This window comes from Zalophus californianus, chromosome 11 (assembly GCF_009762305.2).
Source record: "Zalophus californianus isolate mZalCal1 chromosome 11, mZalCal1.pri.v2, whole genome shotgun sequence".
NCBI classification, from domain to species: domain Eukaryota; kingdom Metazoa; phylum Chordata; class Mammalia; order Carnivora; family Otariidae; genus Zalophus; species Zalophus californianus.
This window is the reverse complement of record NC_045605.1, coordinates 100,968,007-101,040,095: the sequence shown is the minus strand read 5'-3', so window position 1 is coordinate 101,040,095 and position 72,089 is coordinate 100,968,007. Positions and strand designations below refer to the sequence as shown.

Genomic DNA, 72,089 nt, shown 5'->3' with positions numbered 1-72,089 from the left:
GGCAAGTGACTTCTCCAAGAGCACAGTAGGAATTAATGGTAGGTTTGGAACTTGAGCCTAGATTCCTGGGTCCTTGTTAGTATGTTTTCACCCATCTTTTCCTGCCTTAGAGAACATGGATCCTTTTGGCCATACCTAAGATGTAGCTTCTTTACATTATTTATGGGTTATTTCATGGATGAGTTTCTCATTTCACACTCAGTATTCAGGACTGACTGGTCCTTCCCTTCAAGGAGCAAGGTAAGCCACTGTATTCCATATACACTGTTAGTGAAAAACATAATTCATGCAAAAGGAGCTCTATATACTATTGTTTGAGCAGATAAATAGATGTTTTGAACATTTTTTCAAAAATAGTAAGTTGAGGGGATTTGGAAAAGATGGCGAAGGAGTAGGGGACCCTATTCCAACTGGTCCCCGGAATTGAGCTGGATATCTACCAGACCGCTCTGAGCACCCACGAAATCAGCCTGAGATGTAAGAAGATCTGGATCTCTACAAACAGAAGATCGCAGGTGGTTGGTTTCGAGGTACAAAGCGGGGAGCAGTGATTCCACAGGGAGATATCAGAGGATAAATGGCAGCGGGAGGGAGTCCGGCTGTGGGGATCCTACACCACTGGTGAGCAAGAGCTTCCCACGCTGGGGATGGGGCACAGACTCACAGACCAGTAGCAGCGGGGAAAGGACTTTAGGGCAGCCCCCAGGAAGGAAACCGGATCGGCAGGGCACGTGTGCGAACTGGGGGTGGCTGGTGGTTTTAGAAGCACAAAGGGCAGAGAGGAGCCCCGACCTGGAGGTGTAGACTGGGAACGCTGCAGAGGAGTGCACACCCCAGGACTGCAGTTTACAGCACAGACAGAAACAGAGATAGTGTGGTTTGGAGAGCTCACTGAAGAGACTGCGATCTCTCTACTCTGAGGCAGAGGGTTGGAAACAGTCTCTTCTGCTCTGACTCTCAGAAGAAACACAGAAAGCCGCCAGGGAAAGCTGCCAGAGAACAAAAGCCCCAAAAAACCAGTTCCCACTTAGCCCATCCCCCGCCACAGGGGGGGCAGGGCAACTCTGCCCAAACAGGGTTGCCTGAGTAACAGCGTGGCAGGACCCTCCCCCAGAAGACAGTCTGGGAGAACGAAAGGCCAGCAACCCTAATGTCCCTAGAAAACAGGTGCATCTAGCTAGGGTTATGGTTATTAATTTGGACTCTATACATTCCCTCAACCACCCATCAACAGAATGACTAGGAGGAGGAACCCCCAAAATAGGAAAGACTCAGAGATTATGACCTATGCCACAGATTTAAAATGGATGCAGATATAACCAAAATGTCGGAGATGGAATTCAGGATAGCAATTGTGAAGACAATAGCTAGAATGGAGAAATCAATTAATGGCAACATAGAGTCTCTAAGGGCAGAAATGAAAGCTGAATTGGCGGAACTTAAAAATGCTATCAGTGAGATCAAATCTAATCTAGATAATCTAACAGCTAGGGTAAGTGAAGCAGAAGAACAAATTAGTGACCTGGAAGACAATTTAATAGATAAAAAGGGAAAAGAAGAGGCCAGGGAAATCCATGAAAATAGAATCAGAGAAATAAGTGACACCATGAAGCATTCCAATGTCAGAATTATTGGAATCCCAGAGGGGGTGGAGAGAGAGAGAGGACTAGAAGATATATTTGAGCAAATCATAGCTGAGAACTTCCCTAACTTGGGGAATGAAACAAACATTCGTGTCCTAGAGGCAGAGAGGACCTCTCCCAAGATCAAGGAAAACAGATCAACACCACCCTGGCACGTAATAGTAAAACTCGCAAATCTTAGAACCAAGGAAACCATCTCAAGGGCAGTTAGGGGTAAGAGATTCCTTACATACAGAGGAGGAACATCAGAATAGTGTCAGACCTATCCACAGAGACCTGGCAAGCCAGAAAGGTCTGGCAGGACATATTCAGGGTACTAAACGAGAAGAACATGCAGCCAAGAATACTTCATCTGGCAAGGCTCTCATTTAGAATGGATGGAGAGATGCAGAGCTTCCAAGACTGGTAGAAACTGAAAGAATATGTGACCACTAAACTGGCCCTGCAAGAAATATTAAGGGGGGTTCTATAAAAGGAGAAACACCCCAAGAGTGATATACAACAGAAATTTATAGGGAAAATCTATAAAAACAAGGTCTTCACAGACAACATGATGACAATTAATTCATATCTTTCAATAATCACTTTCAATGTGAATGGCCTAAATGCTCCCATAAAATGGTACAGGGTTGCAGATTGGATAAAAAGACAGGACCCATCCATATGCTGTCTACAAGAGACTCATTTTGAACCTAAAGATACATCCAGACTGAAAGTGAAGGGATGGCAATCCATCTTCCCTGCCAGTGGACCTCAAAAGAAAGCTGTGGGAGCAATTCTTATATCACACAAATTAGATTTTAAACTAAAGACTGTAGAGACACAGAAGGACACTGTATCATTCTTAAAGGGTCTATCCAACAAGAAGACCTAACAATTGTAAATATCTATGCCCCAATATGGGAGCAGCCATCGACATAAGCCAACTGTTCACCAAAATAAAGAGTCATTTTGATAATAATATTAATTGTAAAAGACCTCAATACTGCACTCTCAGCAATAGACAAATTATCTAAGCAGAAAATCAACAAAGAAACAAGAATTTTGAATGACACACTGGACCAGATGGACCGCATAGATATATACAGAACATCCCACCCTAAAACAACAGAATATTCATTCTTCTCGAGCGCACATGGAACTTTCTCAGAATAGACCACATACTGGGTCACAAATCAGGTCTCAACTGATACAGAAAGATTGAGATTATTCCCTGCATATTCTCAGACCACAATGCTTTAAAACTGGAACTCAATCACAAGAAAAAATTTGGCAGAAATTCAAACATTTGGAAGCTAAAGACCACTCTGCTCAAGAATGTTTGGGTTAACCAGGAAATCAAAGAACTTAAACAATTAATGGAAACCAATGAGAATGAAAACACATCAGTACAAAATGTATGGGATACTGCAAAGGCGGTTCTAAGGGGGAAATACACAGCCATCCAAGCCTCACTCAAAAAAAAAAAAAAAAATAGAAAAATCCCGAATTCACCAACTAACTCGACACCTTAAAGAGCAGAGAAAAAGCAACAAACGATGCCGAAGCCACGCATTAGAAGAGAAAAAATTAAGATTAGAGAAGAGATCAATGAATTATAAACTACAAACACAGTAGATCAGATCAATGAAGCTAGAAGTTGGTTCTTTGAAAGAATTAATAAGATCAATAAACAACTGGCCAGACTTATCCAAAAGAAAAAAGAAAGGACCCAAATTAATAAAATTATGAATGAAAGGGGAGAGATCACGACTAACACCAAGGAAATAGAAACAATTATTAGAAATTATTATCAACAACTATATGCCAATAAACTGAGCAATCTGGCTGAAATGGATGCCTTCCTCGAAACCTATAAGCTGCCAAGACTGAAACAGGAAGAAATTGACAACCTGAATAGGCCGATAACCAGTAACGAGATTGAAGCAGTGATCAAAAACCTCCCAAAAAACAAGAGTCCAGGGCCTGATGGATTCCCTGGGGAATTCTACCAAATATTCAAAGAAGAAATAATACCTATTCTCCTGAAGCTGTTTCAAAAAACAGAAACAGAAGGAAAACTTCCAAACTCATTCTATGAGGCCAGCATTACCTTAATCCCCAAACCATGCAAAGACCCCATCAAAAAGGAGAATTTCAGACCGAGGCCAGCATTACCTTAATCCCCAAACCATGCAAAGACCCCATCAAAAAGGAGAATTTCAGACCGATATCTCTGGTGAATATGGATTCCAAAATCTTCAACAAAATCCTAGCTAATAGGATCCAACAATACATTAAAAGGATCATCCACCACAACTAAGTGGGATTTATCCCCAGGATGCAAGGGTAGTTCAACATTCTCAAATCAATGTGATAGAACACATTAATAAGAAAAGAGAGAAGAACCATATGGTCCTCTCAATTGATGCAGAAAAAGCATTTGACAAAACACAGCATCCTTTCCTGATGAAAACTCTTCAGAGTATAGGGATAGAGGGAACATTCCTCAAGTTCATAAAATCCATCTATGAAAAACACACAGCGAATATCTTCCTCAATGGGGTAAAGCTGAGAGCCTTTCCCTTAAGATCAGGAACACGTCAAGGATGCCCACTCTCGCCACTATTGTTCAACATAGTACTAGAAGTCCTTGCAACAGCAATCAGACAACAAAAAGAAATAAAAAGTATCCACATTGGCAAAGAAGAAGTCAAACTCTCTTTTCGCACATGACATGATACTTTATATGGAAAATCCAAACGACTCCACCCCCAAATTATTAGAACTCATACAGCAATTCAGAAATGTAGCAGGATACAAAATCAATGCACAGAAATCAGTTGCCTTCTTATACACCAACAATGCAATTGTAGAAAGAGAAAATAGACAAACGATTCCATTTACAATAGCACCAAAAAACCATAAGATACCTCGGAATAAACCTAACTAAAGAGGTAAAGGATCTATACTCTAGGAACTACAGAACACTCATGAAAGAAATTGAAGAAGACACAGAAAGATGGAAAAATATTCCATGCTCATGGATCAGAAGAATAAACATTGTTAAAATGTCTATGCTACCCAGAGCAATCTATACCTTCAATGCAATCCCGATCAAAATTCCAATGATATTTTTCAAAGTGCTGGAATGAACAAACAATCCTAAAATTTGTATGGAATAAAAAAAGACCCCGAATCGCCAAGGAAATGTTGAAAAAGAAAAACAAAGCTGGGGGCATGATGTTGCCCAATTTCAAGCTGTATTACAAAGCAGTGATCACCAAGGCAGCATGGTACTGGCACAAAAACAGACATATAGACCAATGGAACAGAATAGAGAGCCCAGATATGGACCCTCAACTCTATGGCCAAATAATCTTCCACAAAGCAGGAAAAAATATGCAATGGAAAAAAGACAGTCTCTTCAATAAATGGTGCTGGGAAAATTGGACAGCCACATGCAGAAGAATGAAACTCGACCATTCTCTAGCACCATACACAAAGATAAACTCAAAATGGATGAAAGACCTCAATGTGAGACAGGAATCCATCAAAATCCCAGAGGAGAACATAGGCAGTAACCTCTTTGACATCAGCCACAGCAATTTCTTTCAAGATACATCTCCAAAAGCTACTGAAACAAAAGCAAAAATGAACTTTTGGGACTTCCTCAAGATAAAAACTTCTGCACAGAAAAGGAAACAGTCAACAAAACAAAGAGGCAACCCACAGAATGGGAGAAGATATTTGCAAATGACACTACTGACAAAGGGCTGGTATCCAAGATCTATAAAGAACTTCTCAAACTCAACACCCAAAAAACAAATAATCAAGTCAAAAAATGGGCAGAGGACATGAACAGACACTTCTCCAAAGAAGGCATACAAATGGCTAACAGACACATGAAAAAATGTTCATCATCATTAGCCATCAAGGAAATTCAAATCAAAACCACATTGAGATACCACCTTACACCAGTTAGAATGGCAAAAATGGACAGGGCAAGAAACAACAAATGTTGGAGAGGTTGTGGAGAAAGGGGAACCCTCTTACACTGTTGGTAGAAATGCAAGGTGGTACAGCCACTTTGGAAAACAGTGTGGAGGGGCCTCAAAAAATTAAAAATAGAGTTACCCTATGACCCAGCAATTGCACTCCTGGGTATCTACCCCTAAGACACAGATGTAGTGAAAAGAAGGGCCCTGTGCACCTCCATGTTCATAGCAGCAATGTCTGCAATAGCCAGACTGTGGAAAGAGCCGAGATGCCCTTCAACAGATGAATGGATAAAGAAGATGTGGTCCACATATACAATGGAATATCACTCAGCCATCAGAAAGGATGAATACCCAACTTTTACATGAACATAGATGGGACTGGAGGAGCTTATGCTAAGTGAAATAAGTCAAGCAGAGAAAGTCAATTATCATATGGTTTCACGTATTTGTGGAACATAAGGAATATCATGGAGGACACTAGGAGAAGGAAGGGAAAAATGAAGGGGGGAAATCGGAGGGAGAGATGAGCCATGAGAGACTATGGACTCTGAGAAACAAACTCAGGGTTTTAGAGGGGAGGGGCGTGGGGGGATGGGTTAGCCTGGTGATGGGTATTAAGCAGGGCACGTACTGCATGGAGCACTGGGCGTTATATGAAAACAATGAATCGTGGAACACTACATCAAAAACTAATGATGTATTGTATGGTGACTAACATAACATAATAAAATAAAAAAAATAGTTGAGGCGGAGTGTAAGTGACAAAACTTCCATTAGTAGGGGGTTTAATGATACTAGTGAAATATCCTGCTACTTCCTTATAAAAAATAAGATAGATGACACTCTACTTGAGTACATAATAATTTCATTTTGTTCACTATCAGTTGGTCTCTCATTGGAGGTAAAATAAAGAGGGGAGGTTAAGTGTGAAGTGAATCTTCTTTAAGCTACACAGGGGACTAAATGAATTAGCAAGATCAAACTGTAGTTTAACCGTTGTCCTATAATCTCATCCTTATTATCACTGGCACTTTTAGGTATGCTGTCTGTGAGGGGGATAAAAGCACACAGATTCTGATTAAGTCAAAACTGAGTTTCAAACTAAGTCAAAACTGAGTTTCAAACTTGAATCTTCTTCATACTAGCTATATAATTGTAAAATATCATATAACTTCTCAAATCCCTAATTCCTTAATGGTAAAATAAAAATACTAATAGTACCCACTGTATACAAACACACACACACACACACACACACACACACACACACACACACACACACACACACTTATATGTAAAGCCCTTAACATTAGACCAGGATTATTTTGATGTATAGATTATTAATGAAATAATGCACATGGTATTTACACATTTCAATTTCACTAGAATTTTGTTTCTTACTTTTCTCCTTTATTCTCATTGCTACAGGACATCTAATAGTTCCTAAATAACATCCATGGATAACAGCACAGAAGGGACACAGTTCCTCCTGCTGGGACTAACCCATGCCACAGAGTTGCAGATCCCACTCTTTATCATGTTCACTCTCATTTACCTAATCAATGTGGTTGGGAACCTGGGGATGATGGTGCTGATTTTCTTGGACTCCCGTCTCCACACAACCATGTACTTTTTCCTCAGTAACCTGTCTCTGGTGGACTTTTGTTACTCTACAGCCGTCTCTCCCAAGGTCATGGCTGGATTACTTATAGGAGACAAGGTCATCTCCTACAATGCATGTGCTACTCAAATGTTCTTTTTGTAGCCTTTGCCACTGTGGAAAATTATCTCTTAGCCTCAATGGCTTATGACCGCTACGTGGCCGTGTGCAAACCCCTGCATTACACCACCATCATGACGACAGGTGTGTGTGCCCCTCTGGCCATAGGCTCCTATATCTGTGGTTTTCTGAATGCCTCCTTCCATGTTGGGGACATATTCAGTCTGTCTTTATGTAATTCCAATCTGATCCATCACTTTTTCTGTGATGTGCCGGCGGTCATGGCTCTCTCTTGCTCTGGTAAACACATTGGTGAGGTGGTTCTTGTTTTTATGTCAAGCTTTAATGCCCTTTTTGCTCTTCTGGTTATATTGATTTCCTACCTATTCATATTTATAACCATCTTGAAAATGCAATCAGCTCGAGGGCACCAAAAGGCTTTATCCACCTGTGCTTCCCACCTCACTGCAGTGTCCATCTTCTATGGGACAGTCATCTTCATGTATTTACAGCCCAGCTCCAGCCATTCCATGGACACAGACAAAATGGCAGCTGTGTTTTATTCTATGGTCATCCTCATGCTGAATCCTGTGGTCTATAGCCTGAGGAACAAAGAGGTCAAGTGTGCATTCAAGAAAGTGGTAGAAAAGGCAAATTTTTCTATAGGCTTGGCCATTTAACATTACATTATGCATAATAATTTTGTTTAATTCCACTCAGACTTTGCCCATGCAATGAGCTACTTTTTAAGTCTCGTGCTGCTTTTAAATTCTTAAAGTAACAGCCTTATCTCTTCAAAAGTCTATTGTCTTGTAAAAAGAAAACATATTCAGAAATATAATACTTGAATGAGGGTGGCTAATGGGAAGCATTAGAAATTTGGGGACCCACTTGTCAAACCTGACTAGTAATATTTGATTTATTCACTTTTTGCACTTACTGTTTCTCTGCCACATGCCAATGCAAAAATATATGTCAAACAGGAGTCCAAACAAGCCCATGAACAAAGCACATATATGTGCCCCATGTAGGCACATACACACTTGCAGTGGGAAATTTGTCAGAGGGAAATGGAGTGTGCCTAGTTTTGTTTTTTTTTTTTTTATGTTATGTTAGTCACCATACAATACATCATTAGTTTTTGATGTGGTGATCCACGATCCATTGTTTTCTTATAACACCCAGTGCTCCATGCAATATGTGCCCTCCTTAATACCCATCACCGGGCTAACCCATCCCCCCACCTCCCTCCCCACTGAAACCCTCAGTTTGTTTCCTGGGGTCCATAGTCTCTCATGGTTCATCTCTCCCTCCAATTTCCCCCCCCTCATTTTTCCCTTCCTTCTCCTAATGTCCTCCATGCTATTCCTTACGTTCCACAAATAAGTGAAACCATATGATAATTGACTTTCTCTGCTTGACTTATTTCACTTAGCATAAGCTCCTCCAGTCTCATCCATGTTGATGTAAAAGTTGGGTATTCATCCTTTCTGATGGCTGAGTAATATTCCATTGTCTATATGGACCACATCTTCTTTATCCATTCATCTGTTGAAGGGCATCCCGGCTCTTTCCACAGTTTGGCTATTGTGGACCTTGCTGCTATGAACATGGAGGTGCACAGGGCCCTTCTTTTCACTACATCTGTGTCTTAGGGGTAGATACCCAGGAGTGCAATTGCTGGGTCATAGGGTAGCTCTATTTTTAATTTTTTGAGGCCCCTCCACACTGTTTTCCAAGTGGCTGTACCAACTTGCATTCCCACCAACAGCATAAGAGGGTTCCCCTTTCTCCACAACATGCCACATTCTAAGAGTGGTTATGACTGTCAGAGGTTGACAAACTTAATGACTTTAGACCCTGGGCTTGTAGAGGAAAGATTTGCAGAAGCGGGAGGACAGTGGTGGAGAATGATTAGCTGAAGAGATGTCTTTCTAAAGCCTTCAAATTCAAATTCAGAAGATTTAAGGCACTGTTCCTACACAAGAACATATCCCATAAAAAAAATTTAAATGTGGATCTCACTACCAAAACAGACCTGCAGGCTAAAGGCAGCCAACAAACCAGGACCTTTCAGCCCTTGATCTTGGTGATTCAACCATGAGATGATAGTAATGAGAGGAAGAATGAGTTTCAGAAAGGACATTCTTTGACTCATGCTAAAATATGGATTTTAAGAAAGAAATTAAGCAAAAGAATGGCTCATTTGGAATGGCTAGAACAGCCACTCAAGCTGGCAGAGGACAGACAGACTGAGGAACACTGGAGGGGACAAAATCATCAGTGGACCAAGTGTGTGAGAACAAGGAAATGAAGAGAGGCTATAAACTTCAGAACTCATCCATCCCTGAATTTCTGCACGTCACCACCCACCTTTCTCAAACAAACATAAGGGCTATCATTCCATCCTAAGGACAATACTACAGCTAACTTATATATTAGGCCATGCTAAACACCCAGCATTTTGCTCATTGTTTATAATGCCTTATCTCTTTATTTCTATAAGGAAAGAGAGAGAGAGAGAGAGAGAGAGAGCGAGGCACACCATAAGAGACTCTTAATGATGGAGAACAAACTGAGGGTTGATGGTGGAAGGTGGGTGGTGGATGGGCTAATTGGGTGATGGGTATTAAGGAGGGCACTTGTGGTAAGCACTGGGTGTTATATATAAGTGATGAATCACTAAGTTCTACACCTGAAACTAATTTTACCATATTTGTTAACTAACTAGAATTTAAATAAAAACTTGAATTAAAAAAAAAAAACTAAAAAAGAAGACAATATCTTGAGGTAGATCTCATGACAATCTTCATTTTGTGTATGGAGAAAATCAGGTCTAGGCACTGAGATTGGAACCAATACCCCTTCAATAGTCAATGATAGGGCTGATGTGCACCTCTTCCCAGAGCCCAAGCTCTACACCGGATGCTGTGCCTTGCTCTCCGAATTGCCTCTGCTGGTTGTATATGCCCTACTGCTCCAGTTACCCTACGACATCTACTCTGCTTATATGCCTCAGTTGCCTAAGTATAAAGCCCCTAACACTGATTTTGGGATGACAGAGTCAATGAGTAATTGTAAATTGAGTTAAACTCAATGTTTTAAAAATTAAAACCAGTGGACTAAAGAACAAATCTTTGGGTATAAAACTTGGTTTGGCAGTAATAATTTTATAAATTAGATACATTATTCAACCTCTGTGCCTCATAACTTAAATGGGCTTAATTACTAGTCAATCTCGTTGGGTCTTTGAGAAAAATAAATGAATACACACATACTGTCTAGAGCAGTTCTTGACACACAAGCAACATAGAAGTGTCAAAATTTACAAGCTCGTGGAACTGAAATGACAGATATATTTGATTCCAGACCTGCCATCTTGATCAAGACATTCCTTTTTCCACATCTCAGTTTACAGATTTACAAAAATTAGAAGGTGGGAGATGATCCACAAAGATCCTTTAGTTTCATCAATGTATATAGGTAATTCATTCATTAAATTTTGTTGTCAAGTTCATACTAGAGACTTGAATAATTTGGAAGTAAGAATTACTGCTATGATGAAAAAATGCACATCTATCATCTTTCTTTCTTTTTTTTCTTTCTTTCTCCTCTCTGTCTCTCTCTCTCTCTTTCTCTTCAGGTATCTGTTTCAATTACATATAAATTGCCTTTCTGTTCCTTTATTTCTCATTGCTACAGGGCTTCCTGTGATTCCCCAACAACACCCATGGAAAACAACACGGAAGTGACTGAATTCATCCTGCTGGGACCAACCAATGCCCCAGAGCTGCAGATCCCCCTTTTTATCATGTTCACCCTCATTTACCTCATCAATGTGGTTGGGAACCTGGGGATGATGATGCTAATTCTCTTGGACTCCCATCTCCACATACCCATGTACTTTTTCCTCAGTAGCCTGTCTCTGGTGGACTTTTGTTACTCTACAGCTGTCACTCCCAAGGTCATGGCTGGATTACTTATAGGAGACAAGGTCATCATCCTACAATGCATGTGTTGCTCAGATGTTCTTTTTTGTAGCCTTTGCCACTGTGAAAACCTACTTTTGGCTCCAATGGCCTATGACAGCTACACAGCCATCTGTAAACCCCTACATTACACCACCATAATGACGACCAGTGTGTGTGCACATCTTGCCATAGGCTCCTACGTTTGTGGTTTCCTAAATGCCTCCAACCCCATTTGGGACACATTCAGTCTCTCTTTCTGCATGTCCAATCTAGTCCATCACTTTTTCTGTGATGTTCCAGCAGTCATGGCTCTCCCTTGCTCTGATAGACATGTCAGTGAGCTGGTTCTTGTTGTTGCAGCAAGTTTCAATATTCTTATTGCTCTCCTCATTATCTTGATTTCCTACCTGTTCATTTTTGTCACCATCCTGAAGATGCACTCAGCTGAGGGATATCAGAAGGTCTTATCCACCTGCACTTACCACCTCACTTCAGTGTCCACTTTCGATGGGACAGCCATCTTCATGTACTCCCAGCCCAGCTCCAGCCATTCCATGGACACAGACAAAATCACATCTGTGTTCTACACTATGGTCATCCCCATGCTGAAACCCCTGGTATATAGCCTGAGGAACAAAGAAGTTAAAACTGCATTCAAGAAGGTGGTTGAGAAGGTAAAATTGTCTCTAGGATTTGCCTCTTAAATTGTAGGATCCACAATGACCTAGTTTCATTCCTCTCAGATCTCCAACATGCAATGACTCACATTTTTTTAATCAAAGTATAATTAACATTTAGTGTTATATTAGTTCAGGTGTACAAGTAATGATCCGAATTCTATACACTACTCAGTGCTCACCACAATAATTATAGGCACCATCTGTCACCAAATACCATTATTACCATCTTATTGACTATATTCCCTATGCTGTACTTTTCATTTCCATGGCTTATTTATTTTGTAACTGGAAGTTGGTAACTCTTAATTCCCTTTATCCCTTTCACCCATCCCCCCACTCAACTCACCAACTGGCAACCACAAGTTCTCTGTAATTAAGAGTCTGTTTTCTGTTTGTCACTTGTTCTCTTTGATCATTTGTTTTGTTTCTTAAATTCCACATATGACTGAACCACATGACACTTCAATGCCTGCCCTGCACCTAAATGATTGAGGCAATACCATTTCCTATTCCAAAGTCTATCATCTAAAAAAGAAAATAGTATTCCAAACATGTGATATCCAAACAAGGATGACCAAGGGGGACCTTAAGAATTTGGGGGCCTTGCTCATAATATACCTTATTAATTACATGTTATATGTACTCTAGTTTATGGCAATGCAAGCCTATATGTAAACCATGGAATACACAAACTCATGAATAGAAGCATATGCAATCCCATATGTGCACATATACATAGGAGTGGAAAATTTGTTCAAGGAGTTGGATGCAGTATGCCTAGTTTCTAATAAAAAAGTTCAAAAAATCAATTTAAGTATCGGAATATAAATTTATGTCTGTCATTTTTTTCTCTAGTTGAAAAACTATTTCAAAAGACCAAAATGAAGAAAAACATTACATAAATTTTTAAATAAAGGTGTATGCTTTTTGGGGCACATTTATTCAGAGCTACAAATGTATAATATTTCAAAGGAATTAATTTTTCTATCTTTGGTACCGTTTGGTAGAAAATGTATGGTCACAGAATAATTTTCAAAAGCAAGAAGACCAGAGTATAAGACAGCATGATCAATTTTTTTTGAAAACACGGTAATATTTATTCATGATAATAAACGTGGTTTAATGAAAGCCAGGGATGTCCAAACAGAAACTGAATCATGACACCCAATGGTCTTTTTTTTTTTTTTTACAAAAACCATGACATATGTCCCATTAATTTGCTAAATGGTATGAGTGCAGAAAAGATGAATCAAAAACACTAAAATTCTTTTAAACATACCATCTAATAATAAACATCAACCCTAGATATGGCATTCAAAAATAGTCCCTTTGCTTTAACTTCATCTGCTGAGTTTTTATTACTAGACCTTTACAAATTTCTTTAAAGCTTTAATTGTTATCGTTCATTTCAACAAAAAACTGCTAGCACTTTGGCTTGACCTTCTACAGAAGATTAAATTCTATGACATTAGTACATATGTAGTAAAATATACAAAGTCATTTGTAAATATGTGAGTCTGAAAGAGTCATCACAAATATCCAATAAACCACATGCCAAATAGGATATATATACCATGTGGTATATATAATGGTTGACTAGAACTTATGTTTGTCCCTAACAACTTCAGACTCATTTTATTTTATTTATTTTATTTTATTTTATTATGTTATGTTAGTCACCATACAATGATCAATTGATAACAAAGAAATTTTTCAATTTTTCTGTATAGGACTACCAACTCTTCAACTGTGTAAGATGAATGCATTATGATAACATTATCTGTTTTTCTCTCTGGAAGTACTACAAAATGACTAGTGCCCCTCATGCAGGGACACTTTACTTTCAGATGAGCTATGTCATGTCTTGCCACTCTCCTACTTGCTTCTTCCACTTCACTTACACTAAGTTCCCTGCTGTTCCTGGATAATCCATGCTCCCTCTTGCCTTAGGGTCTTTGTACTTGCTGCTGCCAATGCTCAGAAAGCTTCCTCACTTCCCTCAGGTCTTTGCTTAAATGTTACCATATCATAGTCTCCCCACTCCCCATGGACACTCTTCGCAACTTGCTTTATTCTTCATAGTCCTGATCACTCCTCAACTATTTCTATTTACTTTTTTGTTAGCTTGTTTATTCATTTACCTATCTACCTAGAATGTATACTGCACAAGAAGAGCAGCTTTGTCTTCTTTACTAACAGCTTCATCCCCAGTAATTAAATTATGCCCTGGTTCATACTAATTTCTCAACAGACATTTGTTAAATTAATGAATAAACTAATTGTTTGAGTCCAGCAGCAAATATACTGGAACCACTGATAATTAGAGTTGATTACCCCTTATATAATTCTTTATTTTTTTCATTATGTAATTTTTTAGAAAAGAATTTTAGAGCCTTTCATAAGATGTGGTTTTTTCAAAAAAAATATTCTTTCATTCCCCATTTACATATTCCACTTTTGGACAAATAACTTTTTGGAAACCACACTATCAAGCAGATCATATAAAACTATTTTAATTCTTTTTTTATTAGAAACCTCATTAAATGAAAAATAACACATGAAGTACATTTTATTTAGTAAATTGTAATAATACAAAATACGAGACTGCAAAATTTTCCTGATTCAATTTGCAAAATTCCTTCATAAATTACAATTATTCAATCAACTTCAATGACTCTAAACATCCATAGAAAATGTAAGCATGACAGGGGGCGCCTGGGTGGCTCAGTCAGTTAAGTGTTCAACTCTTGATTGCGGCTCAAGTCATGATCTCAGTGTTGTGAGATCGAGCCCGACATCGGGTTCCACACTGGGCATGGAGCCTGCTTGAGATTCTCTCTCTCTCTCCCTCTCTCTCTGCCCCTCCACTGCCCCACACTCACTCACTCTCTCTTTCTTCCTCTCTACAAAAAAATTAAAAGTGTAAGCATGACAATACTTTACAACAATAAACATAACCTACCTCAATGTATTAATATAATATACAATCATTGTGTATTTTATTTGACTTTTAGGTGAGCTCAATTTTATAATAAAGCTACCCAAAGGAATTTGTACGCATGTTCCTTTTCTATCTCTATAATTTTAGAAAGATTCAACCTCTCAAGACTTGCAAACCTGTGCTTGAATTTCCTAAGAGTATCATGCTGACATTGGTGGGGTTTGTGTGATACAACACAAATATCTGCTCTGAAGTCTATGAAAATGGTTTCTCTTCTGGAGCCATTTTTTAATAATTACTTTAAAAATATCTTTAAATTTGAAAATGATTTTAGATTTTCAAAATATTTGCTGGGATATTATAGACAAGTCCCACATACCTCTCACCCAGTTTCCCTAGTGTTAACATCTTACTTTATCATAATACACTAACCAAAACAAAGAAACCATCATTAATACATTACTATTCTCCAAACTTCAAGAACTCATTCAGATTATTATGTATCAACTAATGTCATTAGCTCTTAGAGGATCCAATCCAGGATCCAACCCTGCATATATTGTCTTGTCTCCTTAGTCTCCTCTGATCTGTGACAGTGTCAGACTTTCCTGGATTTTCACCACCGTAATAGTTTTGAGGAGTATTGCTCTGGTATTTTGTAGAAGGTCTTTCAATTTAGCTTTGTCTGATTTTGTTGGTCATGGTTACACAGAGGTTTAGATATTGAGAGATAGAGAGAAGTGCTATTCTTATCATATCTGATCAGGGGACACATATTACCAACATGACTTGTCACTGAGGATCTTAACCTTAATCACCCAAACGAAATATGTTTGCCAGGTGCTTCAGTGTAACGCTACCTTTTCCCCCTGCATACTGTATATTTTAGAAACTCCATTCAGGCCATACTCATGGTGGAAAGGACTACACTCTCTCTCCTAGGGCAAGGCTAAACATATTATTTAGAATTTTTCTATAAGAAAGATTTATTTATTTACTTACTTACTTACTTACAGCATGGACTTATATATGTCTGCTTTATACTTCGGGGTAAAATGTAGTCCTGTGTTATTTACTTTCTTGTTCAAATTGTTCTGTCTTTGGCCATTGGGAGCACTTTCAGTTTTACTCTTGTTTCCTTTTGATATACTCAACCCTCTTGTTTTCTGAGCTCCTCCTTACTTTCTGGAACTACAAGACACTCCAGGTTCCTCTTGTGCTATTCCTGTCCCAACCCAGTAATCAGCTCTTTCTCCAAAGGGGCCATCTTACTTCTCAGTTGTAACTCAAATGAACCCAAATCCTCCAGCCTTCTTTCCTTTAACTGGTAGATTAAATAGCAACTAGCTACAGGAGACTGAGTACCTTCCTAAATGGTTTTGAGGTGTTCTTGAGTAGGGAGTGTGTGTGTTTAAGCTTTCTTTTTGTCTCTCAGTTCCTGTTCCAAATCCCTGCTTTTGTCTCATTTGTCCATCACTTCAAGCACCACACCACCTCCTGTGCCTCTTCTTTTCCTGTCTCTACACTGCTTTTCCCCAAGGTGACCTAAACCACTCCCTCTCCTTCATTCTTCCAAAGATCCAATTACACATTAATCTTGTACTCAGACAAAATGGCGGGGAAGTGAAGCCCAGAACAACGAATTGATGCAAAGTAGGCATTCGATATAACTGATGCTCAAGTTCATGAAGCATCATCTACTGCCAAAATCTCTCTTTACCAGTCATTTCCTGAAACCTTGGCTTCCCAACGTGTTAGGCTTTGTCCATCTCTCTTCTCAAAGTTGAAAGTCTCAAAGCCTTATCTGTCTAGCTGCTCTGGGAAAAGACAACATACATTTACTCCATCATGCAGGTTGGGAAAATACCTAGAAATGATGTAAAGCAAAGAATAATCATGGACTAGATTGTAGAGTATACATTTGATGAGATTTGTGCCCCCACCATCCAGCTATAACCACTCAAAGTCACCCACCAACTTCCTATCACTGTGGCCTATTGCCAATTCTTAGTTTTGATATTTCTTAACCTAACAGCGGCTCTGACACATCCATTCCCTCTAGATGCATTTCTCATCATTTGGTTTCTAGGACACCACCCACCTCCACTGGCTATTCATCTCTCTGACCTTGTATTGAGAAAGTTCCAGGCCTTGGAAGTTCAGATTCAGTTACTAACTGTGTGGCAGTATCCTGACTTTCCTCTGAAAACATTATTTCTTTTTCCAGAGTATTGAGATTTCAGCTAAGTACATTGCCTTTCAGCTAGAGATAGAATTTTGAAGTTGGTTTATCCAGTTGTTTTTTGTGGCCTTATGACTGAATTCTTGCCAATGGAATGTACTCAGAAGTAATGCATACAGCTGCTATATCACTTTCTTGAAAAGAAATTATTTATCCTTCACTCACCTCTTTCTCTTCTCCTCAGGTAGAATAGTTATGATGAGGACAGACTTTCAACCCTCGAGGAGATGGTAGAGAGAGACTATGTGCACTGAACCTGGCTCCAGAATGACCAGGACACACCAGCTGTACAGATAGTTCTTACAGAAGTTCATTAACTTCCACTATTTGAGAACAAATTGCTGTCTTATTTAAGCCACTGTATTTTGGCTTTCTCAGTTACAGCAGTTTGACCAGATTTCTAATTGTGCTAGATTAACTATGGGTACAAATTCTTTGCAGCTGTTTTCCTCAAGAGGTGGAGTCATTCTTCATGCTTGATTCATACTTGAATCTGGGCAGCCCTTTGACATCATTGATTAATATAATGTGGCAGGAAAAAAAATGTTGTAAGAGTTAAGAGTCTAGATTTCATGAAACCATTAAATTGTACTTTCATACTGAAAATATTATATAAGAAATCTGGTGCATCCTCTGGAGGATGAAAGACCTTGTAGAGAAGAGGTAGAGAGTAACCTGAATCAACAGTTGGAAATTTAAGTTCATCTCAAACCTTTCAGCCCAGCTGAACATGCAGAAGATATGCAACCTCATGAGTGAGCCATGTGAAATCAGCAGAGTAACTGTCCCTGTCCGGAGCACATACTTAGAATGGCAATGAAGATGAACAGATAAGAGGTCAAGATTACTACAGGGGCAAAACAGACATTGAAATCTACAAAGATATAGAACACAATCTTCTTTATGTAGACATGAGAGCAGGAAAGAGCTAGGATTGGGGGGGTTACCACAGAAAAGGGGTGGACCACATTAGAATGGCAGAAGGAGAGGCAGAAGGGGAATCCGGTGAGGACGACAGATTCAACAAAGTCCTATCACCATTTTTGCACACATTTGCTGGTGGTCAGAGTGGTGGTGTAATGTAAGGGCTTACACAACTGCATGCTGATCATAAGTCATGACGGCAACCAGGAAAGTCTCTACACAAATGTTTAGATCAGCTTTATTTATAATGACCAAACACTAGATGCAATACAAATGTTCTTCAACTGAGAATAGGACAAACAATCAGTAACAACTGTTAAGTGAAATACTACTCTGCAGTAAAAATATTCCACCCTGACACAGGAAACAATATGGATGGGCCTCAGATGCTAAGTGAAAGATTACAGACTCAAAGAGTACATATTCTTTTTCTTTTAATGTTGTTAGCCACTGTATAGTACATCATTAGTTTATGATGCAGTGTTCAACGATTCATCAGTTACATATAACACCCAGTGCTCATCACAGCACATGCCCTCCTCACTACCCATTACCCTTTACCCCCCTCCCCTCCCCTCTGAAACCCTCAGATTGTTTCCTGGGGTCCATAGTCTCTCATGGTTGGTCTGTTCAACAAAGAGTACATGTTCTAGGATTACAGTTAAGGACACTGTTGGAAACGCAAATTTATTTGGACAAACCAGTGTATTGGTTGCCAGGGACAGTGGATTGGAGAATGGGTTTGTCAGAAGAGGTTTGCATGAAGTTTTTTAGGTGACAGTGCTTCTGGACATAAATTTGACAAAATCTTACAACTGTCCGCTGGGATTGTGGATACTATTATATGGAAATTACACTTAATTATAAACTAACAAAAATCACAAGAAATAACAAGTAATACAAAAACATGTGTGTTCAACGAAATAACCAGAATGGACCCCACAGGCAGTTTAATTGCCTCTATCCTGGGAAAGGGGGATGAGGTGCTGGAAATGTTCTCCCAGGGGAAATTCCCAGAGAGCTCTGTGTCTCTATAATTCTCTCCACGTCCCCATGCACTAGCCATTGAAATCCCAATATGGCTCCACATGCCACCATTGTAGAGACACTAGTCTACATGCTGAACCCATTTGGGGATCATTTATTCATTTGAATGTTAATATTTGCTAGTGCATGGAGGCCTTATCTCAGGATTTGCTATGAGCCCCCATTCATATTCAGGGGAAATGCCCCAAGATAAAAATTATATTCATTGACTTAAAAATGATAACTTCTTATGGAGATGTTTTACAGACCCTCCCTTGCTTCTTATTCACAGACAAAAGTATGTGAATTATGTAAGAGGTAAACTTATCATCTTTATTTTACAAATAAGGAGGAGATAAGTGATCCCTATAAGGACACAGAAGGAAAGCATGGTAAGTACAGAAACTGAACCATGTTAATGGTCTTTTTTCCATTTTCACCTGCCTTAGAGACCTTATGACCATGTCCTAAGAGTAGTATTTATGCATTATTCTGCAGCTGAGATTCTGATTCAGACCCACTACTCAGAATCAGCTCTTCCTGCTCTCCCAGCAGACAGGTAAGCATCCATATTCTGTAAACATTTTTGTAAAGATTTTATTTATTTATTTGACAGAGTGAGACACAGCGAGAGAGGGAACACAAGCAGGGGGAGTGGGAGAGGGAGAAGCAGGCTCTCTGCTGAGCAGGGAGCCCACTGCAGGGCTTGATCCCAGGACCCTGGGATCACGACCTGAGCTGAAGGCAGATGCTTAATGACCAAGTCACCCAGGCACCCCATTCTGTAAACATTTTTAATGAGAAGTGTAATCCATGCAAAAGTGATGGGGCAGCTCCGTCTATTTCAAGTTCTTTGAGGACAGAAAAAGGTATTTTCAATGTTTTTCCAAAATACTGAGGTGAGACTGGGGTGTAAATGTCAAAATTTCCATCAGAAGGGAGCTTACTACGGATACTTATGAAACTTCATTCTACTTTCCTGAAGATATGAACAAAATAGCCACAGATGATTCTGTAATTGATCAAGAGGTGATTTCATCCTGTTCATGAAATGCTGGCTTCTCATTGGACATAAACAAGCAAAACAAACAGACAAGTAACTGCAAAAGTGAAATAATCTTTAATTACAAAATCTCTAATATGATTTAACAAGATCTAAATAGCATTTTATTTTATTTTTTTAAGATTTTATTTATTTATTTGACAGAGAGAGACACAGCCAGAGAGGGAACACAAGCAGGGGGAGTGGGAGAGGGAGAAGCAGGCTTCCCGTGGAGCAAGGAGCCCGATGTAGGACTCGATCCCAGGACCCTGGGATCATGACCTGAGCCGAAGGCAGACACTTAACAACTGAGCCACCCAGGTGCCTCCAAATGGCATTTTAAAGTTTCCCTTATAATCTCAGGCTTATTGTTACCAGCACATCCATACATGGTGACACTGAATGTCTAAAAGCAGAGTCTTTTGATTACCCAGAAAGTGGATTTAACTCTTGAATCTTGACTCTTTCCCAAGCTAGCTGTGTAATTTTAGAACATCTCAAATCCTCATGTTCAACAAAGGTGAATGAGGAGTAATAATACTACGTACTGTATACACATATACAGATTGACATATAAAGACTTTCTTGTTGCTTATAGAACATAGACTAGGCTCCAAGTGGACGTGTATGTTAAGGTTGGCAAACAATGTCGTCATGGGACAGGCTTGTACAGGGAAGTTGCCAAAGTTTAGGAGAAAGATGTTAATAGTTAGCAGAAGAGGGATACCCTTCCAAGACTTCAAATGCAAGTGAACAGATAGATTTACAGTACTGTTCTAAGGAAGAACAGATTCAAATAAGTATTTTATAACATGGAACTTACCACTAAAACAGATCAGCAAGCTGAAGAAACTCTTGATCTCTGATTCTGCTGTGAGATGGTGGTCATGAGAGAAAGAATGAGTTACCCTGGGGTGGGGTGGGGGGCTGTCATCCAAGCTAAGGTATAGATTTCAAGGAAGAAATTAAGCAAAAGAAGGCCTGCATGGACCTGTTGGGGAAGCCAATTGCATGGTGAAATGAAAACAGACTGAGAAATCCTGGAGATCACAGAAAATCTCCAAGGCCCTTGTGTGTGAGAAAAGGCAAATTGAAGAGACTCTAAGACCTCATACATCACACACACCTGAAGCCCTACAGGGTGTGACCCATTTTTCCCAAAGCAAGGTAAATACAATCATTCCATTCTAAAAATAATATTATAGCTCATCAGACTGTGCTAATCACCCAGATTTTTTAAACATTACCTTATTTAAGTCCCATACCAATGCTATAATATAGGTCTCATTACTGTCTTACATTTTTTGCAGATGGAAATAAGAGGTTCAGATAAGTTAGGTTAGTATTAATGACTCCTCAAAAGTAAATGGTGGTAGGGCTGCTATATACTTCATCCTGGAGCCTAAGCTCTCCATCCGGTACTGTGCCTTCCCATCAGATTGCCACTGCTGGCTATCCTGCTGCCTATTGCTCCACTGCCCCACCACATCTACTATGCATGTATCTCTTGGATACTTCACTAGGAAACCTCAATGAATTTGGGCCAATGGAGACAATGAACAATTGTACTGAGTTAAATTCAATTTGATTCAAATATAATTTAGACTATCACCTTAGGAACCACTCAGTGTATGCTCAAAGGTTGGCTTGGGCCCAAGCATCGCTTGTCAATTAATATTCATTTGAAATATAAAAAATTATTCAATCTCTGGGCATCATAATTTACTTTCTTTTCATCTTTTTAAAAGATTTTTAAAAGTAACCTTATACTCATTGTGGGGCTCAAACTCACAACCCCAAGAGCAAGAGTTGCAGGCTGTACCAACTGAGTTGACCAGGTACCCCTCTGTATTTCATAATTTAAATGAACATAATTACAAATCAAACTCACAATGTTCTTGAGAGGATGTGATAAATATACAAATCTTCTTGTACTTACAATGAGGTTATGTCCCTAGAAACCCATTGTACACTGAAAATATCGTAAGATGAAAATTCATTTACTACATATGACCTACTGAACATCATAGCTTAGCCTCTCCTATCTTAAGCATGCTTCAGCACTTACCATTAGTGTACAGTTGGGCAAAAATCATCTCACACAAAGCCAACTTGATAATAAAGCATTGAATATCTCAAGAATTTGTTGAATACAGTACTGAAAGTGAAACACAGAATGGCTGACCTTGTACAGGATGGTTGTAAAGGTATCAGTTGTTGACCCTCATGATCACCTGGATGACCTGGATCTGTGGCTCACTGCCCCTGCCCAGCACCAGGAGAGAGGATTGCATCTGCTATCGCTAACCTGGAAAAAGATCCAAATTCAAAATTTGAGGTATGGTTTCTACTGCATGTGTATCACTTTTGCACCATCATCAAGTTGAAAAATCACTAAGTCAAATCAACGTAAGTTGGGGACGGTCTGTACACCTACAGTGCCTACAGCAGTTCCTGGCAAGTCAGCAACATGCAAGTATCTGCTTTTACTAGACTTGGGAAAAGAGAACTGCCAGACGTATTCCTTCTGGACAAGCCATCTTGATCAAGTTAGTTAATTTTCTATATCTCAGTTTATAAATTTATAAAATTTTAGAATTGAGGAGATGCTCCATACTTCAGAGTCAACAGTTTGTAAATCTATATGTAATTTTTACACTAACTTTTGGTGTCAAGCTAATGATTTATCCAGAGAATTTTGAAATACAGTCTTGCTCTAATGAAATACTGCATGCTGTATGTACACTTTTCAGGATAAGTTTCTTTGTTTATCACCCATTTCTTTATTTCTTTCTTCTTATAGCCATAGAGCATTTGTGGTTCTCAACTTGATGGATAACAGGGCAGAAGTGACACAGTGCCTCCTGCTGGGGCTAACCAATGACCCGGAACTGCAGCTTCCCTTATTCATAATGTTCATCTTCATCTACCTCATCACTCTGGTTGGGAATTTGGTGATTATCATGTTGATTCTGTTGGACTCCCATCTCCACACCCCCATGTACTTTTTCCTCAGTAATCTGTCTCTGGTGGACTTTTGTTACTCTACGGCTGTCACTCCCAAAGTGATAGCTAGGTTACTTGTGGGAGACAAGGTCATCTCCTACAATGCATGTGCTGCTCAGATGTTCTTTTTTGCAGCCTTCGTCACTGTGGAAAATTATCTCTTGGCCTCAGTGGCCTATGACCGCTATGCAGCAGTGTGCAAACCCCTCCATTACACCACCACCATGATGACAAGTGTGTGTGCTCGTCTGGCCATAAGTTCCTACATTTATGGTTTCCTAAATGCCTCTATCCACACTGGAGACACATTTAGTCTCTCTTTCTGTATGAACAATGTAGTCCATCACTTTTTCTGTGATGTTCCAGCAGTCATGGTTCTTTCTTGCTCTGATAGACATGTCAGTGAGCTGGTTCTTGTTTATGTAGTGAGCTTCAACATCTTTTTTGCTCTCTTGGTTATCTTGATTTCCTACATATTCATATTTATCACAATCCTGAAGATGCACTCATCTTCAGGATATCAGGAGGCTATATCCACCTGCGCCTCCCACCTCACTGCACTGTCCATCTTCTATGGGACAGTCATCTTCATGTATTTACAGCCCAGCTCCAGTCATTCCATGGACACAGACAAAATGGCATCCGTGTTCTACACTATGGTCATCCCCATGCTGAACCCTGTGGTCTACAGTATGAGGAACAAGGAGGTCAAGAATGCATTCATGAAGATTGTTTTAGAGTCAAAATTTTCTCTAGGATTGTGATTTTAACATTGTATAATGTGCACTAATCTAGTTACAATAAGGCCGTAGTGAAATTAAGCTCCTGATGTGGTATCCTAACTTATTCAAAAGTCTCTTGTCCTGAAAACAAACAAACATTATGTGTAAAACTACAAGCCTGAACAAGAACGGCTAAGATGGGGCTTAATTGTCAAAAACTTTGCTCAGGTAATGGGTTTATTCACTTATGCTACATGCATTTTTTTCTACCACATCAATGCAGAGACACATAAAATAGGGGCACAAATGAGACCATGAACAGAAGTGCATGCATGTGCCCATGAGGATACATACACACTGGAGTAGGAAATTTTCCAGAAGTAAGTGGAATATTGATAGTTTTTAATAATAATAATATTTAAATATCTAATTCATGTATTAGAATAGAAATTTATGTCTAATATTTTTCACCTTTAGTTGAATTCCATTCTAAGAGTCCTAACTTCAGAATGAAAATAATATACTATTCCCTGAAACAAATACATTATATGTTAATAAAAATTTTTTAAAAATAAAATAATATACTATTAAATGAAAGGATCTAATTTTAGGGGGCTCATTTTATTGAGAGATACATACATATAACATCTTAAGTGAATTAATATTTCTGTCTTAACCGAGTCCTTACATAGAACTAACATGCTCATATTATAGTCTTCAAAAGGTAAAAAACAGGGGGCGGAGCAAGATGGCGGAGGAGTAGGAGACCTGGATTTCGTCTGGTCTCAGGAATTCAGCTGAATAGGGATCAAACCATTCTGAACACCTACGAACTCAACAGGAGACCGAAGAAGAGAGTAGCAACAACTCTCTGAACAGAGAAGCGACCACTTTCTGGAAGGTAGGACGTGCGGAGAAGTGAATACGAGGCGATATTCGGGAGGATAGACGGCGGGGGAGGGGCCTCCGGCGGCCGCTTCTGGCAAGTGCTAGAGCCGCGGAGCACAAAATCGGACCTTTTAGAAGCCGGCTCCGCTGAGGGACGTCGCTGCAGTGGCTAAGCGGGGGGTGGAACCCTCGCGGGACAGTGTGGTCTCAGGACCCTCGGGGTCACAGAAAGACCGGGAGTGCCTGAGTGCGCCAGAGCTCCCAGGTATCGGAGCGGGGAAGCCGGCTGCAGAGACGGAGCCGAGGCGCGGGCTCTCAGCTCGGGGTGGCCATAAACTGTGATCCGCGGCACAGTCGGGCCACTGCTCCTCCAGCAGGGACCCAACAAGCGGCAGATCCGGAGAGACTCCCCTTCCTCCCCCGGGAGGAGCGGCGCGGGAGGGCACCGCAGGGATCTGCTGGGTTTGGAGACTCCACACGGGGTCGGGTGCCAGAGATAGAAACGCTCGGTCACAGGCCGGGTGAGCACGGAGAGCGGCCGGAGACCGGGGAGACGGGAGTGACTGCTTTTCTCTGGGGGCGCACTGAGGAGCGGGGCCCCGAGTTCTCAGCTCCTCCGAGTGGAGATTGGGAGGCCACCATTTTCGCCCTGGTCCTCCAAAGCTGTGCCGAGAGCTTGCAGGGAACCAAAGCTCCTGAGAGCAAACCCGAGCCGCTTGCTTAGCCCCGACTCACAAGGGCGGGGCAATTCCGCCTCCGGCAAAGACACTTGGGAACCATGGCAACAGGCCCCTCCCCCAGAAGACCAGCACGAACAGCCAGCAAGCCAAGACCAAGTTTACCGATCAAGGAGAACGGGAGAACTCCAGCGCTAGGGGAATACTGCACATAGAATTCATGGCTTGTTTTTACCATGATTCATTAGTTTATCAAAGTTAATTTTTTTAAATGGTTTTTTTAATTTTTCTTTTCCCCTTTTTCAAGCAACATCTTATCAATCCCTTTTTTTAAAAAAAACATTTTTTATTTTTCATTTTTAGAGTCATATTTTATCCCTTCATAGTAGTTCCCCTTATTCTTCGCATATATATATATATATATAATTGTTCTCTTTTTAAAATTTTGAGATACAGTTTCTTCTAACAGATCAAAATATACCCTAAATCACTAGTGTATGGCTTTGTTCTAGTCTGCTGCCTGATCACATTCTCTCCCTTTTTTTTCTTTTTCTTTTTTTTTTAAATCTTCCTTCTTTTTTCAAACAACTTTTTATCGTATCAATTCCTTTTATAAAATCTTTTATAATTTTCATCTTTACACTCATCTTCCATCCCTTCATTGTATCAACCCTTATTTTGTACATATGTAAGTCTTTCTTCCTTTAAAATTTTAGGAGGCACTTTTTTCTAACAGACCAAAATACGCCCAAAATCTAGTGTGTGGCACTGATCTATGCACTAGCCTGATCATATTTGATCATATTCGGTTTTTTTCATATTGTTCTGTTTTTCTATTTATCTTTATCTTTTTCTTTTCTTTCTTTTCTCTTTCTTTTTTCTTTCTTTCCCTTTCTTTTCCCCTGGTTTCAGGTCTTTCCTGATTTGTATAGAGAATATTTGCTGGGGATGTTGTTAACCTTTTAGCATTTTGTTCTCTCATTCATCTATTCTCCTCTGAACAAAATGACAAGACGAAAAAGTCACCTCAGCAAAAAGAACAAGAGATAGTACCGTCAGCCAGGGACCTACTCAATATGGACATTAGTACGATGTCGGACCTAGAGTTCAGAATCATGACTTTAAAGATACTAGCTGGGCTTGAAAAAAGCGTGGAAGTTATTAGAGAAACCCTTTCTGGAGAAATAAAAGAACTAAAATCTAACCAAGTCGAAATCAAAAAGGCTGTTAATGAGGTGCAGTCAAAAATGGGGGCACTAACTGCTAGGATAAATGAGGCAGAAGAGAGAATCAGTGATATAGAAGACCAAATGATGGAAAATAAAGAGGCTGAGAAAAAGAGAAAGAAACAACTACAGGATCACGAGGGCAGAAGTCGAGAGATAAGCAATACGATAAGATGAAACAACATTAGAATAATTGGGATCCCAGAAGAAGAAGAAAGAGAGAGAGGGGCAGAAGGTATATTGGAGCAAATAATAGCAGAGAACTTCCCTAATGTGGGGAAGGAAACAGGTATCAAAATCCAGGACGCACAGAGAACCCCTCTCAAAATCAATAAAAAAAGGTCAACACCCCGACATCTAATAGTAAAACTTACGAGTCGCAGAGACAAAGAGAAAATCCTGAAAGCAGCTCGGGAGAAGAGATATGTAACCTACAATGGTAGAAATATTAGATTGGCAACAGACCTATCCACAGAGACCTGGCAGGCCAGAAAGGACTGGCATGAGATCTTCAGAGCCCTAAACGAGAAAAATATGCAGCCAAGAATACTATATCCAGCTAGGCTCTCATTGAAAATTGAAGGAGAGATGAAAAGCTTCCAGGACAAACAAAAACTAAAGGACTTTGCAAACATGAAACCAGCCCTCCAAGAAATATTGAAAGGGGTCCTCTAAGCCAAGAGAGAGCCTAAAAGCAGCATAGATCAGAAAGGAACAGAGACAATATACAGTAACAGTCACCTTACAGGCAATACAATGGCACTAAATTCATACCTTTCAATAGTTACCCTGAATGTAAATGGGCTAAATGCCCCAATCAAAAGACACAGGCTATCAGACTGGATTAAAAAACAAGACCCATCAATATGCTGTCTGAAAGAGACTCATTTTAGACCCAAAGACACCTCCAGATTGAAAGTGAGGGGGTGGAAAACCATTTACCATGCTAACAGACACCAAAAGAAAGCTGGGGTGGCAATCCTTATATCAAACAAATTAGATTTTAAAACAAAGACTGTAATAAGAGATGAGGAAGGACACTATATCCTACTTAAAGGGTCTATCCAACAAGAAGATCTAACAATTGTAAATATCTATGCCCCTAACATGGGAGCAGCCAATTATATAAGGCAATTAATACCAAAAGCGAAGAAACACATTGACAACAATACAATAATTGGGGGACTTTAACACTCCCCTGACTGAAATGGACAGATCATCTAAGCAAAAGATCAACAAGGAAATAAAGACTTTAAATGACACACTGGACCAAATGGACTTCACAGACATATTCAGAACATTCCATCCCAAAGCAACGGAATACACATTCTTCTCTAGTGCCCATGGAACATTCTCCAGAATTGATCGCATCCTAGGTCACAAATCAGGTCTCAGCCGGTACCAAAAGATTGGGATTATTCCCTGCATATTTTCAGACCACAATGCTTTGAAACTAGAACTCAATCACAAGAGGAAAGTCAGAAAGAACTCAAATACATGGAGGCTAAAGAGCATCCTACTAAAGAATGAATGGGTCAACCAGGAAATTAAAGAAGAATTAAAAAAATTCATGGGAACCAATGAAAATGAAAACAAAACTGTTCAAAATCTTTGGGATACAGCAAAGGCAGTCCTGAGAGGAAAGTATATAGCAATACAAGCCCCATTCTCAAGAAACAAGAAAGGTCTCATATACACAACCTAACCCTACACCTAAAGGAGCTGGAGAAAGAACAGCAAATAAAGCCTAAACCCAGCAGAAGAAGAGAAATAATAAAGATCAGAGCAGAAATCAATGAAATAGAAAACAAAAGAACAGTAGAACAGATCAACAAAACTAGGAGCTGGTTCTTTGAAAGAATTAACAAGATTGTTAAACCCCTGGCCAGACTTATCAAAAAGAAAAGAGAAATGACCCAAATCAACAAAATCATGAATGAAAGAGGAGAGATCACAACCCACAACAAAGAAATACAAACAATTATAAGAACATATTATGAGCAACTCTATGCCAGCAAATTAGATAACCTGGAAGAAATGGGTGCATTCCTAGAGATGTATCAACTACCAAAATTGAACCAGCAAGAAATAGAAAACCTGAACAGACCTATAACCACTAAGGAAATTGAAGCAGTCATCAAAAATCTCCCAACAAACAAGCCCAGGGCCAGATGGCTTCCCAGGGGAATTCTATCAGATATTTAAAGAAGAATTAATACCTATTCTTCTGAAACTGTTCCAAAAAATAGAAATGGAAGGAAAACTTCGAAACTCATTTTATTAGGCCACCATTACCTTGATCCCCAAACCAAACAAAGACCCCATCAAAAAGGAGAATTACAGACCAATATCCTTGATGAAGATGGATGCAAAAATTCTCACCAAGATACTAGCCAATAGGATCCAACAGTACATTAAAAGGGTTATTCACCACGACCAAGTGAGATTTATCCCTGGGCTGCAAGGCTGGTTCAACATCCGCAAATCAATCAACGTGATACAATACATTAACCAAAGAAAGAACAAGAATCATATGATCCTCTCAATAGATGCAGAAAAAGCATTTGACAAAGTACAGCATCCTTTCTTGATCAAAACTCTTCAGAGTATAGGGATAGAGGGTACATACCTCAACATCATAAAAGCCATCTATGAAAAACCTACAGCGAATATCATTCTCAATGGGGAAAAGCTGAGAGCTTTTCCCCTAAGGTCAGGAACGCGGCAGGGATGTCCACTCTCACCACTGCTATTCAACATAGTATTAGAAGTCCTAGCCACAGCAATCAGACAACAAAAAAAATCAAAGGCATCCAAATCGGCAAAGAAGAAGGCAAACTCTCACTCTTTGCAGATGATATGATACTGTATGTGGAAAACCCAAAGGACTCCACCCCCAAACTGCTAGAACTCATACAGGAATTCAGTCAAGTAGCAGGCTATAAAATCAATGCACAGAAATCGGTGGCATTCCTATATACCAACAAAAAGACAGAAGAGAGACAAATCAAGGAGTCGATCCCATTTACAATTGCACCCAAAACCATAAGATACCTAGGAATAAATTTAACCAAAGAGGCAAAGGGTCTGTACTCAGAAAACTATAAAATACTCAGGAAAGAAATTGAAGAAGACACAAAGAAATGGAAAAACGTTCCATGCTCATGGATTGGAAGAACATTGTGAAGATGTCAATGCTACCTAGAGCAGTCTACACATTCAATGCAATCCCCATCAAAATACCATCCACCTTTTTCAAAGAAATGGAACAAATAATCCTAAAATTTGTATGGAACCAGAAGAGACCCCGAATAGCCAGAGGAATCTTGAAAAAGAAAAGCAAAGCTGGCGGCATCACAATTCTGGACTTCCAGCTCTATTACAAAGCTGTCATCATCAAGACAGTATGGTACTGGCACAAAAACAGACACATAGATCAATGGAACAGAATCGAGAGCCCAGAAATGGACCCTCAACTCTATGGTCAACTAATCTTCGACAAAGCAGAAAAGAATGTCCAACGGAAAAAAGTCTCTTCAACAAATGGTGTTGGGAAAATTGGACAGCCACATGCAGAAGAATGAACCTGGACCATTTCCTTACACCACACACAAAAATAGACTCCAAATGGTTGAAAGACCTAAACGTGAGACCGGAGTCCATCAAAATCCTAAAGGAGAACACAGGTAGCAACCTCTTCGACCTCAGCCGCAGCAACTTCTTCCTAGAAACATCACCAAAGGCAAGGGAAGCAAGGGCAAAAACGAACTATTGGGATTTCAAGATAAAAAGCTTTTGCACAGCAAAAGAAACAGTCCACAAAACCAAAAGACAACCGACAGAATGGGAGAAAATAGTTGCAAATGACATATCAGATAAAGGGCTAGTATCCAAAATCTATAAAGAACTTATCCAACTCAACACCCAAAGAACAAATGATCCAATCAAGAAATGGGCAGAAGACATGAACAGACATTTTTCCAGAGAAGACATCCAAATGGCCAACAGACACGTGAAAATGTGCTCAACATCGCTCGGCATCGGGGAAATCCAAATCAAAACCTCAATGAGATAGCACCACACACCAGTCAGAATGGCTAAAATTAACAAGTCAGGAAACGACAGATGTTGGCGGGGATGTGGAGAAAGGGGAACCCTCCTACACTGTCGGTGGGAATGCAAGCTGGTGTAACCACTCTGGAAAACAGTATGGAGGTTCCTCAAAAAGTTGAAAAGAGAGCTACCCTACGATCCAGCAATGGCACTACTGGGTATTTACCACAAAGATACAAATGTAGGGATCCGAAGGGGTACGTGCACCCCGATGTTTATCACAGCAATGTCCACAATAGCCAAACTGTGGAAAGAGCCAAGATGTCCATCGACAGATGAATGGATAAAGAAGAGGTGGTATATATACATAATGGAATATTATGCAGCCATCAAAAGGAATGAGATCTTGCCATTTGCAACGACGTGGATGGAACTGGAGGGTGTTATGCTGAGTGAAATATGTCAATCAGAGAAAGACATGTATCCTATGACCTCACGGATATGAGGAATTCTTAATCTCAGGAAACAAACTGAGTGTTGCTGGAGTGGTGGGGGGTGGGAGGGATGGGGTGGCTGGGTGATAGACATTGGGGAGGGTATGTGCTATGGTGAGCGCTGTGAATTGTGCAAGACTGTTGAATCACAGATCTGTACTTCTGAAACAAATAATACAACATATGTTAAGAAAAAAGAAAAAGAAGAAGATAACAGGAGGGGAAGAATGAAGAGGAGTAAGTCGGAGGGGTAGACGAACCAGGAGAGATGATGGACTCTGAAAAACAAACTGAGGGTTCTAGAGGGGAGGCGGGTGGGGGGATGGGTTAGTCTGGTGATGGGTATTAAAGAGGGCACATTCTGCGTGGAGCACTGGGTGTTATGCACAAACAATGAATCATGGAACACTACATCAAGAACTAATGATGTAATGTATGGTGATTAACATAACAATAAAAAAGGCAAAAAGCAGCCAGAGTAGGAGAAAATAGAAGAAGACTAAAACTATTTTTCAATTTCTTCAGATATTATTACCAATTCTCACACTACTAAAAAATTCATCGAAAACCAGTAATGTACATCTTGCTTCTGGAAATGCTTTGGAATGATTAATGCTGGTATTTCATGTTTCCTTTGTTGAATTAAATTATTTTTTGTTACTTCATTCTTTCACCCTACTTCATTCACATGATTTTCTTTCTATTTCTTCACAATCTGACAAGTTAAGCATGTTCCGGACTCAGGGCATTTGTACTTGCTTTTCTCTGTGTAGAATGTTCCCTTACTCCATTATAGTTATTGCTTAAATGTTACTCTATTACAGAATGTTTTCCTGACCACCTTTATAAGATAGTCCCCTTTTACTACCATGTGCACTGTTCTTTCACTCTGTGATATTCTTCATATCCTTATAAACCCTCATCTCTTGTCTGTTTATTTGTTTTCTTCTTTATGACCCATGTGCCCCAACTAGAATTTAAACTCTGTGAAAACAATGGCTTTATTTTTTTTGTTTACAACACAATCTTCAGTACGGAAATGGGTGTCTGTTTCAGAGTAGATTCTCAAAATATGAATGAATAAAATAATTAAGCTTTGAGTCAAACTATATCAATATGATGAATCTTTAAGCATTGATAGTTATAACATATCACCCACAACATAAACTTTTTTATTATGTTAGTCACCACACAGTACATCATTAGTTTTTGATGTAGTGTTCCTTGATCCATTGTTTGCATATAACACCCAGTGCTCCATGCAATACATGCCCTCCTTAATATCCATCATCATGCTCACCCATCCACCACCCCCCTCTAAAACCCTCAGTTTGATTCCCAGAGTCTATAGTCTCTCATAATTTTTCTCCCCCTCTGATTTCCCCCCTTCATTTTCCCCTTCTTTCTCCTAATGTCCTCCATGATCCTCCTTATGTTCCACAAATATGTGAAACCATATGATAATTGACTTTCTCTGCTTGACTTATTTCACTTAGCATAATCTCCTCCGGTCCCATCCATGTTGATGCAAATGTTGGGTATTCATCCTTTCTGATGGCTGAGTAACATTCCATTGTATATATGGACCACATCTTCTTTATCCATTCATCTGTTGAAGGGCATCTCAGCTCTTTCCACAGTTTGGCTATTGTGGACATTGCCGCTATGAACATTGGGGTGCATATGGCCCTTCTTTTCACTACATCTGTATCTTTGGGGTAAATACTCAGTTTTTTGATAGATGTATTGTGCATTTCAAGAAGCACAGTTGATTTTCTGCTTTGCTGAAATATTTTTATCTGCATTTTCACTAAGTACTTGCACTCCAATATTTGGAAACAATGATTTCTTGGATCCCATAATCAAGTGAATCATCTGAAATAATCTCATAATTTTCACTTAGCAGTGTTGTCTCATTACATGGCAAGTAACACATCAAATAAATACTAGTTAGTAAATCATAAAAAGACATTAAATATGAGATTATTAATGGTTAGTATCTGATTATATTTGAAAATTACTTCATACATATGAAATATAATGAACTGAAATGATTCTGAGTATCTATATAGAATATAAACATGCCACTGTCAATAATAAAGATAATGCACATTCAATATGCTAGTATAATGCACAATTTTTATGCTTTTAATTTTGAACCTCAGAGAGCTCTATACACAAAACCTACCCACATAAATATGTACCCTCATCTAATTTGTTATCTCTAGATAATAGGAGTCTTTAATATTTCAGTATTTGTAAGATTGTGCTTGAATATTCTAATATTCTTATGCTACTATTTGAGGGCAGTGTAGAATAATACAAATATTAACTTCTATTTTAATGGTGATGTTTCTCCTATTGCAAACATTTCTAATTATTATTTTAAAAAAGACCTCACCCGCAATTTACTAGAACTCATACAGCAATTCACTAATGTGGCAGGATACAAATCAATGCACAGAAATCAGTGGCATTTCAATACACTAACAATGTGACTGAAGAAAGAGAAATTAAGGAATCAATTCCATTTACAATAGCACTAAAAACCATAAGATACCTAGGAATAAACCTAACCAAAGAGGTAAATGATCTATACTCTAAAAACTACAGAACACTTATGAAAGAAATTGAGGAAGACACAAAGAGATGGAAAAATATTCTGTGCTCGTGGGTTGGAAAAATAAACATTGTTAAAATGCCTATGCTGCCCAGAGCAATCTACACATAGAATGAAATCCCTATCAAAATACTATCCACATTTTTCACAGAGCTGGAACAAAGAATCCTAAGATTTGTATGGAACAAGAAAAGACCCCAAATTGCCAGGGGAATGTTGAAAAAGAAAACCAAAGCTGGGGGCATCACAATGCCTGGCTTCAAGCTATATTACAAAGCTGTGATCATCAAGACAGTATGGTGTTGGCACAAAAACAGACACATAGATCAATGGAACAGAATAGAGACCCCAGAAATGGACCCTAACTCTATGGTCACATAATCTTTGAGAAAGCAGAAAAAACATGCAATGGAAAAAAGACGTCTCTTCAATAAATGGTGCTGGGAAAATTCTTCTGCCACATGCAGAAGAATGAAACAGGACCATTCTCTTACACCATACACAAAGATAAGCTCAAATGGCTGAAAGACCTAAATGTGAGACGGGAATCCATCAAAATCCTAGAGGAGAACACAGGGAATAACCTCCTCAGCATTGGCCACAGTGACTTCTTTCAAGACACATCTCTAAAGGCAAGGGAAACAAAAGCAAAAATGAACTTTTGGGACTTCATCAAGATAAAAAACCTTTGCACAACAAAGGAAACAGTCAACAAAACTAAGAGGCAACCCACGGAATGGAAGAAGATATTTGCAAATGACATTACAGATAAAGGGCTGATATCCAAGCTCTATAAAGAACTTCTCAAACTCAACACCCAAAAAACAAATAATCCAGTCAAGAAATGGACAGAAGACATGAACAGACACTACAAATGGCTAACAGACATATGAAAAAATGCTCTATATCATTAGCCATCAGGGAAATACAAATCAAAACCACAATGAGATACCACCTTACACCAGTGAGAATGGCAAAAATTAACAAGTCAGGAAACAACAAATGTTGGCAAGGATGTGGAGAAAGAGGAACACTCTTACACTGTTGGTGGGAAGGCAAGCTGGTACAGCCCCTTGGAAAATAGTATGGAGGTTCTTCAAGATGTTAAAAATAGAGCTACCCTATGACCCAGCAATTGCACTACTAGGGATTTACCCCAAAGATAAAGATGTAGTGAAAAGAAGGGGCAACTGCACCCCAACGTTCATAGCAGCAATGTCCACAGTAACCAAACTGTTGAAGGAGCCGAGATGTCCATCGACAGATGAATGGAAAAAGAAGATGTGGTTCATATATACAATGGAATATTTCTCAGTCATCAGAAAAGGATGAATACTTACCATTTGCATCAACATGGATGGAACTGGAGGGGATTATGCTGAGTGAAATAAGTCAAGCAGAGAAAGTCAATTATCATATGGTTTTACTTATTTGTGGAACATAAAGAATAGCACAGAGGACCACAGGGGGAGGGAGGGAAAACTGAAGGGGGGGAAATCAGAGAGGGAGACAAATCATGAGAGACTCTGGACTCTGGGAAACAAACTAAGGGTTACAGAAGGGAGGGGGTGGGGAGATGGGGTAACCAGGTGACGGGTATTAAGGAGGGCAGGTGTTGTGATGAGCACTGGGCATTATATGCAACTAATGCATCGTTGACTACATCAAAAACTAATGATGTACTATATACTGGCTAACTGAACATAATAAAAAATAATTATTTAATTTTATAACTATTTGAGAGTTATAAAAAATATTTTAAATGCTACAGACTATTCAAAGTAACCCTGTGGCAGTCTTATTAATGGCCTGCAAAGAGATCCACATCCTAGTTCCTAGGACTTTCCAAGGTTACCTTATATGGCCTAAAAGGACTATGCAGATGTGATTAGCTTAAGGATTTTATCCCAGATTTTCTGTGTATACCTTAAAGGTAATCCCATGTATACTTTTAAGAGGTTTAATCACAGATAAAAGAGGAGTAAACAATGTGACCCTGGAAGTAGATGAAAGTGATATAACCACAAACCATGGATGACAGCTGCCATCGGAAGATGAAAGAGGCAAGAAATGGATTTTCTCTTAAAGCCTATGGAGGGAGCATGGCTCTTCCAATACACCGACTTTTTTCCAGGGAAACTTTTTTTGGACTTCTGGATTCTAGGCTGTGAAATAATGAATATATGTTGTTTAAGCTTCCAAGTTTGTGGTCATTTGTTATAACAGTCATAGGAAACGAATACAACTCTTACCTAGTTTCCTCTAAAGAGTAATCTTAATATTACCATAGGACATTTGTAAAATGAGGAAACCAAAACTTGTACATATTAATTTTACTCTTTTCTATGTAAGTTTTAAGGGTTTTAATAAATGCTGAGTGAAGTGTTCACCAGCACTGTAGCATGGAGAATATTTTATCATCCTAAAATTTCCCTTTCCACTTCTGTTATAGCCAGCCAGTCCCAGCTCCCTCATCTCTTGGAAATCACTGAGCCTTCCTCCATCCTATGTTACATGAATGGAATCTCACGATGTGGAGACTTGGGAAGGAAAAAATAAAAACTGTTTCTGTTCACAGATGAAATGATTGTCTATGTAGATATATGAAAGAATGGGGGAAAAAAACCTCCTGGAACTAGTGAGGGATTATAGCTTGGTTGTAGAATGCAAGGCTAATATACTAAATTCTATCACTTTCCTAGATACTGACAATGAACGAGTAGAAGTTGAAATTAAAAACACATGGCCTTTTATATTAGCACCCCAAAATCAAATCGTTATAAATCTAACAAGATAACAAAATAAAAAATGAAATAGAAAAAATTACCAAACTCTGATGCTGATGAATGAAACCAAAAAAGAATTGAAAAAAATGGAGAGACATTCCATTCTCATGGATAGGAAGACTCGTTGTCAAAATGTCAGTTTTTTCCAACTTTATCTATAGATTCATTGACGTCCCAAACAAAGTCCCAGTAAGTGATTTGTGGATCTTGACAAACTGATTCTAAAGTTTAAGTGGAGAGATAAATGACCCAAAAGAGCTAACAATATTTAAAGAGAAGAACAAAGTTGGAAGACTAACACTACTCAACTTCAAGATTTAATTCTCCAAAGAAGACACAGATACAAGAAAAGATGTTCAACACCACTCATCATCAGGGAAATGCAAATCAAAACCGCAATGAGATAGTACCTCCTATCTGTCAGAATGGAAAATCAAAAAGGCAAGAAACCACAAGTGTTAGCAAGGATGTGGAGAAAAAGGAACCTCATGCACTGTTGATGGAAATGTAAATTGGTGCAATCACTGTGGAAAACAGTATGAAACCTCCTCAAAAAATTAAAAATAAAATTACTATATGATCCAGTAATTCCACTACTGGGTATTTATTGAAAGAATACAAAAACAGTAATTCAAAAAGATATATGCACTCTTATGTTTATTGCAGCATTATTTACAATAACCAAATATTGGAAGTAGCCCCAGTGTCCATTGATGGATGAATGGATAAAGAAGTTGTGTGTGTGTATATATATATATATGTATATATAATATATACACATAAATGAAATATTACTCAGCCATAAAAACATAAAATCTTGCCATTTGCAACAACATGGATGGATCTAGAAGGTATGAAATATGTGATACACAGAAAACAAAATTTTCAGAAATAAAGCTAAAATATACAATATAGGGAACACAGTGGTATTGTTACCGTGTTGTGTGGTGACAGATGGTAGCTACACTTGTGGTGAACAAGCATAACATACAGAATTGTTGAATCATTTTGTTGTACACCTGAAACTAATTAACATTGTATATCAACTATACTTCAATAAAAAAGATATATTTCAAATGTCAAAAATAACTATAAATGTAAATTAATTAAACAAAACCACTCGATGTATGTAAAAATCACCTAATTTTTAAAAAGATTTTATTTATTTATTTGAGAAAGAGAAAGAGAGAGAGCGAGGCCAAGCAGAGGAGAGGGGCAGAAGAAGAGGGAGAAGCAGACACCCAACTGAGCAAGGAGCCCAAGGCGGGAAGGATTCCAGGACCCTGAGATCATGACCTGAGCTGAAGTCAGGAGCTTAACTGACTGAGCCACCCAGGTACCTCAAAAGTCACCTTTATTTTTTAAGTGGGGGAGGGGAGAGAGAGGAGGGCAAGACTAAAAATATACATAGGTGCTACACAACATACCAAATTATGCCCCTGCATACAGCTTAATTATTTCTGCGTTATATAACTGGGATGAGGAGAGGTGTTTGTCCTCACAGGAACTCTTTTCCTCCAAGAGTTCCATGCCCATATGATTTTCTCCTTGTTCTTGTTCATTACGGGCTGAAATCCCATCATGATTCTGCATGATGTTATTTTTAAAGGACAAGACACTGAGCAGAACCCATTTGGTCAACATTTATTGAACTGAAAGCTAAACTTGTTGTATACACCAGTTTCTGTCCAAACTGGGTGTTTGCAGTGAGTCTGCAATGACAGGCAGGGAAGACACCACGTAATAAAAATTAAACTGATTCATGTTGAAAAGTTAAGCCCTTACTAAGTTCTTTTGTGCATCCACCCTCATTTGCTAGTCTCAAATACAATTCTGGAAAGTCTGTGGGACAGATAATTTTATTATCTCTTTATCATAAATAAGGAAACTGAGATCAGCAGAAGGTAAATCATTTTCTCAGTACCGTAAAATATCCATGGTAGATGTACTACTTAAACGCAGGCTTCCTAGGAAGCCCCATGTTAATGATCCTTTCTCCACGTCTTCACGCTTCAGGGAACTTGGAACATCTTGACCAGAACATGAGACAGAATTTCTCCGACATTACTTATAACATTCTTCTAGGGCTGAATTTCTGATTGCAGACTCACAATTCAGCACTGTCTTTACTTTCTTTTCAAGAGCAAGGGAAGCTTCTAGATTCAATCTACACTTGCAGTGAAAAATGTAATTGATGCAGAAGTAGTGGGGTGTCTACATCTTTTGTGAGTTTTTGAGCTATCTGGTTGTTTGAACACGATTTCTGAACATTAGCATAAATATAGGAGTCAGGGCAAAACATTGTAATCAGTAAAGTGCAAAGGAATATTTCTGAAATTCCATGCTGCTTTTCTTAAACGGTTAGGGAAACCCGGTGATAGACGGTACTCTGATTGGGTAGATGCTAAATTCCTCCCGTTTACTGTGTATTGACTTGTCACTGAAGGAATAGCTAACCAAACAGGGTGAAATGACATTTCACGGACTCCAGAAAGAGCATCAGGAAACTACCAAGATCCTTACAGTTATTGCTCCACAACCTGCCCTTTCATTACTTGTTCATCTAGAAAATCTGACACTGAAGTAATTAAAGCTAAAGCATTAAGATCGGTTAGACATGGGTTTGTATCTTCAATATCTCGAACTAGCTGTAGAATTTTAAGAAGGCACACAACTTCTCAAAACCTCCACTTCCTTAGTAGTAAATTAGTTATATGTGTGTGTGTGTGAGTGTGTTCATACCCAATTTATATCCCTTCTTCTTCTGCTGTACCTATTTATCTATCATCATAACTATGATCATCATTGTCATTATCAGTGTCATCTTTATCCATACATTTGTCTCTTGATCTATGAGACCAGCTACACACCAGCAGGAATTTTAAGCACAGGAGAGCTATTAGTCATCATAGAACACAGCAATTGATATAGTTGTGATATCATAACAATACATTATCATGAGGATGAGGTGTTGACTTTTAGGTGAAGATGTGTAAAAGAGTGTGTTTAGGAGCCAGGAGGAAGGTGGTAGAGATTAGTGGTTATCAAAGAATGCATGTCTTTCTCAAAGCTTCAACTAAAAATACAAAGATTTGTGCTTTCTCATGAATAGATCTGCAGATTAGTATCCACTCCCATGCCATGCATTTTCACCCTTCAATAGCTGTGGTCCAGCTCAGTGTTGTTAGAAATGACAGTAAGAATGAGTCTAGGATAGAGGGGTAAGGTAAAATGTGGATCTCAAGAAAGAAAATAAGAAAAGGAAAGTTTGGAGATCCCTGGGTTCTCACACAAAATGATTGACACAGGCATGAGCACAGAGTGAGAAATAGAGGGAAAACAAAATATCTGCATAAACAGCATGTACAAAAAGGCAAATCAAAGGTTAAGGCCAACGGACCTAAAACCCAGCCCCCTACAGCTGCCACCTGACTTTCCTAAACCAACATAGAGACCATTGTTCTATGCTAATAATATTATAGCCAGTATTCTTCAGGATTGTGCTTGGCACCCTCATTGTGCTAACTCTTTTTATACACTATGTCTTTATTTTTTGTTGTTTTTTTATTTAATTTTATTTGATTATGTTATGTTAGTCACCATACAGTACATCATTAGTTTTTGATGCAGTGTTCCATGATTCATCGTTTTCGTATAACACCCAGGGCTCCATGCAATACGTGCCTATGTCTTTAAATTCTTACAATAATACTTTGAGGTAAGTTCCAACAGCACTTTCATTTTGCTGGTGGATAGAGACTTAGATAAGTTAGGACCAATGTCTCCCATTGTAAATGGTAGGGATGATATGTGATTGTATACACATGCTTCTCAGAGTCCAAGCCTTTACATACAATGCTGTACCTTCTGCTCAGAACTACCTTTGTTGATTACACTTGCCTCTGATGCTACATTTAGCCCACTGCATCTACCATGCATTTATTTGTGAATTATGTAACTATGCTACTCCATGCATTAAGTTCAGTACAATAGAGACAAGTAAGTATAAATCGAATGAAATTAAAATCAATTCAAATTCATTAACAACACTTAGGTTGGGAACCCTCTTGATTGGGTCTAAAGCTTGGCGTTGTCCATTAACACCTAACTAACCGTAAATAAATTACTAGATCTCTCAGTTGCCAAATTGCTAGATACCTATAGGGGAAGAATAACTAATCAATCTAATAGGACTGATGAGAGGATTAAATGAATATATACATATAGAGCACCTGGCACGAGAGCACTGTAGAAGTGTAAGCTATTAGATTTAAAAGATATGATATAGGAGATGGATTCATTCCAGGAATGTGAACTTGGACAACTCGTTAGCCTTTCCTGCAACTCCGCTTACTCATATACAAAATCTAGAAGTTGGGAAGCTGATCTGTAAGGACACTTCCTATCCAAAAGCTTATTACTGTGGAGATAAGTTGTCACTAAATTGTGTTGCCATGACATGCTTCAGAAATGGAGAATATTGAAGAACAAATTATTGCTCTAATAAAATAATGCTTGTACATATCTATTTCTATGCAACCCATTTCTGTTCATCAGTGTGTTCCTTTTCATTGCTGCAGAGCATCTTGTGATATGCAAATCACATCCATGAAGACTAACACAGAGGTGAAAGAATTCATCCTGCTGGGACTAACAAATGCATCAGAACTGCAGAGTCCTCTCTTTCTAATGTTTACTCTCATCTACCTTGTCACTCTGGTTGGGAACCTGGGGATGATCATGTTGATCCTGCTGGACTCTCGTCTGCACATTCCCATGTACCTTTTCCTCAGTAACCTGTCTCTGGTGGACTTTTGATACTCCTCAACAATCACTCCCAAGGTCATGTCTGGATTACTTATAGGAGACAAGGTCATCTCCTACAATGCACTTATGTCTTTGCCTTTTTAACTGCTGCTATTGACATTGTAGACACATTCTGTTTTTCTTTATGCCTGTCCAATGTGGTCCATCACTTTTTCTGTGATATTCCAGCAGTCATGACTCTGACTTGCTCAGATAAAGACATTAATGAGCTGATTCTTGTGCTTATTTCAAGCTTTATCTTTTTTGCACTTTTTGTTATCTTTATTTCCTATCTGTTCATATTTACAACCATTTTGAAGATACAGTCAGGGGAGGGGTACCAGAAGGCTTTATCTACCTATGCTTTTCACCTTGTTGCAGTTTCCATATTTTATGGGACAGTCATCATCATGTACTTACAGCCAAGTTCCCATCATTCCATGGACACAGACAAAATCACATCTGTGTTCTATACTATGGTCATTCCCATGCTAAACCCTATGGTGTACAACTTGAGGAACAAAGAGGTCAAGAATGCTATCAAGAAGTTTTTTGAGAAGGCAAAATATTCTCTAGGTTTAGTCTTCTAATGATCTAAAATCCACAAAAGTTATTTCATCTCACTTAAATCTACTCCATGCCATAACTCAATGTTCATGGCCATATAGGGTATCAAAGCATATCAATCACTCGAATGTTATTTATTTCTTTAATTTTGTAGCAGGTCCAAGCATCCAAAATGGAGAACAAATATATTTTTTTAATGAAAGCAGTTTATGAATAAACCTTCCTTGTTACTATTGTGTTACACATAGTTTTTTCCTTGAGGTACTTCAATAGTGGTAAGAAAAAACTAATGGATAAGAAAAAAAAATTAAGAGCTTGGACCAGGTAGTAAGGAAAACAGTGGATAATGGAGTTTTCCCCAGAAAGAAAAATCAGGGTCTCATAAAGAAATATATCCCATCACCAGGTTGAGGGGCCTAGTTATTGTCAATTCCATAAGATTTCTAAACTGAGGGCGCCTGGGTGGCTCAGATGGTTAAGCGTCTGCCTTCACCTCAGGTCATGATCCCAGCTTCCTGGGATCGAGTCCCGCATCGGGCTCCCTGCTCAGCAAGGAGCCTGCTTCTCCCTCTGCCTCTCTCTCTCTGTCTCTTCTGAATAAATAAATAAAATCTTTTAAAAAAAAAAAAGATTTCTAAACTGAAATCTGTGTGTCTTCCTTTGCTGACTCTTCTGAATGGAGGCTCTTTTTTCCCCAATTATCTTTATTCAGGCCCAACATTATTTACTGGATATGAATGTGGAATGAACTATGTTTTCTTTTTAGAGTATAATTGCTAGGCAACAGGGAGCCACACATGGACTGGATGGAGAAGACCATTTAATCTGTATGATAGCCTGGACATTGTGCTTCTATATTGATTAGTTGGGATTTAGGTTGTCTCCTTGGTGGAGGTGAATAATAAATTTTCTGTATGGGAGGAAATGTAAGATGGATATTTGATGATTATAAGCATTACAATGGAAAAGACTGGTTAGTTATTTTCCGAACTATGTTTACTCCTAGAAATATACATAAGCTCTATGTCTCTGCCCTTCATACAGTTAATTATGACCATGTGCTTGTGTTTTTGTCCATTGAATGTGAGTACAGGTCATACATGCCACTTCCAAGTCTGCCCATGAACCTCCCCATGTGATGTCTTGTTCATTCTTTTTGTCACCAGCTGTATGGAGAGAATCCAGACCACAAGAGATGATGAAATCACTAAATGGAAAGAACCTGGTACAACTGAGTCTCTGTAGAAGTTCCCACAGAACAACTAATGGAACCATATGCAAGCAAGGAAAACCTCTATCGTCATGCCACTGCCATTTTGGAGTTTGCTTGTATGACAGCTGGTATTATTTACCCTAACAGACAGAGCTTCTTATAAGACCATCTGGATGCTGTTATGGGAGTGGGGAGGACATATCCTGGAAAAACTATCAAATTTCTCCAATACAATTTGATTCTACCATGATTTCTTTGTGAGTCTTCACCCAGCCTTCATATCATAACCAAAGAGGCTAGCCCCAATAAAATTAGCACAGGTTTTAAAGAGAGGACAAATTCAACGTGAATTCCATTCCAATTCAAACTTTGTGATATAGGGCAAGTTATTAAGTATTCTGAGTTTCTCATGGGGAAACTAATGCCTCTCTCACAGACTTAGATTAAATGGGTACTGAATGAGCCAGACCGTAGCACAGTGCCTGAAACAGAGTAGCTGCTCAAAATATATTTGCATCCTTTCCCTTCTGTTCCTTTTCTTATCCTTGTTCATTCATCTAATTTGCCAACCTTGTCCATAGAACAATTAAAACAGTTACAAATTATTTTGGTTTGTTTTATAGATTTAACTGTAGTACTGAATTGCAAGACTTTGAGACCAAAGATGTTACCTTACTTAGGTATGTGTTCTCAGAATCTAGACTAATGTCTATTCCACAGAACTCAAGAGTATCTAATGAAATCTGATCCTATGTAGGAACAAAGTTACATGGAAAAACCCACAAATATTAATGTCTATCATCTTTTCCTTCATGAGGCTGATCAAAATATTGTATATTCATTTTTGTGTGTTTACTCCTTTTATTTGTTTTTGCCATTAAAATAAAAGTTCTGGGTACCTGGGTGGTGCAGTCAGTTAAACATCTGCCTTTGGCTCAGGTCATGATTGCAGGGTCCTGGGATCAAGCCCCGCATTGGGCTCTCCCTCAGCATTGAGTCTGCTTCTCCTTTTTCCTCTGTGATCTCTCTTACTTTCACTCTCTCTCTAATAAATAAATATAATCTTTTAAAAAAAAGTTCTATGCATCCTGGTACAATATCTGATCTGGTGTCTAACAAAGACTCAGGCTTAGATCAGAGCTAAGGCTCAGTAAAAGATTTTAAGGAATGAACAGCTGCACAATAAGAGGAACCCAACAGAGAAAGTCAACATATGTTTGTAAAAACAGAACACAGACAACAGAACACAAGTAGGTTATGCTGCAGTCACACATTAAATTGAGAACTCACGGTTGAACACAACAAAGATCATAAAGATTTTATATCAGTTTCCTATGGCTGCTGTAACAAATGAGTACACTCCAGGGCCTTTAAACAACACACATTTGTTTTCTCACATTTCTGGAGGCCAGGTGTTGGAAATCAGTTTCACTGGGATGAAACAGAAGTATCAGTCTCCAGAGTGTCTAGGGGAGACTGTCCCTTGTAGATTTCATATTCAGGTGACTTCCCCAAATTCCTAGTTTTATTCCCAGCAGTTCAATCTCTGCCTTTGTGGCCACATTATTTTCTCCTCCTATTGCCTGTCTGATTTCCCTCTGCCTCTCCTTTTTTAATTTATGTGAGATTAACATAACGAAATCAACTCCAATTCAATTTAATTCCATAACAATTAAAAAATAAAGTGTGCAACTCAGTATTATTTGGCACATTCACAATGTTCTGCAACCATCACATCTATTTCATTCTAAAAGATTTTTTTCACTCACAGAGATCCTGTACCCATTAAGGCCTCCTCCCCTGAGAACCAATAATCTGCCTACAACCTCTATGGATTCACCTATCCTGGATATGTCATGTAAATACAATCATATAATATGTGACCTTTAATGTTTGACATCTTTTATTCAGTTTAATGTTTTTGAAGCTCATCTGTGTTGCAGCATGTATCAATACATCATTTTTTATGGCTGAATAATATTCAATTATAGGTATATATCACATTTTTTTCATCCATTTTCCAACTGATGGACATTTGTATGTTTTTTACCTATTGGCAATTGTTAATAATGCAGCATAACTATTTGCATTCATGCACAAGTATTGTTTGAGGAACTGTTTTCATTCTCTGGTGATATTACCAGGAGCAGAATGGCTGGTTCATACAATAATCGTATGTTTAACTTTTGAAGACTACCAACCTGTTTTCAGTAGCAGCTGTCCCATTTTACATTCCCACCAGCAATGTACAATGGTTCCAATTTATCCACACTCTTGCTATGACTTTTTAGTTCCATTTTCTTTTATAATACCCATCCTAATGGGTGTGAAATTGTATCTCATGGGTTTGATTTACTTTCTCCTAATGCCAATGATTTGGGGCATACTTCCATGTGTTTATTGGCTTTTAGTAAATCTTCTTCAGAGAAATGTTTGTTCAAGTACCTTGCCCATTTTGTGGTTTTTCTGTTGTTGAATTGTTTGAGTTCTTTATATATCCTGCATATTATGTCTTTATCAGAAATGTGATTTGCAAAATTTCTCTTCCATTCTGTAGGTTTCCTTTTCACTTTCTTGAAGATGTACTTTGATATACAAAGTTTGAAGTCCAATCTATCTCTTTTTTTCTTTTGTTGCTTGTGTTTGGTGTAATACATGAAAAACCATTTCCAGATCCAATGTCTGGACTTTTTCCCACATTTTCTGGTGGTTTTATGTTTTTAGCTCTCATATTTTGGTCATCAACCATTTTGAGTTGGTTTTTGTACATGGTGTGTGGAAGGGCTCCAACTTTATTTTTTTGCATTTGGGAATCTAGTTGTCCCAGCACCATTTGTTGATGACTTCTTTTCCAATTAAATGGACTTTGCACCTCTGTCAAAAATCAATTGGCAATAGATATGTGGGTTTATTTCTTGTCTCTCAATTCTATTCAACTGATCTATGTCTCTATTAAGGCAATATCAAATTGCTTTGATTATTTCAGATTTGTATTATGTTTTGAAATCAAGAAGTGTGAGTCTTCCTACTTTGTTCTTCCTTCTCAATATTGTTTGGCTATTCATAGTCCCTTGAAATTCCATTTGAATTTTAGTAATAGTGTTTCTATTTCTGGTTATTAAAATTATGACAGAGATTGCATTAATACTCTAGGTCACTTTGGAAAGTATTGCCAGTAAACAATATCATATCTTCCAATCCATGAACATAGACTGTCTTTCCATTTATTTAGGCCTCCTTGAATTTCAGCAATTTATTTGGTAGTTTCAGTGTACAGCCCTTCATCCCTTGCTTAAATTTATTCCTCTGTATTTTAACATAAGAATGCTGTTTTAAGTGGAATTTTCTCTGGAATTGTTTATTGCTAATGTACATAAGCACAACTTATTTTTGGTTGGTCAATAAGTTTATTAGTTAATACTTTCTTGTACATTCTTTAGGATTTTCTCTATATAAGATCATATCATCTGAAAATCATATGATTTTTCTTTCCAATTTATGTGTCTTGTAATTCTTATTTTCTTGTGTAATTACTCCAGATAGAACTTTCAGCACGACTTTGAATAAAAGTAGTGAAAGCAAGCACACTGTCTAGTATGTGATCTTATAGGGAAGGATTTTCACTCTTTCACATTCAAGTACGATGATAGCTGTGGGTTTTTCATTAATGGTTTTTATAATTTTCATTTCTATTCTTAGATTGCTGGTTGCTTTTATCATGAAGTCATTGGAGATTTTGTCAAATACTTTTTCTGAATTAATAAATCAGATAATTATGTGTTTTTTCTCCTCAATCTGGTTAATTACAGTGACCAATTTCAAATTTTGTTTTTTCTAGTTTATTAAGATGCAACTGATATATCACATTATATAAGTTTAAGATGTACAACATAATTATTTGAAATGATTGCAAGCCCCAATGTTTATAGCATCAATGTGTACAATAAACAGAGTCCAGATATTCATCAACAGATGAATGGGTAAAGATGTGGGATATATATGTATCTCACATTATATATATTCTGGAATACACACACACACACACACACACACACAGAGGAATATTACTCAGCCATGAAAGAGAATGAAATTTTGCAATTTGCAACAATGTGGATGGGACTAGAGTGTATTATGCTAAGCAAAATAAGTTAGTCAGACAAAGACAAATACCATATGATTTCACTCATATGTGGAATTTAAGAAACAAAATTGATGAGCCTAGGGGAAGGGAAAGAAAAATAAGATAAAAACAGAAAAGGAGGGTGCCTGGGTGGCTCAGTTGGTTAAGCGACTGCCTTCAGCTCAGGTCATGATCCTGGAGTCCCAAGATCGAGTCCCACATCGGGCTCCCTTCTCAGCAGGGAGTCTGCTTCTCCCTCTGACCTTCTTCCCTCTCGTGCTCTCTATCTCTCATTCTCTCTCTCTCAAATAAATAAATAAAATCTTAAAACAAAACAGAGAAGGAAACAAACTATAAGAGACTAATTTCTCTATAGATAAAAAACTGAGGGTTGCTGGAGTAGAGGTGGGTGGGGGGGTTGGGTAATTGGGTAATGGGCATTAAAGAGGGCACTTGATGTAATAAGCACTGCATATTATATGCAACTGATGAAATACTAAATTCTACCCCCAAATTAATAAAATACTATATGTTAACCAATTGAATTAGATTAGTTAATTAGAATTTAATTAATTGAATTTAAATAAAACCAAAAATAAAGTAAAATAAAATATCACTGGGAAAAAAAGAAATGACTGTAACAATGTTTGGCTAACATTTATGACCTCACATAGTTACAATTTTTTTATCTTGTGATGAGAACTTTTAAGATCTAATATCTTAGAAACCTTCAAATATATATATATATATCAGTATTGTTAATTATAGTTATCATGGTGTACATCACATCCTCAGAACTTATTTATCTTATAACTTTTACCTTTGACCATCTTTAAATGTTTTCTTGATTCCCCAGCTCTCACTTCTGGAGCCACATGAGTGCCTGGGGGATGTGGGTAGAGCATTAGTTGCATCTGCTATGACAGAGTAATTCAGGGTAGAAAGAAACCCATCTGTCTACAGACCAGAATCAGATTTTTGAACAGACTTCATAGTATTAAGGCTGAATTTACTCTCCATATTTTTGGCCAATGTGTCATATTGTTGGTTTGTTGTAAACATAAGAAGGAAAACCAGGGATTTCATTGATCAATCTCTAAAACTCCAGTAGCCCACAATTTAATTATAACAAGTAAAAGAATGGAAAGGGGGAAAAGTGAAATAAATAAAATAGATGGCAGACAGAAAACAAAATGTTTCTGGAACATATTATAAATATCAGTAATATAAAAAAATGTAAACCTATTAAACCCAGTATTATGTACTGAATGACAATAAAATTGAGGGAAGGAGAAATATTTTTTTAAGAGATTTTATTTAGGGGGAGGAGCAAGATGACAGGAGTAAGAGACCCAAATTTCATCTGGTCCCAGGAATTCAGCTGGATAGGGATCAAACAATTCTGAACACCTATGAACTCAACAGGAAAGCAAAGAAAAGAATAACAACAACTCTCTGACCACTTTCTGGAAGGTAGGACGTGTGGAGAAGTGAATCCGAGGCGATATTCGGGAAGATAGATGGCAGGGGAGGGGGCCTCCGTTGGCCGCTTCTGGCAAGTGATAGAGCCCCCAGCACAAAATTGGAACTTTTAGAAGGCGGCTCCACTGACGGACGACGCTGCAGTGGCTAGGCGGGGGGTGGAACCCTCGCGGGACAGTGTGGTCTCAGGACCCTCGGGGTCACAGAAAGACCAGGGGTGCCTGAGTGCGGCAGAGCTCCCAGGTATCGGAGCGGGGAAGCCGGCTGCAGAGACGGAGCCGAGGCACGGGCTCTCAGCTCGGGGTGGCCATAAACCATGATCCGCGGCACAGTCAGGCCACTACTCTTCCAGCAGGGACCCAAACAAGTGGCAGATCCGGGGAGACTCCCCTTCCTCCCCTGGGAGGAGAGGGAAGGAGCACACCACAGGGATCTGCTGGGTTTGGAGACTCCACACCCGGTCGTGTGCCAGAGATAGAAACGCTCGGTCACAGGCCAGGTGAGCATGGAGTGTGGCCAGAGACCGGGGAGATGGCAGTGATTGACTGCTTTTCTCTGGGGGCTCACTGAGGAGTGGGGCCCCCAGTTCTTGGCTCCTCTGGGGCGGAGACTGGGAGCTGCCATTTTCACTCTTGTCCTCCAAAGCTGAACAGAAAGCTTGCGGGGAACAAAAGCTCCCTAGAGCAAACCCAGCAGATTACTTAGCCTGGACTGGTCAAGGGCAGGGCAATTCCGCTTCCAGCAAAGACATTTGGGAACCACGGCAACAAGCCCCTCCCCCAGAAGATCAGCAAGAACAGCCAGCCAAGACCAAGTTTACCGATCAATGAGAATGGCAGAACACCAGCTCTAGCGGAATACTGCACATAGAATTCATGGTTTTTTTCCCCCTGATTCTTTAGTCTTTCAAAGTTAACTTTTGGAATTTTCTTTTTTCTTTTTCTTTTTTTGAATTTTTCTTTTTCCCTTTTTCAACCAACATCTTATCAATCCCTTTTTAAAAAATCTTTTTTATTTTTCATTTTTAGAGTCATATTCTATCCCTTCATATTAGTTAACCTTATTTTTGGTGTATATATATATATATATATATATATATATATAATATATATAAAGTTGTTCTCTCTTTAAAATTTTGGGATACAGTTTCTTCTAACAGACCAAAATATACTCTAAATCTCTAGTGTATGGCTTTGTTCTAGTCTCCTGACTGATCCCATTCTCTCCCCCTTTTTTTTTTTAATTTCTCTTCTTTCTTTTCTCAACCAATTTCTTATCTTTTCAATTCCTTTTATAAAATCTTTTATAATTTTCATCTTTAAGGTCCTATTCCATCCCTTCATCATATTTACCCTTATTTTTGTACATATATAAGTTTTTCTTTCTTTAAAACTTTGGGAGGCACTTTCTTCTAACAGACCAAAATACACCCAAAATCTAGTGTGTGGCACTGATCTATGCACCAGCCTGATCATATTTGATCATATTCTTTTTTTTATCTTTTTTTTTCTTTTTTCTTTCTTTCCCTTTCTTTTCCCCCAGTTTCAGGTGTCTTCTGATTTCTTTAGTGTATATTTTTCTGGGGTTGTTGTTACCCTGTTAGCATTTTGTTCTCTCATTCATCTATTGTCCTCTGGACAAAATGACAAGATGAAAAAAATCACCTCAAAAAAAAGAATAAGAGGCAGTACTGACTGCCAGGGACTTAATCAATATGAACATTAGTAAGATGTTGGAACTAGAGTTCAGAATGATGATTTTAAGAGATACTAGCTGGGCTTATGGACGATATTAGAGAAATGCTTTTTGGAGAAATAAAAGAACTAAAATCTAACCAAGTTGAAATCAAAAAGGCTATTAATGAGGTGCAATCAAAAATGGAAGCTCTAACTGCTAGGATAAATGAGGCAGAAGAGAGAATTAGTGATATAGAAGACCAAATGATGGAAAATAAAGAAGCTGAGAAAAAGAGAGATAAACAACTACTGGATCACGGGGGCAGAATTTGAGAAATAAGTGCTACCATAAGACAAAACAACATTAGAATAATTGGAATCACAGAAGAAGAAGAAAGACAGGGGGGCAGAAGGTATATTGGAGCAAATTATAACAGAGAACTTCCCTAATTTGGGGAAGGAAACAGGCATCAAAATCCAGGAGGCACAGAGAACCTCCCTCAAAATCAATAAAAATTGGTCAACACCCCGACATCTAATAGTAAAATTTACGTGTCTCAGAGACAGAAAATCCTGAAAGCAGCTCAGGACAAGAGATCTGTAACCTACAATGGTAGAAACATTAGATTGGCAACAGACCTATCCACAGAGACCTGGCAGGCCAGAAAGGACTGGCATGACATATTCAGAGCCCTAAACGAGAAAAATATGCAGCCAAGAATACTATATCCAGCTAGGCTGTCATTGAAAATAGAAGGAGAGAATTAAAGGAATTTGCAAACGTGAAACCAACCCTAGAAGAAATATTGAAAGGGGTCCTCTAAGCAAAGAGAGAGCCTAAAAGTAACATAGACCAGAAAGGAACACAGACAAATATACAGTAACAGTCACCTTACAGGCAATGCAATGGCACTAAATTCATATCTTTCAATAGTTACCCTGAATGTAAACAGGCTAAAAGCCCCAATCAAACGACACAGGGTATCAGATTGGATAAAAAAATATGTATTGATATGCTGCGTGCAAGAGACTCATTTTAGACCCAAAGACACCCCCACATTGAAAGTGAGGGGGTGGAAAACCATTTACCATGCTAATGGACGTGAAAAGAAAGCTGGGGTGGCAATTCTTATATCAGACAAATTATATTTTAAACCAAAGACTATAATAAGAGATGAGGAAGGACACAATATCCTACTTAAAGGGTCTATCCAACAAGAAGATCTAACAATTATAAATATCTATGCCCCGAACATGGGAGCAGCCACTTATATAAGGCAATTAATAACAAAAGCGAAGAAACACATTGACAACAATACAATAATAGTGGGGGACTTTAACACCCCCCTCACTGAAGTGGACAGATCATCTAAGCAAAAGATCAACAAGGAAATACTGAGTTTAAATGACACACTGGACCAAATGGACTTCACAGATATATTCAGAACATTCCAACCCAAAGCAACAGAATACTTTCTCTAGTGCCCATGGAACATTCACCAGAATAGATCACACCCTAGGTCATAAATCAGGTCTCAACCAGTACCAAAAGATTGGGATCATTCCCTGCATATTTTCAGACCACAGTGCTTTGAAACTAGAACTCAGTCACAAGAGGAAAGTCAGAAAGAACTCAAATACATGGAGGCTAAAGAGCATCCTACTAAAGAATGAATGGGTCAACCAGGAAATTAAAGAAGAATTTAAAAAATTCATGGAAACCAATGAAAATGAAAACAAAACTGTTCAAAATCTTTGGGATGCAGCAAAGGCAGTCCTAAGAGGAAAGTATATAGCCATACAAGCCTTTCTCAAGAAACAAGAAAGATCTCAAATACACAACCTAACCCTACACCTAAAGGAGCTGGAGAAAGAGCAGCAAGTAAAGCCTAAACCCAGCAGGAGAAGAGAAATAATAAAGATCAGAGCAGAAATCAATGAAATAGAAACCAAAAGAACAGTAGAACAGATCAAAGAAACTAGGAGCTTGTTCTTTGAAAGAATTAATAAGATTGATAAACCCCTGGCCAGACTTATCAAAAAGAAAAGAGAAATGACCCAAATAAATAAAATCATGAATGAAAGAGGAGAGATCACAACCAACACCAAAGAAATACAAACAATTATAAGAACATATTTTGAGCAACTCTATGCCAGCAAATTAGATAACCTGGAAGAAATGGGTGCATTCCTAGAGATGTATCAACTACCAAAACTGAACCAGGAAGAAATAGAAAACCTGAACAGACCTATAACCACTAAGGAATTGAAGCAGTCATCAAAAATCTCCCAACAAACAAGCCCAGGGCCAGATGGCTTCCCAGGGGAATTCCAGCAAACATTTCAAGAAGAATTAATACCTATTCTTCTGAAACTGTTCCAAAAATTAGAAATGGAAGGAAAACTTCCAAACTTGTTTTATGAGGGCACCATTACCTTGATCCTAAACCCAGACAAAGACCCCATTAAAAAGGAGAATTACAGACCAATATCCTTGATGAACATGGATGCAAAATTCTCATGAAGATACTAGCCAGTAGGATCCAACAGTACATTAAAAGGATTATTCACCACGACCAAGTGGGATTTATCCCTGTGCTGCAAGGTTGGTTCAACATCCATAAATCAATCAATGTGATACAATAGGTTAATAAAAGAAAGAACAAGAAACATATGATCCTCTCAATAGATGCAGAAAAAGCATTTGACAAAGTACAGCATCCTTTCTTGATCAAAACTCTTCAAAATATAGGGATAGAGGGTACATACCTCAACATCATAAAAGCCATCTATAAAAAACCCACAGTGAATATCATTCTCAATGGGGAAAAACTGAGAGCTTTCCCCCTAAGGTCAGGAATGTGGCAGGGAGGTCCACTCTCACCACTGCTATTCAACATAGTATTAGAAGTCCTAGCCACAGCAATCAGACAACAAAAAGAAATCAAAGGCATCCAAATTGGCAAAGAGGAAGGCAAACTCTCACTCTTTGCAGTGAGTTACTGTGTGTGGAAAACCCAAAAGACTCCACCCCACAACTGCTAGAACTCATACAGGAATTCAGTAAAGTGGCAGGATATAAAATCAATGCACAGAAATCAGTGGCATTCCTACACATCAACAATAAGACAGAAGAAAGAGAAATTGAGTCAATCCCTTTTACGATTGCACCCAAAACCATAAGACACCTAGGAATAAATCAAACCAAAGAGGCAAAGAATCTGTACTCAGAAAACTATAAAATACTCAGGAAAGAAATTGAAGAAGACACAAAGAAATGGAAAAACGTTCCATGCTCATGGATTGGAAGAACAAACATTGTGAAGATGTCAATGCTACCTAGAGCAATCTACACATTAATTGCAATCCCTATTAAAATACCATCCACTTTTTTCAGAGAAATGGAACAAATAATCCTAAAATTTGTATGGAACCAGAAGAGACCCCGAATAGCCAGAGGAATCTTGAAAAAGAAAAGCAAAGCTGGCGGCATCACAATTCCGGACTTCAAGCCCTATTACAAAGCTGTCATCATCAAGACAGTATGGTACTAGCACAAAAACAGACACATAGATCAATGGAACAGAATCGAGAACCCAGAAATGGACCCTCAACTCTATGGTCAACTAATTTTCGATAAAGCAGGAAAGAATATCTGATGGAAAAAAGACCCAGTCTCTTCAACAAATGGTGTTGGGAAAATTGGACAGCCACATGCAGAAGAATGAAACTGGACCATTTCCTTACACCACACACAAAAATAGACTCCAAATGGTTGAAAGACCCAAATGTGAGACAGGAGTCCATCAAAATCCTAAAGGAGAACACAGGCAGCAACCTCTTCGACCTCAGCCGCAGCATCTTCTTCCTAGAAACATCGCCAAAGGCAAGGGAAGCAAGGGCAAAAATTAACTATTGGGACTTCATCAAGTTAAAAAGCTTTTGCACAGCAAAAGAAACAGTCCACAAAACCAAAAGACAACCAACGGAATGGGAGAAGATATTTGCAAATGACATATCAGATAAAGGGCTAGTATCCAAAATCTATAAAGAACCTATCCAACTCAACACCCAAAGAACAAATGATCCAATCAAGAAATGGGCAGAACACATGAACAGACATTTTTCCAAAGACATCCAAATGGCCAACAGACACGTGAAAAAGTCCTCAACATCACTCGGCATCAGGGAAATCCAAATCAAAACCTCAAGGAGATACCACCACACACCAGTCAGAATGGCTAAAATTAACAAGTCGGGAAACGACAGATGTTGGCGGGGATGCGGAGAAAGGGGATCCCTCCTACACTGTTGGTGGGAATGCAAGCTGGTGCAGCCACTCTGGAAAACACTATGGAGGTTCTCAAAAAGTTGAAAAGAGAGCTACCATATGACCCAGCAATTGGACTACTGGGTATTTACCCCAAAGATACAAATGTAGGGATCTGAAGGAGTATGTGCACCCCGATGTTTATAGCAGCAATGTCCAAAATAGCCAAACTGTGGAAAGAGCCATGTCCATCAACAGATGAATGGATAAAGAAGATGTGGTATATATATACAATGGAATATTATGCAGCCATCAAAAGGAATGAATTCTTGCCATTTAACGACATGGATGGAACTGGAGGGTATTATGCTGAGCGAAATAAGTCAATCAGAAAAAGACATGTATCATATGACCTCACTGATATGGGGAATTCTTAATCTCAGGAAACAAACTGAGGGGTGCTGGGTGGTGGGGGGTGGGAGGGATGGGTGGCTGGGTGATAGACACTGGGGAGGGTATGTGCTATGGTGAGCACTGTGAATTGTGCAAGACTGTTGAATCACAGACCTGTACCTCTGAAACAAATAATACATTATATGTTAAAAAAAAAAAAAAAAAGAAGAAGAAGAAGAAGAATATAGTGGGTAGGAAAAATGAAGGGAAGGAATCGGGGGGAGACGAACCATGAGAGATGATGGACTCTGAGAAACAAACTGAGGGTTCTAGAGGGGAGGGGGTGGGGGGATTGGTTAGCCTGGTGATGGGTATAAAAGAGGGCACGTACTGCATGGAGCACTGGGTGTTATACACAGTGAATCATGGAACACTACATCAAAAACGAATGATGTAATGTATGGTGATTAATGTAACATAATAAAATTTAAAAAACATGGAATATGTCATCAAACAAATGGATGTAATGAAAAATTTTTAGTTCAATTAATAAATTATTTTTATTATTTTTTATTTATTATTTTATTTTATTATTTATTTATTTATAAATAAATTCATAGGAATTGCTAGTTCTGTCTTAGGATGCAGAGCTCATTGAATTGTGAATTAGATTAACATAAAATAAGAATAAAGAAATAACCAATTACCTGTGTGTGAAATAAATGCAATTTTGCTTCAAAAAAATATTTTATTTATTTGTCAGAGAGAGAGAGTATGCAAGCAGGGGTGGGGGGCAGGCAGAGGGAGAAGAAGGCTCCCAACTGAGCAAGGAACCCAATGCAGGACCCAATCCCAGGACCCTGGGATCATGACCTGAGCAGAAGGCAGACACTTAATGGAATGAGCCACTCCCGCATCCCAGGAAGGAAAAATATTATCACAGATGCATCTGTGTGCTACTCAATGCAACAAATTATATCCGTATATCCAGTTTAATTGCTCTTCCCTAAATAGAAGTGATTGCCGTCATAGGGGCCTGTCCCCTAGGAATTTTATGCCTACAGATTTTCTCCTGGTTCTCATTCATTAGGGTCTAAAATCATACCATGACTCCACCTGACAATATTTAAAGGGACCAGACTCTGAGTAGACTCCTTCAGCCACCATTTATCCAAATGAACACTAATGCTTTTTAATGCACACACCAGTCTTTCCCCAAATGGAGAGTTGGCAGTGACTCTGCAACCAGAGCTGGGGAAACACCCTAAGATAGTAATTATATTATTTTATGTTGAAAGGATAATCCTTACTTAGGTCTTTATAGACCCACACTCATTCACAGATAAAATTCTGTGAAATCGTGGAGAAGTAATTTTATTATTTCTATGCCATAAACAAGGAAACTGAGCTCAGTGTAAGGTAAATGACTCAGATTCTAACACAAAGGAAAATCCAAGGTAGATGCAAGACTTGAACCTAGGCTTCCTAGCTCCATGTTCATTATCTCTCCATGTCTCAGGCACCTTAGAACATTTTGACCACTATCTGAGATATGCTCCAAAATTGTTTATACATTCTTGTAGGTCTGAATTTCTGATTTCAGACTCACAGCTCAGGATTGTCTTTTCCTTCTTTTCAAGAACAAGGTAAGCTTCTATATTTGATATATACTTTTAGTGAAAAATGTAACTGACACAGAAGCAGTGGGGCAACTACCTCTTCAATGAGTTTTTGAGCTCATATCTAGTTGTTTGGACACTTTTTCTGAAATATTGGCTTAAGTATGGGATTCAAATGCAAAAACATTTTAATCAGCAGAGAGTAGTATATAATTTATGAAATTTCATGGTGCTTTCCTTAAAAGGATAATATAAACGTATTGTTTTGTGCTGGTCTCAAGTTATTGATAACCAATGTTATGGCTGGATGGACCCTTGTGGTTCTTATAATGATTGCAAGAGGTGCTCAGAAATAACCACCAGGAAACTCTGAAAGAGACAAGGTTTATTATTCACAGGTCCTGGAAACCACATGGTACACCTGGGACCACACTGGGAAGATCATGGATAGAGAAAGAGAGCAGGCTTGGGTTCTACTTTTATTGGTGTGAAGGGTGGGGGCCTAGAATATCCTGTGTTCGCTCTTTAGTGATGAATTTAAAACATAAAAGAGGAAATTTAAAGCATAGGAAGAGAAAAACAAGTGACCCAGATGGTAGGATATCTAAACCAACCAAGATCTCTAAAACAAAGGAGTCTGGGAGGTCAGGAGCTGGCTCTTTATCTGGTGGCTGGCAATGTGTTTATTCGAGATAGACATCTTTGAAGTGGGTGCCTCTCTCAGTGTATATCTAGGCATCAAAGCATAAATCAGGCACTTGCATTAGAAAAAAAAGAAAATCTTCTGTTAGGGCTTACACAGCAACTGTGATAGCTGGTACTCTGATTGAATAGGTGGTAAATTTCTCCTGTTAACTGTTGACATGTTATTAAAGGGATAACTAACCAAACAGGGTGAAATGACACTTCTTTAGGCTCTAGAAGGATTATTATGAAGCTACCAAGATCCTTACTCCAGTTTTACTACCGTTTCCCCACAACCTGCCCTTTTATTACTTGAGCACCCAGAAAATCTGGCAATGTAAGATTAAAGCCACAGGCATTAAAATCAGTGAGATACATGTTTGTATCTTAAATATTTCATACTAGGTGCAGAATATTAAAAAGACACATGACTTCTTGAATCCTTCATTTTCTTAACTGTATATTAGGTTATAGGTATGGATGTGTGTTAGTGTTTGTGCCTACACAATTTGTATCCCTTCCTCTTCTTTTATTTCCATCCATCCATCCATCCATCCATCCATCCATCCATCCATCCCTCATCCAGCCAGCCATCTTCCATCTTCCTGTCCTTAGTGTCCATCTGCCTGCCTGCTTGTCTGTCTGTTCTGATTTCCATTTATCTATGAGATAAACTAGCACATACACACTGTGGTAAAGCTGTTACTAACCCCCCAGAAATCTGATTTGGGAATAGATTCATTCCAGATATGTGACCATGGAGAAGTTAATACCTCTTTCTGCTCTTCTATTGATTACTATACACAATCAGAAAGTTGGCCACAAGATCTGTGAAGGTGTCTCAGCTTCAGTAATCTCTATCTCTCTAGATAATTTACTATTATATATTCTTTTCATCCCTATTGTGGCAGTCAGAATAATGTTCCCCAGTATGCCTACATCCTAATCCTGGAATTTGTGATTATGTTCTCTTACATGGTAAAAGTATTGTGCACATATGAGTGAGTTAAGGATTTTAAGATAGCAATTTTATACTGGGTTATCCATGGGGGCCCAATAAGAATGTTCCAGTCATCATAAAACATAGCAAATGCTAAACAAGAAATTATAGCTTATAATATTATTGAGTGATGGGTTCACAAACAAAAATACTATAAATTCCAGACATGTAATATGTGGAGGGGCCAGGAAGAAGATGGTAGCAAACAATAGTTACCAGAAAATGGATGTGCCTCAAAGACATCAAATATAAATAAAAAATTTAAAACATTGTGCTTGCTCGAGGACAATCTGCAGAGCTAGAGTCACACCCACAGATGTGGATTTTCAACTCTCAATATTTATGAACTGGTAAGTGTTGACAATAATAACAGTGAGAATGAGTCTTAAATAAAATAGGAGTCTTTCAACCCAAGCTAAAATGTGTATTGAAAGGAAGAAATTAAGCAAAAGAAGTCAGTGTGAGTGTTCTCACACAGACTGGTTAACAAACCACTAACACAGGAAAGGTAGGACAGAGTGAGAAATACTGGAAGAAACAAGAGATCTAGGTGGACCGAGTGTGTGAGAAAATACAAGTCAGAGCAAAGCTACCAGACATCAAAATGCACTCACACTTTGAAGCCATGCATGTTGACACCAAACTTCCTAAGCCAACAGACACCATTGTTCCACCCTACTTGTAATATTATAGGTAGAACTCATCAGAAAGGTGCTGAACACCCACATTGTGTGAACTGTTTGTCATGATTACTTCATTGATCACTCACAGGAGCACGCAGGTAGGTTCCCATATCATCTTCACTTTACTGATGGATAAAATGAGGCTCAGGAAACTTAGCTCATAGGTTGTAAACGAGTTTTGTGTGAATGCCCATGCACTTCATCCCAAAGCCCAATATTTACACCCAATTCTGTATCTTTTTTTGCTTTTGTTGACTGTATTTGTCTCTAATATTGCATTTATCTCACTGCATGTATATGCATATATTTGTGGATTGCTCTACTGCACAACCCCCAGCATTAAGCTTGGAAGAATGGATACCATGATTAAGTGTAAATTGAATAAGATTAAAATCAATTCAAATTCATTGATGACATTTAGTTTGAGAACCATTCTGAATGTGTCTAAAGCATGGTTCTATCAATAACCATGTAAACTTGAATACTCAGTCTCTTTGTTGCCAATATACCTGTTAGATATATGGGCATAATAACTCATCGATCTGATAAGGATAATGAAAGGATTGAATAAATACACATGAGCATATGGAAGTGGAAGTTATTTTGGACTCCCTGATTTGAGAGTTCAGTCCATTCCAGGCATATGAGTTGACAGCTTACTACCTCTTCTTGTGTCTCAATTTATTCGTATACAAGTTTTGATTACTGACTCTTACTCATTATTGGTCTGTTCTGGTTTTTTTTCCACGATTCGGTCTTGGGAGGTTGTACGTTTCTAGGATTTTATCCATTTCTTCTAGGTTGCCCAATTTGTTGGCATATAGTTGTTCATAGTAATCTTTTATTAGCCCTTGTATTTCTATGACATTGGTTGTAATGTCACTTAATAAATTTATTAATTTGAGCCTTTCCCTTTTTTTCTTGGTAAGTCTAGCTAAAGTTTTGGCAATTTTGTGTATCTTTTTGAAAAACCAACTCTGAGTTTCATAGTTTTTTCTGAAATTTTTCTTTTCTCTGTCTTATTATTTCTGCACTGATCTCTGTTATTTCCTTTCTTCTGCTAACTTTGGGCTTAGTTTGTTTTGGTTTTCTAGTTCCTTAAGATATAAAGTTATGTTGTCTATTTGAATTTCAGTATTCATTGCTATGAACTTCCCTCTTAGAATCATTCTTGCTGCAATCTGTAAGTTTTGGTATGTTGTGTTTCCATCTTCATGTTTTCAGGCTATTTTTTGATTTCCCATTTGATTTTATTTTTGACCCATTGAATATTCAGGACTGTGTTGTTTAATTTCTACATTTGTGAATTTTCGAGTTTTCCTCCTGTTATTGATTCCTAGTTTCATGCTATTGTGGTTGGAAAAAATATGTAGTCTGATTTCAATCTTTTTAATTTGCTAAGACATGTTTGCAACCTAACATAGTATCTGTATTGAAGGATGTTCAGCGTGCATGTGAGATTAATGTATATTCTGTTGCTGCGGGATGTAATGTTTTGTCTATGCCCATTAGGTCCGTTTGATCTTAAGTATAGTTCAAATCCAAAGTTTCCTTATTGATTTTCTGTCTTGGTATTTATTCAACATTGAAAGTAGAGTACTGAAGTCCTTTACTATTATTGTGTTGCTATTACTCCCTTCAAATTATTAGTATATGTTATATTTCCTTTATTTAGGTGCTCTGATGTTGGATGTATATATATCTATAATCATATCCTCTTGATGAATTGATGCTTTTATAATTATGTAATGACCTTCTTGGTCTCTTGTCAGTTTTTGACATAAAGCCTATGTTATCTGATATCAGTATAACTACCTCTGCTGTCTTTAGTTTCCATTTGCATGGAATATTTTTTTGCATCCCTTCTCTTTGAACTTAATGGGTGACTTTGAAAGTGATGTGTCTCTTGTAGGTAGCATATACTTGGTTTGGTCTTATGGTTTTTTTTTTTTCATTCATTCAGACACTATATTTTGATTAGAGAATTTAATGCACTTATACTTAAAGGTAAGGACTTACTATTGCCATCTTGTTCATTTTCTGGCTGTTTTTTAATTCCTTTGTTCTTTTCTTCCTCTCGCTCTCTTCCTTTGTGAACTGATGATTTTTCTGTAGCAATATCTTTTTATTCCTTTTTCTCTTTCTTGTTTGTTTCTACTATAGGTTTTTGTTTTGTGGTTACTCTGAGGATTACTTGAGACATCTTATAGGTATAACACTATTTTAAGCTGATTACAACTTAACTTCAATTGCACACAAGTCTACCCTTGAATTGCCCCTTCACATTTTATGTTTTTGATATACTCTTTACATCTTTTTATATTGTGTGCCTATTAAGAAATTATCCAGCAAGAGCTACTTTAATAGAGTATTCTGAATCTGACCACGAACTTGCGTGGTAACAATATATCATTTCTTTTTATATGCTTTTGTGTTACTAATTAACACTTTCATTTCAGCTTGAAGAACTCCTTTCAATATTTCCTGTAAGGCAGTTCTTGGGGTTTTGCTTGTTTGGGCTTATCTCACCTTCATTTCTAAAGGACAACTTTGCTAGGCAAAGTATTCTTTGTTGGCCATTTCTTCTTTCATGTCTTTTACTTTGAATATGTTATGCCATCCTCTCCTGGACTGCAAGGTCTCTGCTGAGAATACCCTAGTAGCCTTATGGGGATTCCCTTGTATGAAATCATTTTTTCTCTTGCTTCTTAAAACATCCTCTCTGTGATTTTAGACAAGTGTGTTATATGTCTTGGAGAAGATTATTTTAGTTTGAAAATCTGGAGTAATCTATAGCAGTGGAGGCCCGTGACAGGAATTAGGCCAGCACCGTACAGGTACACAGCTGGAGGAGCTAGTCCTCAGGGCACTCAGAGTTGTGTGGGTCAGCTTCAGGGGTATAGGGTGACACATCACACCCAGCACAGTTGCAGAGGCCTATGTTGGCTGGCAGTACATGCTCCAGGCTTTGGCAAGGAGATGAGGGTGTTAGATCTTCCAATCATGAATACAGAATACCTTTCTATTTATGGCATGGCAGTTTTTGGATTCTAAAAATATACTGTAATTTTAGTGTAGAAGTCTAACATCACCTTGGTGAAATTTATTCCTGGGTACTTTATTCATTTGGATGCTGTCATAAATGGAATTATATTTTAATTTCCATCTTGTATTGTTCATTGCTAACCTTTTTTTTGTGGATTTTGTAGCCTATAACTTTGCTGGTGTGTTTACTAACTCTAGAATTTTTTGTGAAGCCTTTAGAATTTTGTATGGATGCAATCATGTTATCTGTGAATGGAGATAGTAATTCTTCTTTTTCATTTCAGATGCCTTCTATTTCTTTTTTTTCCTAATTGCTCTGGGTAGAACTTCCAGTACAATTTTGAATAGAAGTGGTGAAATCAATATCCTTATCTTCTACTTTAACTTAGGGAAAATTTCCTGTCTTTTATTTTTGAGTAAGATGTTAGGTGTGGTTTTCTTCATAAATGCCCTTCATCAAGTTGAGGGATTTTCATAGTATTCTAGATTTCTGAGCTTTTCTTTTTATAATAATAGTATGCAAGATTTTGTCAAAATCTTTTTCTAAATAAATGAGGTGATCATATTCTTTTTTCCTTGATTCTATTTAAGTGGTTTATTACATTGATTGCTTTTCTTTTTTTTAATATTATTATGTTATGTTCATCACCATACATTACATCATTAGTTTTTGATGTAGTGTTCCATGAGTCATTGTTTGAGTATAACACCCAGTGCTCCATGCAGTACGTGCCCTCTTCAATACCCATCACCAGGCTAACCCATCCCCCCACCCCCTCCCCTCTAGAACCCTCAGTTTGTTTCTCAGAGTCCATACTCTCTCATGGTTCATCTCCCCCTCCGACTTACTCCCCTTCATTCTTCCCCTCCTGCTATCTTCTTTTTCTTTTTTCTTAACATATGTTGCATTATTTGTTTCAGAGGCACGGGTCTGTGATTCAACAGTCTTGCACAATTCACAGCACTCACCATAGCATATACCCTCCCCAGTGTCCATCACCCAGCCACCCCATCCCTCCCACCCCCAACCACTCCAGCAACCCTCAGTTTGATTCCTGAGATTAAGAATTCCCCATGTCAGTGAGATCATATGATACATGTCTTTCTCTGATTGACATATTTCGCTCAGCATAATACCCTCCAGTTCCATCCACATCATTGCAAATGGCAAGATCTCATTCCTTTTGATGGCTGCATAATATTCCATTGTGTATATATACCACTTCTTCTTTATACATTCATCTGTCGATGGACATCTTGGCTCTTTCCACAGTTTGGCTATTGTGGACATTGCTGCTATAAACATTGGGGTGCACATACCCCTTCGGATCACTACAGTTGTATCTTTGGGGTAAATACCCAGTAGTGCAATTGCTGGGTCGTATGGTAGCTCTCTTTTCAACTTTTTGAGGAACCTCCATAGTGTTTTCCAGAGTGGCTGCACCAGCTTGCATTCCCACCAACAGTGTAGGAGGGTTCCCCTTTCTCCGCATCCCCGCCAACATCTGTCGTTTCCCGACTTGTTAATTTTAGCCATTCTGACTGGTGTGTGGTGGTATCTCATTGAGGTTTTGATTTGGATTTCCCTGATGCCGAGTGATGTTGAGGACTTTTTCACGTGTCTGTTGGCCATTTGGATGTCTTCTTTGGAAAAATGTCTGTTCATGTTTTCTGCCCATTTCTTGATTGGATCATTTGTTCTTTGGGTGTTGAGTTGGATAGGTTCTTTATAGATTTTGGATACTAGCCCTTTATCTGATATGTCATTTGCATATGTCGGTTCTCTTTTGGTTTTGTGGACTGTTTCTTTTGCTGTGCAAAAGCTTTTTAACTTGATGAAGTCCCAATGGTTAATTTTTGCCCTTGCTTCCCTTGCCTTTGGCAATGTTTCTAGGAAGAAGATGCTGCGGCTGAGGTCGAAGCGGTTGCTGCCTGTGTTCTCCTCTAGGATTTTGGTGGACTCCTGTCTCACATTTGGGTCTTTCAACCATTTGGAGTCTATTTTTGTGTGTGGTGTAAGGAAATGGTCCAGTTTCATTCTTCTGCATGTGATTGTCCAATTTTCCCAACATCATTTGTTGAAGAGACTGGGTCTTTTTTCCATCGGATATTCTTTCCTGCTTTGTCGAAGATTAGTTGACCATAGAGTTGAGGGTCCATTTCTGGACTCTCTATTCTGTTCCATTGATCCATGTGTCTGTTTTTGTGCCAATACATTGATTGCTTTTCATATGTTGAACCATCCTTGCATTCTGAGGACAAATCCTATTCAGTCCTACTACACAATTACTTTATTATCCTGCTGGATTTGGTTTGCTAACATTTTGTTGGGTATTGCTGCATCTATATTCATGAGGAATACTGTGTTTTCATTTCTTGCAATGTCTTCATCTGACTTTCATATTGAAGTAATATTGACTTCACAAAATGTATTTGTGATATCCTACTTGTGGTTTGATGAGCTACTTCGATGTGAAGGTACATTTTTAAAATCATATTTGGGGAAATTCTAGCCTTTATTTCTTCAAATATTCTTTCCACCTCCTTTCTCCTCTCTTTCCAGAACTCTCATTATGCAAACCTGATGGTGAGTCACAGGTCTCTTAAGTTCTGTTTGGCTTGTCTTCATTCTTTTTTCTTCTGTTCCTTGCAGCGATAAATTCAACTGAAATGTTTTGAAATTTGCCAATTCTTTCTTCTTCCTATTCAAATAATTGTCAAAACCCTCTAGTGAATTTTTCATTTCTTATTATATTTTCAGCTCCAGAATTTATATTTAGTTCTTTTATTATCATTTCTATAGCATTATTGATATTCTCTAATATTGAGACATAATTCTCCTTATTTCCTTTAGTTCTTTCAGCATACTGAAGATAGTTGATTTAAAAATCTGTGTCCAGGGGCACCTGGGTGGCTCAGTTGGTAAAGTGTCAGACTCTTAATTTAGGCTCAGGTCATGATCTCGGGATAGTGAGATTGAGCCCCACATTGGTCTCCACACTTAGCTGAGCATGGAGCTACTTAAGATTCTCTCTCTCCCTCTCCCTTTGCACCTCTCCCCTGCACTCTCTCGCTCTCAAAATAAATAAATAAATAAATAAATAAATAAATAAATAAATAAATAAATAAATAAATCTGTGTCCAGTAAGTGCAATGTCTATGCTTCTTCAGGAAGTTTCTGTTAATTTCTTTTTTTCCCTCATGGGTGGGACATACTTTCTTGTTTCTCTGTCTCAATTTTCACTGAAAAATGGATATTCTTAATATATAGTGTGGTAACTCAGAAAAATCAGATTCTCCCAACTCAGGTTCTTTGGGAGGTTTTTTGTTGCTGTTGTTGTTGTTCTTGTTAATTTAAATTCAATTAGCAACATATAGAACATCATTAGTTTCAGATGTAGAGTTCAGTAATTTATCAGTTGCATATAACACCAGTGCTCATCACATCAAGTGCTCTCCTTAATGCCCATCACCCATTTACCCCATCCCCCACACACCTCCCCTCCAGCAACCATCAGACTCTTTCCAATAGTTAAGTCTCTCACAGTTTGTCTCCCTCTCTGATTACTTCCCATTCCATTTTTCTCTCCCTTCTCCTATGATCCTCTGTGCTGTTTCTTATATTCCTCAGGTTTTTGGTTTTGCTGTTGTTTTGCTTGCTATGGGTTGTATCTGTTTGTTTAATGACTTTATAAACATTTTTATTGACTGTGTTTTGTGTGTGGTGTCTGATGTCCCTGTTGCTTTAGCTTGAGGTCACTTTCTTGTTTGACATAATTGCCTTAAACACCATGGCTAAGTCATTTTCATGATTCGGTGTTTACTTGGCTGCTATACTTTTTGGTATTTTCCATATGTCTGAGTCCAAGTTTATTATGACACTTTGGCTCATATTTTATTTTTGTTTTGTTTTGTCAGTGTTTCTGTGGAGTGCCAGGCCCTTGGAATCCTTACTCTTATATTTTTCTTGCCTTTCCCCTATAAGACACTGAATATTACCTTTAGGGTACAAAATTTAACTCATGATAATCTCCCATGTCTATGTCTTTAAGTTAACCATAACTGCAAAGTCTTTGCTATATGGAAAACATTACACATTCCAGCCAAAAAGATCAGTTATTTGGAGTGATTATTCAGTGCATTATAGATTTATTTCTCACATATGATAGTATAAGTTCGTAACACAGGTTGTCTGGGGAGGGGCAGGATCATTCCATGTGGTGACTCAAAAACACAGTTTGGCAGTTTCCATTTAATTAAACATATACTTACCATCTGACCCAGCGATCCAACTCAAGACATTAATCCAAATGAAATTAACATCCAGATTATGAAAAAATATTAGGTAAATGTTTAGCTATACTTTATTCCCAATTCTGAGACATTAGATGGGACACAAGTGTCCCTTAACTGGGAAATGGATAAACAATCCGTAGCATCCATATAATGCAATATAGCCAGCAATGGAAAAAAAAAACAATTTACTACTAATATATAATGGGTTGAACTGTGTAACCTAAATTTTATATGTTGAAGCCCTAACACCCAGTAACTTAGAAGATGATCTTGTTTAAAAGTAGGGTCATCTCAAATGTATTAGTTAAGATGAGGTCCTACTAGAGAAGAGTGGGCCTCTAGATCAATATGACTGGTGTCTTTCCCTTTAAAAGGGAAAACTTGGAGAGACATAACACAAGAACACCAAGTGAAGATGAACACAGAGATCAGGATGAGGCAACAGAAAACAAGGAATTCCAAAGATGGCCAGCAAACCACCCAGCAGCTAAGAGAAAAATGTAAAGTAGATGCTCCCTCAGAGCTTTCAGAGGGAACCAACAGAACCACGTTGCCAGCTCCTTGATCTCAGACTTCTAGCCTCCAGAAATGTGAGAGAATAAATTTCCATTATATACGCCATCCAGTTTGTGGTACTTTTTTACGGCAGCTCTAGGAAATTAATACAGCTAACAATATGGATGGTCTCAAATGCACCATGCTAACTGGAAGTAGCCAGAGTCAAAGCTCCATGTGCTAAGATTCTGTTTAAACGAACTTCTTGCAAAGGCAAAGCAATATAGGACAGAAAATGGTTCAGTGGACACCATGGGCATTAAGTAGGAAAGGGGTTGATGGCAAAGAAGTTCAGAGATTTTGTTTAGATGATGGAACTCTTCCACATCGTGAGTGTGTTAGTGGTTACATGACCATATAAATTTGACCAAGTTCAAACAGTTGTTCAAACTATAATATTAAAAGCTATAAAAATTACTGTTTGTAAATTACACTACAACCAAAAGTAGGGGAAAAAAACAAGTAACACAAAAACATGCATGCACCCTCAACATATCCAACTAAGTCCCCATAGGCAATTTAATTGATTCTTTCCTAGGAAAATAAGAGCTACACATGCCCTCCTGGGGTCTGGGGGACATCCCCAGAGAGCTCATATCTCTGGAATTCCCTCCTGATCCCCATGAGTTAGTCTCTAAAACTCCCAAGATGACTCAATGTGACCTCATTTGAGAAGGACCAGACGTGCTGAATCCCTTTGGCCATCATGTATTTGTCTGAATGTTAGTGGTCGTTAATACATGCAGCACTTTCCACCCACTCCCAAATCCTGACCTAAGGATTTGTCATGAACCTCCAACCATGGCCAGGGAAAACAGCTCAAGATGAAAAGTTTTTCATTGACTTTAGAATGATAACCCCTCAGACAGGTGTTTTATAGAGGATCCTTCATTTGCTATTCACAGACACTATTCCTTGAATTATGTGGGAGAGGTAATTTTCTGCTTCATTTTATTTTATTTTTTTAAAAGATTTTCTTTTTTATTTGACAGATAGAGAGAGACAGCAAGAGAGGGAACACAAGCAGGGGGAGTGGGAGAGGGAGAAGCAGGCTTCCCGCCGAGCAGGGAGCCGGATGTGGGGCTCGAGCCCAGGACCCTGGGATCATGACCTGAGCCGAAGGCAGACGCTTAATGACTGAGCCACCCAGGCGCCCCTCTGCTTCATTTCAGAGATAAGAAGATAAGAGACTCCTCCAAGGGTACACAAAGAATGCATGGTGGATTCAGCACTTGAACATGAGTTCCTGGCTCCATGTTGTGTTCTTCCTCTCATTTACCTTAAAGATCTTGGAACTATTTGACCAGCACCTGATAGAGAATATTTCTCACAGTATGTATGCATCAGCCCATCGCTGAATTTCTGATTCCAAACTCACTCTTCAGGATTGTCTGCCCCTTCTTTTCCAGCAACAAGGTAAGCATCTATGTTCTATCTACACTTTTAGTGAGAAATGTAATTCAAGCAAAACCAATAGGGCATTTATCCATGCTACAGGTTATTTAAGCACATAAATAAATTTCTGAAGCAGTGAGGCTGGACATATGTATCAAAACTTCCATCTGTAAGGAGGCTAGTGATAATTGTGAAACATTATCATGCCGCTCTCCTAAAAGAGATTAATAAAATTGATGGATAGGTAATGCTCTGATTGAGTCAGTATTAACTTTATCTTATTCACTATATGTCAAAAGAATTAAGGAGGACTGCCATAAACCAATGATTAACAAGTGACAAATGTCCTTCTAAAGGCTTCCAAGTCAAATGAAAAGATTAAAAACAAGATTCCTACACAAGATGACATTCAAACAAACAATTTTAAGACATGTAATTGACCAAAACACAGATCTATGGGCTAAAGACACCAACAAACTAGGAACTTCCACCCATTGGTCCCTGTGATTCAACTGTGGGATAACCGTAATAAGAAAAAGAAGGAGTTTAAGGAGTTTGAGAACTCCTTCTTAAAGGGGACAATTTCAATCCAAGCTCAAACATGGATGTTAAGAATGAAATTAAGCAAAGGAATGGCTCACATGCAGTAGCTGGAACAGCCATTCGTGCAGGCAGAGGACAGACAGACTGAGAAACAGCGAGGACCCAGAAGATCCCAGTGGACCAAGTGTGTGATATAAGGCATACCGAAGAGGGAGGCCAGCCGGCTAAACATTCCTCCCCACTGAGCCTTGAATATCACCCCTGAACTTTCTGAAACCAATAGAGAGGTTATCATTCCATCCTAATACTAACATTATACCTTATACTGATCAGGCTGGGCTAAATACTCAGCACTTTGCTCACTGGTTTTTATATATCAACTCACTTAATTCTTACAATAATACCTTGAGCGAAATCTCATTACTATTTCATTTTGTAGATGAAGTGGAACAGGTTCAGGGAGTTAAATTAGGACCAGTGACTCTTCGGGAGTGAACGGTAGGGCTGACATGCACCTGGTCCCAGAGCCCAAGCTTTACACTGGATGCATGCCCTCCGCTCAGACTGCCTCTGCTCGTTGCCTGAGCCCCTGCTGCTGCCATTATCCTAGCACATGGCTATGCACAGCTCTCTCGTTACTTCACTGTGAAACCCTAAACACTGAGTTTAGGACATTGGAGACACAGAGTGATTGTTAACTGAGTTAAATTCAATTTGATTTAAATTCCGTTGAGATCGATGGACTTGGGAATCACTCTGCCTAGGCACAAAGTTTCAGTTTGGCAGTAATAATTTTGTAAACTTAAATACCATACTCAAGCTCTGTGCTTCGTAAGTTAATGGGGATAACAAGTAATCAATCTCATAGGGTTGTTGAGAGTAATAAATGAATATTCATCTAAAGTGTCTAGAGCAGTTCCTGCCACATAACAACCATAGATATAAGCATTTACTATGCTCAAAAAAAGTGAATTGACAGGTTCATTTAAGATGATTCATCATAATCAACACATTACATTTTCTACACCTCTGTTTACAAATTTACAAAATAGAAAATTTGGAAAATAATCCATGAAGATCTTTCCATTTCAACAGTGTCAAACTCTATAGATAATTTGTGCCCTAACTTTTATTGTTTAGTCCATACTTTCTATCTGGAGAATCTTACAAGTGCAAATTATTGTTATAATGAAATATTGCATGTATACACACAGACACACACACAATATTGAATGAATTTCACTTCAATCTCTTATTCGTTTATGACTCCGTTCCTTTATTTCTCATTGCTACAGGATTTTCTGTGATTTGCAAATAATACCCATGGAGAACAACACAGAAGTGACTGAATTCATCCTGCTGGGACTAACCAATGCCCCAGAGCTGCAGATCCCCCTCTTTATCATGTTCACCCTCATTTATCTCATCAGTGTGGTTGGGAACTTGGGGATGATGCTGCTGATTCTCTTGGACTCTCGCCTCCACACTCCCATGTACTTTTTCCTCAGTAACCTGTCTCTGGTGGACGTTGGTTACTCTACAGCTGTCACTCCCAAGGTCATGGCTGGATTACTTATAGGAGACAAGGTCATCTCCTACAATGCATGTGCTGCTCAGATGTTCTTTTTTGCAGTCTTCGCCACTGTAGAAAGTTACCTCCTGGCTTCAATGGCCTATGACCGCTATGCAGCAGTGTGCAAACCCCTCCATTACACCATCACCATGACCATAGGTGTGTGTGCTCGTCTGGCCATAGGCTGCTATGTCTTTGGATTTCTAAATGCCTCTATCCACACTGGGAACATTTTCAGGCTCTCCTTCTGTAAGTCCAGTGTGATCCATCACTTTTTCTGTGATGTTCCTGCAGTCATGGCTCTCTCTTGCTCTGATAAACATGTCAGTGAGCTGGTTCTTATTTTTGTAGCAAGCTTCCACATCTTTTTTGCTCTCCTCATTATCTTGATTTCCTACCTGTTCATTTTTATCACCATCCTGAAGATGCCCTCATCTACTGGATATCAGAAGGCTGTATCCACCTGTGCCTCCCACCTCACTGCAGTGTCCATCTACTATGGGACAGCCATGTTCATGTACTCCCAGCCCAGCTCCAGCCACTCCATGGACACAGACAAAATCGTATCTGTGTTCTATACTATGGTCATCCCCATGCTAAATCCTGTGGTGTATAGCCTGAGGAACAAAGAAGTCAAGAATGCCTTCAAGGTTGTTGAGAAGGCAAAACTGTCTCTAAGCTTCACCTCTTAGGGTTGTAGGATCCACAGTGACCTACTTTCATTCCTGTCAGATCTTCTCCATGCATTAACTCAGGGTTTACAGTGCACATAGCATTAAATTACTGACATGATACTTTCCTCTTCAAAACTCTGTCACTAAAAAAGAAAATAGCATGTCCAGTTTTGTAACATCTGGATAAGAATAGCCATGAGGACCTTAAATATTTAATGATCATGCTTATCATAAACATTACTAATTATATTTGATTTAGTCATACGTTCACATTTTCTCCACCATATTCTAATGTAAATATATTGGTAAAACAGGGCTCAAACCCATGAAGAAAAGTTCATGTAGGATCCATGTGTGCACATACACCCAAGAGTGGGAAATTTGTTAAAGGAGGGAGCTGGAGTATGTCTAGCTTTTAACAAAAATTTAAAATAATTAACTGTGAATCAGAGTATAAATTAACATCTAGGATTTTTTATTTCTCTAGTGAAAAAACTATCCCAAGAATCCAAATGAAGAACAACATGACATGGATTTTTTTTAAAGGTAGATTTTATTTGTTAACCTATTTTTTTCAGAACTATATAATATCCTAAAGGAATTAAAATTTATGTCTTCTGATAGTCGTTTGGTAGAAAAAGTATGGTCATGTGATAATTTTCAAAAGCAAGAAGACCAGGGAACAAGAAAAGAGGATTGATTGGAAATAAAGAAATTTGTCAATTTTTCTTTGTGGGACTGCCAAGTCTTCAACTGTAAGATAAATGCACAAAATAATGATGATATTACCTATTTTTCTTTCTGGAAATACTATGAGATGACTAGTGCTCCTCATACAGGGACACATTAGTTTC

The 72,089-nt window shown here is 38.5% G+C and overlaps 3 protein-coding genes and 2 pseudogenes across 3 annotated transcripts; all 5 read left to right on the top strand.

Moving 5' to 3' along the window:
- The first annotated feature begins 7,076 nt into the window (after window positions 1-7,076).
- Window positions 7,077-8,023, top strand: LOC113914698 (olfactory receptor 5B2-like). Its single transcript, XM_027580148.1, is given in 2 exon segments — window positions 7,077-7,377; window positions 7,380-8,023. Coding segments are annotated over 2 exon segments (942 nt in total). The 5' UTR covers window positions 7,077-7,079.
- A 3,050-nt stretch (window positions 8,024-11,073) lies between these two features.
- On the top strand, window positions 11,074-12,018 carry LOC113914704 (annotated as a pseudogene).
- A 10,979-nt stretch (window positions 12,019-22,997) lies between these two features.
- LOC113914691 (olfactory receptor 5B3-like) lies at window positions 22,998-23,939 on the top strand. The gene has a single exon (XM_027580132.1). It carries the CDS (start codon window positions 23,001-23,003, stop codon window positions 23,937-23,939), a length of 939 nt encoding a protein of 312 aa, XP_027435933.1. The 5' UTR covers window positions 22,998-23,000.
- A 17,310-nt stretch (window positions 23,940-41,249) lies between these two features.
- Window positions 41,250-42,037, top strand: LOC113914700 (annotated as a pseudogene).
- A 28,271-nt stretch (window positions 42,038-70,308) lies between these two features.
- LOC113914693 (olfactory receptor 5B2-like) lies at window positions 70,309-71,253 on the top strand. The gene has a single exon (XM_027580135.2). The coding sequence runs from the start codon at window positions 70,312-70,314 to the stop codon at window positions 71,251-71,253; it is 942 nt and encodes a 313-aa protein (XP_027435936.2). The 5' UTR covers window positions 70,309-70,311.
- Window positions 71,254-72,089: the final 836 nt, after the last annotated feature.

Coding starts and splice junctions, on each gene's coding strand:
- LOC113914693 (XM_027580135.2), top strand. CDS start 70,312: ATGGAGAACAACACAGAAGTGACTGAATTCATCCTGCTGGGACTAACC.
- LOC113914691 (XM_027580132.1), top strand. CDS start 23,001: ATGGATAACAGGGCAGAAGTGACACAGTGCCTCCTGCTGGGGCTAACC.